Here is a 72,089-nt window from a genome sequence, read left to right on the forward strand (position 1 = left end):
ACTGTCCAGTCTCTTCTTTAAAACTTCCAGTGCTGAAGCACCCACAATGTCTGAAGGCAAACTGTTCCACTGATTAATTGTCCTCACTGTTAAGTTTCTCCTTAACCCCAGGTTGCTTCTCTCCTTGATTAGTTTCCATCCATTGTTTCTTGTCCTGCCTTCTGGTGCTTTGGAAAATAAATCAACCCCCTCCTCTTTGTGGCAGCCTCTCAAATACTGGAATATTGCCATCATGTCCCTTCCTAGTCCTTTTCTCTAGACTACCCAAACCCAAATCCTGCAACAGTTCTTCATATCTTTTAGTGTCCAGGTCTTTAATCATCTTACTTGCTCTTCTTTGCACTTTTTCCAAAGCCAAGAGAGAGTCAAATGGAAAAAAGATACTAGCAAACAATTTTCTTGGCAATACTATGAAAGTAATGGTAATATGGTCAATTAGAACATTTACCTTTTCTAAATCTTAGAAGTACAGAATGCTGATGAGTAAGTTGTTTTCCATTCCTGTTTCTTTTTATTTATTTATTTATTTATTTTTGTCACAACAGTATACACAAACAATTGTCATAGATAAAACAACATATCTTGAAGAAAATATATATATATAAGTAAAAAATATGCATCAACTATATCAATTTGATATAATGAAGGGAACAATAGGACAGGAACAGTAGGCAGTTTTGTGCTCTTATGCACGCCCCTTGGTATAAATCTTCTAAGTTTTAGGTCACTATCAGTGCTGGAGCAGGAATTATGGTACCCAGTAGATGAAATCAACTATTTTTTTTCTAGAGTGCAGTACTTTGACCAGCTGTTATTTGGAATTGCTGTCCATGTTAGTTGATATAATGATACAAGTAGTCCAAGATTTACAACCAGAATTGGGACCAGAATTTCCATTGCTAAGCAAGGCATCTGTTTTTATGATTTTGTAACCTTCTCTAACCCTTTTTGTCACGGTTGTTAAGTGAATCGCTATGGCTGTTAAGTGAATTATGCATTGTTAAATAAATCTGGCTTCCCCCGTTGATTTTGTTTGTTGGAACCAAAAGGCAATCATATGATTTCAGGACACTACAACCATCCTAAATACATGCCAGTTGCTAATGGCTTAAATTTTGATCATGTGATCATGGAGATGCTGTTATAATTTTAAATGTAAAGACTGGTTTAAGTCATTTAAATCATTTTGTCAGTGCTGTTGTAACTATGAAACATTACTAAACAAATGATTGTAAGTCAAGGACTACCTGTACAATATAAAAAAAAACTTTCCCTAAATAAATAAATTGCTGAGGTATTATTTACCAGCTTGATCAACTCTCTTTATTTCCAAAATGTTAGCGTTCCTTTGGATTTTGCTGCTCCTGCAGTGCACAGTCTAAGAATTTTCATCAGTACAAACCGACTTCAACAAACTTTTCTAAAAGAGCCAACTTTTGCTAACACTGTAAACTCCAAGTCTTTAACAAAAGGTGAAATATTTTGTGTTAATACAATGCTGAAATGCCTCCCCCAAAAGCAGTAGTATAGATTAACTCTATGCTACTGGGATATGTCTAACTTTTCTGCATGATACTGGGTAATGTTAAAGTTAAATCTGTTAATGTGTTTTTATCTTTCTGATAAAGACTAACATGTGGCATTTATTACTTCTAGAATCATGCTGCAGGTGGCACTAAAAATACAACAATATTTAAAGTAATCTGTCAAACAAATCTGACTGCAAAGGTTATTTACTAGCTGAAACTTTCTGAGACGATTTATTTTGTATTACTTTTTATCTAAACTCTATGAAGTAGTAATGAGGTATTGCTTATTTATATTTTTAATTCTTCCAAATTAGATTGTAAATAGATTGTAATTATACTAATTCTGTGTTTTTTTTGTTTTTGTTTTTGTTTTATTTGAATTTATATCCCGCCCTTCTCCGAAGACTCAGGGCGGCTTACATTGTGTTAAGCAATAGTCTCATCCATTTGTATATTATATACAAAGTCAACTTTTATTGCCCCCAACAATCTGGGTCCTCATTTTACCTACCTTATAAAGGATGGAAGGCTGAGTCAACCTTGGGCTTGGTGGGACTTGAACTTGCAGTAATTGCAAGCAGCTGTGTTAATAACAGACTGCATTAGTCTGTTGAGCCACCAGAGGCCCTGGTGTATGTATGTGTGTATGTTCTGGTGGCATTTCCTGCCAATTTCCTCAGAGATTCCACTAAATTTATCAGGATCTGTTATGTGCCTAAGTAGCATTAACATTATGCAATAAAAGAAAATAATGAAACACTAAGGCCTGTGCAGACTGTGGCCATGCCTTAGAGTGGGCCGGATGCATCATGCGCTGGCCACGGCCATACCCAGTTTAGCGAAGGGGCAAAAAGTCCTGATATGTCTTGTGACGACATAAGTTCGACACCCCTGCCTATGAGGTAATTTGTGGGTTGTTTAGGTACTTGGCTGTTTTATGTTTGCAACAGTAATCTTGTAAAAAATAAAAATTGAATACATTTCTCAAAATATTTAGAAAACATCTGGAAAATCACAAATATTGCCAAACAAATTCAGCATTTCTGCATCAAAAGGATCTCCATTATAAAATATGAATTAGTCTTCCTTATAATTCCTTCTGATTTTGTGAGCTTGCAACCAATCAGATACTGTTGGTATCTACACAATATACTTATGTTTAAGCTGAGTTTGATCAATCAGACTGGCTAGGATTGAATAGTACATTTGGATACAAGGCATTTGTCTTTCTTTGGTTATTTAAATAGTTGAAAATATTTATAGAATTTATAGAACATTTCCAATACTTTGTTCTATAATCAGGGGTCTCCAACCTCGGCAGCTTTATGCCTGAAGGACTTCAACACCCAGAATTCCCCAGCGTTGCTGGCTGGGAAATTCTGAGAGTTGAAGTCCTCCAGGCTTAAAGTTGCCAAGGTTGGAGACTGCTATAGATTAAACATATAGCCTGTAACTGTTTTACAAAAAATACCAAAATGCACATTTATGATATCAGACTAGGCAAAGCCCATTGGTTACAGTGGATGTGTGCTAATTAATTACATGTTATCAGACTGTTAATTACATGTTATCAGATCACCAATTTTAAAGGAGATATTTTCTAGCATATTGGATATACACCCACTTTGGAGTTAAAAATACCCTTAGACTGATTTAATTAAAAAAAAAACCTAGACCGATTTAATAAACTTAAGTTATCAATATGTAAAAATCACAAACTATCAGTGTATAATTGCTTATGGTATTACTGTGTTTTCATAGTATTATCTACCTTCTACAGCAGGGATATGGGACATTTTAAAAAGTACATAGGTTTAGTCCTACATATATTTATGTACATATGTTTAATATCAATCAAATGGAAGACAAGCGATTAGAATCTAAGCAACGTGGAGAGGCAATGTATAGCAGAAGCCCTTTTTCTTTGTCTTCCACCTAGCAGGGAAAGAAAGTTAAATGGGCGGGATTTAATGCCGCAGCGGAAGTGCTGGCCCCTACAGGGAAGCGAAAGTTAACAGGGGCACGAGCTTCCCTAATTGGTTTTCGTAAGCCAGGCAAAACAAAGTCTCGAGGCTTTTGACTGATTAAAAACTTCAGCCCCTGAAGAGTGAGTGCATCTTGGCCAGTAAGTCTGTTTTGAAGTGGATTTTTAATTGGGGATAATTTAAGTTCTTTAATTAGTGTGCGGCTTCGTTTCAAAACAAATCGGAATTCGGATTGGCTAATTACAAAGCACCTAAAACTGGCTTTGTAACGAAACATTTTATGATGGTACTTTGCCCGAATATATGCGCCGAAAAATACGGCGAACTATCTGGAACAGGTTGTACGAAATGGGTCCTTGAAGATTTGTAGTTTGGTTTTTTTTGAACTCCTTTCGGATGGAAGAGCACACAATGCTTTATTTATCAGAGATGACGTCTGAAAAACCTTCGATAAATCTCGGTAAAAAGAAACAGGGTTTCTCAGGTTTGTGCGTTTAGAATCTGTGAAGTTGCCTTTGTTTAGCGAATAGCCCACTTTTTTTTTTTTAATTGTCACAACAGTATATATAAGCATGAAATAACTATACAATATAAAGCATATATATAATCATAAGTATGTAATAACTATATGAAATTGGATACAATCATAGGGAACATTAGGACAGGAACGGTAGGCACGTTGGTGCTTTTATGCAGGCCCCTGACAGACGTCTTAGGAATGGGGTGAGATCAATCCTAGATAATTTTTGGTTAAAGCTTTGGATTTTGGGAAGATACCACAGAGTCTGGTAGTGCATTCCAGGCATTAACAAATCTGTTGCTGAAGTAATATTTTCTGCAATCAAGATTGGAGCGGTTCACATTAAGCTTAAATCTATTGTCTGCTTGTGTATTGTTGTGATTGAAGCTGAAGTAGTCTTCAACTGGAAGGACGTTGTAACAGATGATTCTATGAGTTAAACTCAGGTCATGTCGAAGGCGGCGGAATTCTAAATTTTCTAAACCCAGGATTTCAAGTCTGATGGCATAAGGTATTTTGTTGTAATCAGAGGAGTGGAGAACTCTTCTTGTAAAATATTTCTGGACACGCTCAATTGTGTTAATGTCCGAAATGAGGTATGGGTTCCAGACAGGCGAGCTCTATTCAAGAATTGGTCTAGCAAATGTTTTATATGCACTTGCTTCAGTATGACTTATTTCATTTGAAGCAAAAAAAAAATACCTATGGAAAATCAGAAATTAAACCTTTGGATAATATTTAAGAATTTGCTACTTCAATCTGTTTTAATGTTTTTAGGAAATAAATTTCCATGATGTGTTCTTAAAATATGCAGGATATTCTTCTGAATAAATATGCCTTGAGTTTTTGTTTTGTATAATTTGACAGAACTCTTCTGTATAATTTTGTTTAGCTGAAAACTGGATAAGAACTAGTGCATAATTCTTGCATATAACTTTAAATTATTAGATATATGACAATGATAGATGTACTTCCATAAAATATATGGTACACTCTACGAGATCTCTGGCTGCCTCCATCTAGGCACTGAGTATAGCTACACCAAGTTAGCTTTGAAAGATTATTTTACCATTTGTGCACATGAAGCAATAATCTTTCAAAACTAACTTGGTCTAACTACATTAACTTCAGAATCTTGAAAGGCAACCATATCAAAGATTAAATCATAGCACCTGCCCATAGATAGCTATAGTAGCATGATTTACTTAACCTAATATGAGGTTGTTATATAAAGGACTGAACCATAAAGTAATCATACCAAGTGGGTTTGTATGATACACTGATCTAAAATTTGGCTGGCTAGTTTATTTTTCTGTGTGACCTGCAGGTATAGGTACTTCTCAACTTATAACCATTTGTTTACTGAATGTTCAAAATTGCAACAGTGCTGAAAAAACTGACTGACAACCAATCCTTACACTTAAAACCATCATAGCATCCCTATAGTCACATGATCAAAATTTGGGCACTTGGCAATAGGCATGTATTTACAATGGTTGCAGTGTCCTGGGGTCATGTAATAACCATTTGCAACCTTCCTAGCTGGCTTCCATGGGGCAAGCTAGATTTGCTTAACACCCACACAGTTCATTTCACAACTGCAGGGATTGCTTAACAATCATGATAAAAATAGGCATAATGTTGTAAATTGAGGACTACCTGTACAGCCAAAGCCATCTAATGAACGTAACAGGCTATCTGCGCTGATTTATTATGCTCTGGAGCTGAAAAGTAATGATTGGTTCAAACATAACATTATTTTATTTATATGTTATGCTTACAGTCAATGAACCAAGCAATTTTATGTTACAAGCGTATAATCTTTTAAACAACTCTTTTGTCCTTTTAATCTACACAACTAAGATCTGCAAAAAATAAAATAAAAGGGACACTGTGTATCAGTTCTATCATTTTCCACACCACCTCATTCCATTTACTTTTTTTCTGGCTCTAACCTAGTTTCTTCCAATAGGCAGTCAGTATTCTATACAATGAGCTTTTTCAGTTTTACTTAATTGGTTTGAGGCCCCCTCACAATTGGGCAGGGTGCTTGTTCCATTCAGCCTGCTGAATTTTGTAAATATTTCTTAACAGTATTTTGTTCTGTTTATATATTGCTGAATCAAAAGGATTCGTAGTGGTTTAAAGCAAATCAGCTAAAAATACTGTAGAATTAAAATGTAGTGGCAAACATCATTGAAATGAAAACAGTAAATAATTTAGAACAATAAGAATATAAAAGGTGAAAAAGAAACAATACAGACAAAATTCAAAAAAACAAAGCATTATACTAAACAGTTACTGTATAGAAGAAAAATGAACAGATGAGTGACTTTAAATAATTATTGAGCTTCTTGACAAATTAAGAAATGATTGAACATCCTTTAAAGATATTAAGTCTGTAGGACTTATTCAATGAACCTATCCAAAACAGTGCATTAATAATTGCACTATTATTAATGTTTGTCTTTTTTACCATTTAAGACATAAACTATATTGTTATATGCAACTCAGAGAAAAAGAGGAAACAGAATGAATGCTAAAAGTATCAGGGTAAACTTCTTTGCACAAGAAAGGGGAAGTTGAAACTTTCCTATTTTTTTTAAGAAATCAGCAAAACAATATTAAATACATGCCTCAGCATTTCAGTACTAATTATAGAAGCTGTACTAGAAATATTAATTAAGAATAAAGTCCTCCTCTCTTCAACCCATAAAAAAATAGCTCATGCTCATGTAAAAGGCTATTTGCAAGATCAAGTCAGTAATGTTAATATTTTGAGGAAACTTATAAATATATATATTTATATATATTTATATATATATATATATATATAAATTTTTATATATTTATAAATTTATAAATATAAAACATTTGCTAGACCAATTCTTGAATAAAGCTCCCTGTCTGGAACGCAAACCTCATTTTGGACATTAATACAATTGAGCGTGTCCAGAAATATTTTACAAGAAGAATTCTCCACTCCTCTGATTACAACAAAATACCTTATGCCACCAGACTTGAAATCCTGGGTTTAGAAAATTTAGAATTCCACCGCCTTCGACATGACCTGAGTTTAACTCATAGAATCATCTGTTACAACGTCCTTCCAGTTGAAGACTACTTCAGCTTCAATCGCAACAATACACGAGCACACAATAGATTTAAGCTTAATGTGAACCGCTCCAATCTTGATTGCAGAAAATATGACTTCAGTAACAGAATTGTTAATGCCTGGAATGCACTACCAGACTCTGTTGTCTCTTTCCAAAATCCCCAAAGCTTTAACCAAAAACTATCTACTATTGACCTCACCCCATTCCTAAGAAGTCTGTAAGGGGCGTGCATAAGAGCACCAACGTGCCTACTGTTCCTGTCCTAATGTTCCTTTGATTGTATCCAATTTCATATAGTTATTACATACTTATGATTATATTTATGCTTATATATCGTATAGTTATTTCATGCTTATGCTTAGTTATACTGTTGTGATAGATAGATAGATAAATAAATAAATAAATAAAATTAAAAAAAACTTTCAGTATAGTCAATGCACTAAAGGTCTGTCCAATTAGGGTAGTCAGATAATAGAGAACACAATAATATTTTAAAAAACTATGCAAACAGCACAGAAATAAGTGATGAATAAGAGGAATTGTTTCTGTCCTAATATGTTTCATTGTGTTTGAAAATAATTCTGCTCTAGCATATGTTCTGATCAGAGGTTGACTGCTAAACAAAACAAACAGAACATCTGTTATAATTGGTATCTGTGTTTGCATGCTTACAGTGCTGTTTAAGTGAAGTCTGCCAATACCCAGCAGACTTAACATTTTTCTCTACAACCTTTCAATTCAACCTTTATTTATTCTAACCCACAAACCTGATTACAAATATGTTACAATCTGTTCCATGTACACCATCCATAGATAAAAGTTCCTGTTTTCTGAGCAGTCTGCTGTCCATAGCAGCACTGGAACCCTAATCAGTTCTCTGAATTATCTGCAAGCTATATAGTTACAAGTATTCTACACAAACCAGATGATTGTTTGGGCCATCGCTCATACAGGTATGATATCTGATGTGTGTAAGACTGCTTTCTCCTTTCTCTCTATTGGTTTGAGATATCTTCCCTGAATATGTCAAATGATGAGAGCCCTTATAGCCGTGATGGCAAACGTATAGCACGTGTGTCCCAGCTGGCACGCAGAGCCCTCTCTGTGGGCACGTGAGCCATCACCCAGCTCAGCTCCACCATTGTCGTGTCCCACTCCTCCGCTGACGGCCGGGTCAGGGAAATCCGAATCAGGCTTGCCTCTGCAGCTCTGCCCAAAGTCCTAGCAAAGTCCTCAGAGCAGGCAGGAGACCAGTAAGTGACTTCAGCAAGATAAGTTCGACTTTTGCCTGACTCAGAGACTGCCAGAAAGCAGATCCTTTATATAGGCCATGGGGTGTGGCTCCATGACTCAGCACTCATTAAGGCCTGCCCCTCCCTTCCTTCTGTTGCCTCCGCCTATCCAATCTTCTGATGCGAGGATCACTCCAATCAGCTGTTGGTAATAAACCCTCCTCAGGCTCACATGCTGTGGAGGAGGGGGAGGGGTCTAGCTGCTCCGTTTGCCTGGGCATGGAGTCAGGGCTGGGGCAGGGAGGTGCTCCTTCTTCTGCAGTTTGTCTGGGCATGGAGCCAGGACTGGGGCCGGGAGGCATACATTCCTCCGTGTTCGGGAGCAGATAAGAAGGCCCCGGCTGCTCTGAGGGCGGGCAAGACACAACAACCATGTAAGTGTGTGCACTCCTCCTGGCCAGCTGATTTTTGGGATGCGCAGGGGGCAGGGCACATGTGAGAGACATGCGTGCGTGCGCAGGGGGGTTGTGCATGCATGTGCGGGGAGCAGGGGTTGTGCATGCATGCGGGAGTTGGTGGGAGCACAGGTGGGTGCTGTGCACCTCCCCACGGCCTGTTTTTGGGCCAGGAGGCTGCAGGGAGGCCTACTAGGCCCAAAACGGGGCAGGAGGTCGTGTTCGAATGCATGGTGGGGGCAGGGGAGCGTGGGGGGTCATGTGCGCATGCACGGGAGCATGGGGGGTCATGTGTACATGCACGGGGGGGTCACATTTCATTATGGGTATTTTATGAGGAAAAACTTGCTGTTTAATCTACTGTCCAGAAGAACCTTTATGATAAATTGTAAAACGTAGTCATGTAAATGATTCTTTTCCTTATTTATCAGTGTTCTTTTAAATACTTTTATACTCAGATAACTATGGTAAAGTATTAAAATGTTCTTGCATAAACTGACATTCTAATTCTGAGTTAGCAGAGATTATTCATTGTAGGAGTATAGTTATGTTAATTTATGGCAGCAAAAAAATCAGGAGTCATCTGACTGAACCTTTCCGATTAACACACCTTATTAAAAGGCATAATTTTTCCCGAGTTACAGTTTACTTCCATCAGATACCTACTTTGCCCCAATATCTACACCAAAAGCACTGTTATAGACCCTTATGTAATCTGTATCCACATAACCAAGCTATCTTCACCTTCACCTCACTCCAATTTAAATCAGTCCAGCCACTATTTGCATCTGATAAAATGCTGCTTCTGAATGCTTATACAAATAGTATTTGTTTAACAACTAATCCATCTAACTTTTCAAAGAGTTGTAACAGCACTGAAGGAGTGGTAATTATGACCAGTTCTTGAACACTGACACCACTTCTGCAGTTAGTCACATGATTGTGATTTTTGATTCTTAGTGTCCCATGGTCACATGATCACCATTTGCAACCTTCCCTGTTGGATTCCCACAGGCAAAGTCAGTGGAGAAAAAGGAAATCAGAAGTTGTGATTATGTGAGGTCCTTACTTAATGATCTGCATGACCTTCACTTGATGATAACTAGGAACTGCTATGAATAAGTGGGGCAATCACATCACAATTTATGACATTACTTTATGACCACATGATTTAACTAGTGCGATTACAGTCCAATTACTATCTGTACTTTTTAATAAAATCAGTTGGAAAATAACCATCGGTATTACACTTTTTTCTTTTTTCTTTTTCATAGATATATTGTAAATAAAAATGAAATCAGTGACTACTTATGGTTTGCTTGTTGAGTGTTTTTGGTTTGCTCTATTTTGTGGATCTGCTACACATTTATTGGCCGATAGGTAAGTAACCTGAAATGAAAATTCTAAAGACAATGGCATTTAATTTTACAAGAAGTCCTGAAAATGTTTATCCAGTAACCAAACAGATTAACCTCCAGATAGTTTGCCCATTTGTGGAAATTAGCTCTCTTTTCCCTCTGTCTTTTTCTTAAATATAGTTTGGGGATTTATCAATTTTCTATTGTAATTTTGAGACATGGAAGAGGCCACCTTCCTGTTCGACTAACGGAAGTGATTCTTTTGACAGGAATGTTTAAGTTGCCTTGTGAAGTGGGGCAGGGATGGGGGTGGAGAGAGAATTTTCCATGGGAGTAAAGTTTGTCTGCATTTCTTCTGAGCACAACTAGTTTGTCATATGTAAACTAGTACGTTATAGTACTTGTATGATTTGGCTTTTAAAAGTCATAGTCCCACTGTTGTCTTGTACTCTGAGTTGAATACAATTTAAAATACTATTGCGAAAAAGAATTCAGTAGTTTGGAGAGAAATTGTTGGGTATCTGTATTTTATGTTGCACCTCAGAGGTTAAGGAGGTTGTAGAAACAAAAAGGAATGGAGTATATCAGTATTTTGGGTTCAGACAAAAGCCGTTATTTAATAAGCCAGTCATTTTAAACCAATTTGAAATATACTGCCAAACTTCACAGTTTATAGTTAACTTCCTAGTTTATAGTTAGGCAAAAAAAAAAAAATCCTTGATAAAGCATTACATAAATCATACCAGGAAAATGTTACTAATGAAGTATGCTTTTGGAATGTTAAGTGTTTTAAAAAATGATTTTAATGTATGTCAATTAGTGTATATTTAAAGTGACAATAAAGTTATTCTAATTCTAAATATTTTATATTTCAGTGTTTATCATAAGTGGGAAAAATTATACTTAGTTCATCATTGGCCAGTGACTGTATGCATGGTAAGATCTTCTTAAATGGATGTGGTTATTTTGCTATCTGTATGCCAATATTAAAATATTTATTTTGCTGTATTATAAAAAAAGGTGCAAGAGATGAGAAGTATTACTGAAATCTTAAACATTTGGCCACTGCACATGACTAAAGAGCTATGTTCAACTATGAGGAATTGTTCTGAATTTTCAAATAATTCAAAAATCAGACCTTGCAAAGAAGGTAATGTTTAAAAGAATTAAGGTATTATTTATTAAAACTAGATGCCACTTTTTCTCAATGTCAAAGTGACATGTACACCTTTAAACAATAGTCACTGACTTACACAAATTCATATAAGATTATCCACAGTGAAGCTATGTGAGAAGAGGAGGATCTCAGAATATCACCTTCTGAAGTAGGAGAAATGTGTCATGTTTTCATTTTTTATTTCAGTTGTTTCAGATATAAGAAAAAGCAATGTCCTAATACTACAGCACAAACAATATTACATTTTATTATTATAAAAGTAATAATGATAATGTGTCTATAGGAAGGGATTACATAATGTTAATAATAGTCACATTAATATTTATAGCATATCAGATTCTCGGATGTTATACAAATCATAAGAACAAACCTAATAAAACCTATCCCCATATCAGCATAATAAATCTCCTAAAAACTCATAAAGCTGGAAACAGCAGCAGCCCAGTTACCATTATTCTTTCAAACCTCATCTTTTAGCGCTACACGTGAAAGCAGATTGTTCAGAGAGATAATTAAAACAAAACTAACAGTAAATCCATACAACTCCTTTACTATGCTCCCATTCCAGAGCCAGCAGGAAATCATCCAGCCGAAATCTTGCTCACCCCAAGAACATCCTTACTGCAATCCCAGAATGGTCCATACTGCATTGCTGTCCATACAGATGTAATGCACATGATATTTTAAAGGCTGTGATTTGTGATTCCCTTGGCTGAAATTCCAAGTCTGCAAATATCATCTGCTACATGACAGCTTCCTTAAGTCAGTACACAAGATGCAGTTTACTGTAAAGTTTAAGGGACTAGACTAGAAATTGGGAAGCTGTGAGTTCTAGTCCCATTTTAGATACAAGGTGAGCTAGGTGACCTTGGACCAATCACTTTCTCTCAGCCCTAGGAAGGAAGCTGTCACAAACCACTTATGAATTCTTGCCAAGAAAAGCATAATTGCCAGAATTCAAAATTGATTTGAAGACACACATGTCTTTGCCTATGTACAATGTGCATGTGTGTGTGCATATGAACAGTTTCTGTGTACTGAAGTTTTTCCCATTTTCATTTCTGTCACAGCGTTGACCAATTGAATTCCTTTTTATTCCTTATAACTTTGGATAAACCCAGTTGGCTGTTTGATCTGTAGACCACTAAGGGATAGCAAAAAATTAGTTTTTATATCTTGATTGCTATGTAGTGGTTTTCTGGATTTTCACTGTGTAGGAAATTTTCAGACCTTCAGGTTACAGAAGCATAACAGCTGAGTCCTTGTTATTATGCTTTCAATGACATATGTTAAGTCTGGGACAGATTCATCCATTTCAGGGTTTTATAACAGCTTAACTCAACCTATGTAGGAAAAGGAAAAAGGGGACTCAGAAGTTAGAACTCTAGTCACCCTTGCAGCTAAATCCATACTGCAGAATAGGCACTGAATAGACCCCCATTACTTGGAAGAAAGTGGTCCTACAACAGACCTACCTAATAAATTGGGGCTGAGCAGATTGCCACTATTTACTGCATCGCTTCATGCTACCTCCTTGGATTATCTGGATGGAAGTTCTTGAACTGAGACTCAGGATTTAAGCCATCTTTTGACTTCTTCAGTTGTGTGTTGACAAGATATGGGAACTGGCCTGAAGATATATCTACTGAAAATAATGGGGCATCTTGTGGAAGGTGTGTGGATGCAGCCTAAATAGTTTCATTCAGTGAATACATCTATTGTCTGTGCAGAGAGCACCTTTATTTCTTGCTCGTAGGATTACCTCTTTCTTAGGAAAGGCTAGTTCTCAGGCTCAAACAAATCCAACTATAAACAGCTTTGATATCCTACAGTGAAACTGTGCTTCTATTTATTTTATTGGTGGGTGAAATAAAAAAAACAAGGGCTGCTAGAAACTTCTTGGTTTCTTTACATCATAAAAGGAGAAGCATATACTGTACAGGAAAAACCCTGTCATCTTAGATTAGGAAGTTAAAATTCAGTCATCTTGTGCTTCTTTTGTTCTTGCTATAAGATTTGAAGCAATTTAAAAAATATAAGTGAATTTCAGGTGAGCAGAAAATAATCTTGGGGATTGCTAATATTAAGAGCTGAAACATTATTATTTCAATGGGGAATTTGCCAGAATCTCCATTATAAAGATACATATACCAACTGACCTAATACAAAAGCTGGAATAAAAGTAGAGTCTTCACATTCTTTTGGAATAGAACACTTGCTGTACTTTAATATTTGCCATGCTGTATTGTTCAGTCCTGATAGACATTGAGATCCCCAACACCTACAAGATACCACGTGATAATATTGTAGAAAAGCCAAGCTGATATCTCCATTCATTGGCTAGTGTGAGCAAATCGTTTCCATTAGACTTTTTGTTAAGCTAAATGCCAGTGCTTCATAGCTGCTTCTCTGAACTGTACTGTCAATCAGAAATACTTGGAAATAACATGAAGATTTGCTGCTTTTAAGTGTCTCTGATACCATAGTCAAGGACTGAGCTCTTGAAAGCAGTGAATTTTCCCACTTATTTCTACTGCAAAACTGGCTGAATTCCTGCTCTTCTCTTGCCAAGATAAATGTAACACTTACTGTTGACTGCAAATGGATTTGAGTTTGTTTTTAATGAAGGGCATTCTGCTAGTTCAATGAAATATTGGTGAATAAGAAAAATGGGAAGCATTTTATGACTCATATTTAAAGTAGCCTGAAAAAATGGTTTGGGGAAAAAACAGTTGTGATAGGATTTACAACTTTACACTTTCTTTTTATCATATGAAAAATTACCTGCCAGAGGGTTTTGTTAAGCAATTACTACTTTTTATAGCACTCTACAATTCTAGCGTGAGAGTATTGCCTTCCTTAAAATCATGTAACAGGATTGTTTACTTTTAAACCATAGCTTTTACTTAAATATTGCCAATTTAAATTATAACGCTTTTGGTAGCTAGATGGTGCACTGCATGCTCTAAAAGGTAAGGGCTTCAATGGGTGGTGAGATGGAGTTGAAGGGGGGGCTATTTAAAAATTACATTATAATTTTTTTATACTAGACCTAGATGGGATTCTAATCCACTCCTCTCCACCAAAATAGTTTGGACCTATATGTTCTCCATTTCTGGATTTCAATTAAATCGTCTTATGTGATAGTCTCCCACATAAGAACCAGCTACAGCCATTTTTTTAAAATAGGAAAGCAATTATATTTAGGAAAGAAATATAAAAGAAATTTAATAATTTCATAGAAAAAAGGATACAATTTCAAAGCATTTATTTCAGAAAGTTTTGCATAGCTAGCAGTCAATATTAACATAAAATAAAAAACAACCATTTAAAAACTAATAATTACCTTTCCAATATTAGAAACAAAACTGACAGCTTCAAATAATGTGAAAGTATTCCGACATACACCTGTCCAATTCCAACCCTGATTCAGAACAAACATTGCAAGGGTGGTTAATTTTCATTTGGTCACAGATGTCATCTTACATGGATGGTGACCATTACAGTAAATGTGGTCAAAAAAAAATTGCAAGGCTAAAAGGGGATTGAGAGAAAAAAGATGTGCAAATTCATTTTTAATATAAGGAGCAAGTAGAATATTTTATTTCTCTTAGTAAAGCTACCGTAAATGCTTCTAAAAGGTGCTGAAGAAAGAAATAAAAACCTTGACAAATAGGCAGCATGTCAGAATAACACAGGGTTGTTTTCTTAAAACCAGAAATATATAACTGGTTTCAAACACCCATGGCTTATCAGCCCATTTTGTCATTAAATGGAACACTTCATATGACAAAGTATTAATTCAAAAGATAAACATTTAAGATAAATTGTTTATTAATAAATTTTAGATAAATTTCAAATTACTTTGATTTTATCAACTTTTTTTTTACTAATACTAGGTATTCTGAAGAGGCAATTTTCAAACAGTTTACCAGTGTTTTTATTTTTATGAAAATGGGACCAACCTTGTGGAGTTTCTAGTATTAGCACTTCTTGATGAAATAAAGCTTGCTAACAGTATCTCCATATAATTTTTCTGGTTTGAGATTATAGCACAGCAGATGTAGAACCAAATGCTTCACCACACAGTCTCCATACACATTCAATGTAACATTCCAGGAAGAATGGTAGCTGGAGAAATTGCATCCAGCTGTATTGTTGGTTCTTTCTCCCAGTTACAATATGGCCCATGAATAATTATAAATGAGATTAGTACTGTTTATCAGCTTCAACTGTTAGGCCATTTGCATCCATTTACGGGAAGGTATTGTCTAAAATAATCCACAATGTCCTGCACAACCTAAGTCCAAGTTATTTAAGAGAGAGGGAATTTAATAAGTGTTCCAAAATAAAACATTATTCTTCCACATCATTTTTATTTACTTGAGCACTGTTGAACTACATCAAGACTCTGTAGGTATTATTATAGATAAAAATATATGATGATGAATAAGAACATTCCAGGAAGAAACTGCTCTTCTTTCTAATTCATCAGGAAACGACTAGCTTCAATTACTTTCTGCTTTTTCTTCTGGACAATGTGGCAACATTTTGGAATCTTCAGCTTGGTGTTGCCCACCATCATATTTATCTTGTGAATAGGAACATCTGCTATATTGTGCAGATGTTGTGAGGTTGCCCATCAGCCCAATTTGATATTGATGATTTCTGCTTTTTACTTTAAAACACATTCTAGGGTTATACAAAAATTTGACTCCAAGGTCTAAATCAAAACAAATAGATTAAATTCATGCTAATTATTAAATCAGATGCCTCAATCAAATCTGAGTCAAATTGAAACAATAATCAGAATTAATAATTTGAATCATGGTTGAGTCAGACCCTATTTTTCCCATTCTGCATAAAAATGGTTTTCCTTTAATAACCCATTATTTTTTCTAGATGAATGAAAATGAATGCAATGATCCACCAATGTACTGGACAATCCATGGACTCTGGTAAGACATAAATTTGAGAAACAAAAATCTTATATTGCAAGTCTTTCTAAGCTCATAGTATCTTATATTTGAAATATTCTGGTCTGATGCCATAGAAGGTGAAAGTTTTTATTATATGATAAATGATTTGTTATAAATGATTTATTATAAATAATCTGTGGTAATCCATGAATCAAAACACTTACATGAAAATACCAGGATTTCTAGGTAAATTACATTTCAATATTCCTTTCATATTTATAAATAGTTTATTTACTGGGATTTGCTTGTCTTCCAAGAAAGGAAGTTAGGGAATCACTAATCATACATCTCTATGCTAAATTGCCATGAGATTACATTATATAACTTTTTTTTCATGTTCTCATTTTTTTAACCTTTATAATATCGAATAAGGAAGTGTGTACTATATTATCGGTCTTTAACTCTCCTCAAGACAACCCTGTGATGTCTCCCATGTCACAAGATATATATTAGAGAAGGAGAATGCATTCCACTACTATTTAGAACAATTGGTTTTCATCCTTTGCATTCTTTTGTTCTGCTTCTTCCCCAGGCCTGATAAAACTGCAGAATGCAATAGAAGTTGGCACTTCAATATATCTGAGCTTAAGGTATGAATCAAATAAATTTTAGGTACTGAGTACTTGAAGAAAAAATATAATAATAATTATAAGTCAAGATTTTGACTGGACTTTAGGGTAGTCTTGCCAAAGCAGTATTATTTATTAATACACTTCAATCAGTGAACGTTTATTACCAAACCAGGAACTAGAGAAGGAGGATGACTCATTCATTCTTTAGTCCCTTTTTAAATAATTTGCAGAATTGCCTATAAATTCCAATATTATCATAATCACATGTTATCTAAAGCTGTTATGTGAAGTATTTTATAGATACGAGGCTATTTTATACAGCCAGTTGAATGTAGTGGTTAAAGTGCTGGATCAACAGATTATGAATTCTAGTCCTGCTTTATACATGAAAGGGAGGCAGTCACTCTCTCTCTGATTCCAGCTCACCTCACAGGGCTGTTGTGGAGAAAAGGTTATGTTTGCCATCTTCAATTATTTATAAAGCAATAAAGAGATCAAAATAAAATAAAATACTCAGTGAAGAAATCTAGGTGGAGTTTGCATCATATCCTTGCTTTTTAATTTTATAGGATTTTTTTATATTGCTAGGATTTCATGGAAGACATGAAAGAATATTGGCCAGATATACTACATACAAACCATACTCATTTTTGGTGAGTTGTGTCACATTTAACACTATTGATAGCTTTGCAAAAATGCTTAATTTTAGTTGTCTTTCTAAATGAAACAACCTAGGTAACAGTTGGAGTCAGATATGCAGATAATACAAACTATGGATTTCTGACAATTACTTTGTCTCAGCATTAATGCTTTCTCAAATAATATAAGGTATTTAGGCATATAGATGGTATTTTTGACCCTCACAGGAGTTCAACTGTAGAATTCAGTTTTAATGTTTTTACTCAAACTCATCATTAAGAACCTTCAGTTAAAAGTTTGGGGCCTAATTATGTCCTATTACATTATTTTGTATCCAGTATATTGATTATTAAAAGAAGTCCATTAAGCTTGTATTATGTAAAATACACTGTACTGTGAGTACTTTGGCTTCAATTCCATAAAGCTACTTCAGAACATGACAAATACTATCTTGGCACATTAACATATATGTATCTTTAACTAGGATTATAAACTGCCCTTTGCAGCTACTGCACAATTCCAGAAAAAGATACAATTCATATGTTTCAGTGAATGGTGCTATGCTCATATCCCTGTAATCTTCAAAGGAACTTTTTGGAATCAAAACTGAATCATTTCAGACCTCTAGTATGTAATATCCATTGATTCCCAGTAAAGAAAGGTAAAAGTTTCCCCAAGTCAAACCTGATTTTAGGAGACTACATGAACATATCCGTGTAAGATTTCTTCTAAGTACATGTTTGACTGCACCTTTTTATGCTTATTTTTAAAAGATGAACAGATATAGTGTACTAATAGCTGTAATTTTTAAGCACTTGAGGATCTTAAGTGAAGAAGTAATTTGACTGCATCACCATTCAGATCGTTAACCCCAATTTGCTGCATCATTTTGACTGCCTTTAGCTTTTCTGTTTAAAATAGAAGTATAACAAAAACCCAATCTAGGCATTAAAGGAAAATGAGTTAATACTTTATTATATTCTTCCTATTATACAAAAATCACCCCAGACTGCGTGCCTTTTCATAGGAACAGATAAATAAGGTTCTGTGGAGCTTAAAAGGTGGGGGGAGGGGAAATCTCTTGGAGCTATGCAGCAATTCAAGGCTAATCCCCCACTTGAGACTCCTCTCTGCCTGGCTAGGCATTTCCCAACAATATATAGCCTATTAGTATGTAACTCTTTAAAGAGACACAACTTTCCCAGAATCAGAGTCACTATAGAATGTAGTCAGGCAATCCCTGGAGCATGTGCTTTGTTGAACTCAGGAGTGTAAACGTGACACCTATTTCCAATTTACTGAAGCTGCTTTAAACACTGCAAACAGGTATTAAGTTCATACTCCTGTAAACCGCAAAGCTCATTTTCCAAATTATTTCTGAAATACTACATAGCCCTAACATGAAATAACAATTAAGCTAATTTTTTTTGAGAAATGGCTGTTTATTTATTACCCTCATTTATACAGCTGCATAACTTTCAATTGCAACTAAGTTTATGGAACGTGCATACTTAGTTTGAGTGGATTCTAAGCAGATTGCAAGGAACCACATTACAGCAATGTGGCCCATATGCAGGGCAAATGCAATTCCACATTGGCAGTAACCACAATACCATAAAGCAGAAAGATATGAACACAGCATTAAAATTAAGGAATGATGAATGAAAAATGCAGACTACATTATAAGATGCCATGTATTTCCCTGAAGTCTGCCTCATGAATACAGCCCACCAGGAAGAAAAATGAATGGTTTAAGACTTGAACATATAAACTGATTTGTCTTCTGTTTTATGCTAGAACTGCTTTTGTTTTTCTGATTTGTAACCTTGATGGGAAGTAAAGTTTCAGTACTGACATTTTTTCAGTGAAAAAATGTATTTAGCAATTAACCTGTGTCTCCGTCAAGTTGGTAGCAACGTCCTTGATATGCCACAAAATGAATATGTGTTAGGCACAAGGACAAGATTATTTTCTTTTCATTTGACAAAATAAAAACAAAGAGAGCTTTTCTTTATACTTTGTGGTTTCCATAGTTTCCAGTTCCACATGAAACATAACGGCAGCATGTCTTCTCTCAAATGCTAAGTTTTCTTGCTTTTGAAAAGCAAATTCAGAAGACTCCAAACTATTTCAGGTGTCTTAACCATCACACCTTCACTTCTCTTGTTATTTAATTATTCATAAAAATAAATCCTTTTCTCGGCAGAAAAAGACCTTCTATCCAAGATATTTTTTTTATATATAAATACTTCATATATACTAAGGAGATAATTTTATATATACATTTCACAAGAGTTTGTGAAATACACATTTAGAGTACCATTTAGAGCAGGGGTGTCAAACTCGATTTCATTGAGGGTCGCATCAGGGTTGTGTTTGACCTCGGGAGGCTGAGTGGCCATGGCCAGGAAGGGCATGGCCAACTTTTGACATCACTCGTGTTGAGGGCACGTATGGTGGCCCGGGCAGGGCTGGGGGGATCCATTGTCTCCAGTGAAGAAAGGCGAGATCAGGGAGAGTGCCACATTCTTGGTTTACACATTCTTGGTTTACACCTAAACTTAAGCAGCTACGACATTCCAAAGAGGAAGCCTACAGAAAAGGTGATAAAATGCTGTACAATCAGGCCAGAAATGCACTAACAAGGGAGATAAGAGCAGCAAAAAGAAGCTACTCTGAAAAGCTAAAGAATCAATTTTCAGCAAATGAACCAGCAAACATGTGGAAAACTCTTAAAAATATCACCGGCTATGGCAAACCTCCTTCCCAGGCTGAAGGTAATCAACAACTGGCAGATGACCTGAATGAGTTTTACTGCAGGTTTGAAAGGAAACTACAGCCACCTATCTCCACAACCCCATCTCAGACACACCAACAACAGCCAAGCCTCCTACAACTGACCCCATTTCATTGGGTTCACAACCCCTAGTGATCACAGAAAAGGAAGTGCAGGACCTATTTCACAGACAAAAGCCAGGAAAAGCTCCAGGCCCAGACAAGATAACTCCTTCTTGCTTAAAAGTCTGTGCTGACCAATTGGCCCCCATCTTCACCCATATTTTCAATAAATCACTAGAGATGTGCTATGTTCCTTCTTGCTTCAAACGCTCTACCATCATCCCAGTGCCGAAGAAGCCCACCATCAAGGAACTGAATGACTACAGACCAGTTGCTCTAACATCTGTAGTCATGAAAACCTTTGAAAGGCTAGTGCTTTCCTACCTGAAAACCATCACGAATCCGCTCTTAGACCCCTTGCAATTTGCATACCGAGCAAATAGATCAACAGATGATGCTGTTAATATGGCTCTGCACTACATCCTACAACATCTTGAGTCTCCAAAGACCTATGCAAGGGTCCTTTTGTAGACTTTAGTTCAGCATTCAATACCATGATTCCAGACATTCTTCTAACTAAGCTAAACGAGCTACAGGTACCGGAACAGACTTGTAAGTGGATCACAAGCTTCCTAACAAACAGGAAGCAGCAGGTGAAGCTAAGCAAGCTCACACCAAATACCTGTACAATTAGCACAGGGGTCCCCAAGGCTGTGTGCTCTCCCACTTCTCTTCTCTCTGTATACCAATGACTGCATCTCCAATGATCCATTTGTTAAGCTACTGAAGTTCGCAGATGACACAACAGTGATTGGTCTCATTCGAGACAATGACGAATCCGCATATAGACGAGAGGTCGAACGACTAGCCTTGTGGTGCAACCAAAACAATCTGGAACTGAACACACTCAAAACCGTAGAAATGGTGGTAGACTTTAGGAAAAACCCTTCCATACTTCCACCTCTCACAATACTTGACAACACAGTATCAACAGTAGAAACCTTCAAATTTCTGGGTTCTATCATATCGCAAGATCTCAAATGGACAGCTAACATCAAAACATCATTAAAAAAGGACAACAAAGAATGTTCTTTCTGCGCCAACTCAGTAAGCTCAAACTGCCCAAGGAGCTGCTGATCCAATTCTACAGAGGAATTATTGAGTCTGTCATTTGCACCTCTATAACTGTCTGGTTCGGTTCTGCAACCCAACAAGAAAAACACAGACTTCAGAGGATAATTAGAACTGCAGAAAAAATAATTGCTACCAACCTGCCTTCCATTGAGGACCTGTATACTGCACGAATCAAGAAGAGGGCCGTGAAAATATTTGCAGATCCCTCGCATCCTGGACATAAACTGTTTCAACTCCTACCCTCAAAACGACGCTATAGAGCACTGCACACCAGAACAACTAGACACAAGAACAGTTTTTTCCCGAAGGCCATCACTCTGCTAAACAAATAATTCCCTCAACACTGTCAGACTATTTACTGAATCTGCACTACTATTAATCGTTTCATAGTTCCCATCACCAATTTCTTTCCACTTATGACTGTATGACTATAACTTGTTGCTGGCAATCCTTATGATTTATATTGATATATTGATCATCAATTGTGTTGTAAATGTTGTACCTTGATGAACGTATCTTTTCTTTTATGTACACTGAGAGCATATGCACCAAGACAAATTCCTTGTGTGTCCAATCACACTTGGCCAATAAAATTCTATTCTATTCTATTCTATTCTTGTTCTCCAGAGGAGCCTTCCCGTCTGCTGTTGGCCAAGTGCTAAGGCAGGACTTCCTTCCTTCCCCGTTTCCTCTTTATTCTCCTTTCTTCTTCTTTCCCCTTTTTCCTTCTTTTTCCTTCCTTGCTCTCTTCCCATCTTCCCTTCTTTTTCTTTGTCTTTCCTCTTTCTCTTTCTCTTTTCCTGTCCCTCTTGGATGCTCAAATGCAAAAGGAGAAACATTTCTCCTTTTATTTTGTTTGGCCACCCTGGGCCCCATTTTTGGCCTGGATGGTCTCCTGAAGCCCTGTGCTAGCAGTTTTTTCGGCCTGGATGGCCTCCTGAAACCCTCTGCCAGCCAAAACGGACCCGGGGGTGGGGGCACGCACATTTTCGCTGGCAGAGGCACCACTGGCCGGTTCTTCGCCATTTCCACGGCTGTCCAGCAGGCCAGAATTAAGCATCCCTGATTTAGAGCATCCCTAAAGAATCATAGTTTGAGTTGCACTGAGTTCATTGAGTTGCACTGAGTTGCACTGAGTCAATAAATTTAAATATATAAAGAAGTTATAAAAGATGTTATAGTTGCAAAACATGCATTATCATACAGAAATGTAAATATATTACCTGTCGTTAGATCTGTTTTATCTAATAGTATCTCTTAGGAAGAGCAGTTACTAAAGCTGGCTTTATGCTTGAAGTTTCTAGATTTCTTATGTGGTGGGCAAAGTGGTAGAATCTTGACTGGACTAACAAACTGAGATTTTCTTCTCAAATAAATATTAGAAGATTACAGAATTTTTGTATAGTTTTCCAAATACATTGGTGCTTGAAGATATTAGGGTTTTTTTTACGTTTTTTTTTTCTTTACATAGGAAACATGAATGGGAAAAACATGGGACATGTGCAGCTGAATTAGAGGCTCTTAACTCACAAAAAAAGTATTTTCAGAAGGCACTGGAACTCTATAGAAAAATTGACTTTAACAGGTGGGGAAAATTATTTTCTCAGAGTCACTACTAATACTACTTGTAAAACTCTCTGCTAATGAGTATGCAGTATTTCATTTATTTACAGGAATAAAAGTGGTTCTTATATTCTGAGTTTGCCAGTTATGGAGGGCTTGGCCTAATGCTTCCTTAAAGGTTTGAAGTTCAAAAATGTTTCTTCAGGGAAGTTGCTGATACATAACAAAAACATTATAGCATCACATAGTCTTGAATCTATTGGTATTGCTGAGATCTCTTATGAGTCTCAGTATTGGATGGAAGATCCCAGCTCTAGGGATTATAGTATACCATGTGTTCTCTTTAAAATAAGTTTGAACTCCAAGCATCCATGAAGTTTAGAACCAGGAAAGGATAAAAGAAGACATCACTAAGTGCCAGTCCAAGACAATTCTGGCTTGAAAGCATTTGTTCTGTATGTGATTATCAAATATACATATTATAAATGAACATGAGAAATTTAGATACTGTGAGTCAATAAATGAAATGCAATTCCTCAAATTAGTCATAAAAATCAAACGAGAAACCATTATATGTGTGTACATACAGTACCCTTGAGATAGATAATGAAGAATGGAAATAAGGAACACAGCATTTTGGAAAAATAGTAAAAATAATTTGAAATATTTTGTAAATATTCAGCTCTTGTAGGTTGCTAGCTATTTTCAGTTTCCTCTCTGGCGGGACATCGTAAAATATGCACAATTATTTTACTAATGCCAGAAGCTTTGTCTACAAAGCCATAACACATTCTCCTAATGAAGAATCAGTAAGAGAGCTTTCAGGGATCCAAGCATTCCCTGAAAGATACAGCAGGAATTTTCAATCTGTTTTTAGAAAATTGATAAAATTGATGTCATGTAATTTTTTTCAGTGTACAATGTATAAGTAGCCCTAAAATGAGTGGATTATTTTGTGAACATTGTAAGGTTTCACTTATTCTATGAATTATCAATCCAGCATTACTACGCTGATGTTCCAGTTACATTATAACAATTTTAAGAGAAAATGTGCAACAAAAATGTAATACTAGTCAAACAATGTTGGATATACTGTGTAATTGAAGCACATTTGACTTCTTAATAATAATAATAATAATAATAATAATAATAATAATAATAATAATAATAATAATAATAATAATAATAATAATAATATTTTAATTTTAAAATATATACCGCCCTGAGTCCTTTGGGAGATAGGGCGGTATATAAATATAAACAATAAATAAATATAAACAATAAATAAATAAATAAATAAATAATTTTTATACCTCCCTTCTCCCGAAGGACTCAGGGCGGTGAACAGCCAGATAAAACAATACAGTATATTACGATAAAAACACTATTAAAAAACTTATTCAATATGGCCTAAATTTAAAATAAAATACATAATATAAAATAAACCCCAGTAAAATCCAATTAAAAACCCTATTAAGCCAGTCCTGCTCGGAAGAACAAATATGTCTTCAGCTCGCGGCGAAAGGTCCGGAGGTCAGGAAGTTGTCGAAGACCTGGGGGAAGCTCATTCCAGAGGGTAGGTGCCCCCACAGAGAAGGCTCTCCCCCTGGGGGTCGCCAGCCTACACTGTTTGGCTGACGGCACCCTGAGAAGACCCTCTCTATGGGAGCGTACCAGTCGGTGGGAGGCATGTGGTAACAGAAGGTGGTCCTGAAGATATCCCGGTCCTATGCCATGGAGCGCTTTAAAGGTGGTAACCAACACCTTGAAGTGCACCCGGAAAACCACAGGTAGCCAGTGCAGCCTGCGTAGGATTCTTGAAGTCTTGTATATCTTATTTATTTATTTATTTATTTATTATTTAGATTTTTATACCGCCCTTCTCCCGAAGGACTCAGGGCGGTGTACAGCCAGATTATAAAAACAATACAGTATACAAATTAAAACAGAGACTTAAAATAACATATTCTATAAATGGCCGAAAATTTAAAACCATCAAATTTAACCCAAAAAATTCATAAAAATACCCCAATAAAATTATTTAAAATTCAAAAAGTTTAAAAAATTTAGGCCAGTCCCGCTTGAATAAATAAGTGCGTTTTCAATTCACGGCGAAAGGTCCGAAGATCAGATAGTTGACGCAAACCAGGGGGAAGTTCGTTCCAGAGGGTAGGTGCTCCTACAGAGAAGGCCCTTCCCCTGGGGGCCGCCAGCCGACATTGCTTGGCAGACGGCACCCTGAGAAGACCCTCTCTGTGTGAGCGTACGGGTCGATGGGAGGCATAAGGTAACAGCAGGCGGTCCCGTAAGTACCCGGGCCCTAAGCCATGGAGCGCTTTAAAGGTGGTAACCAAAACCTTGAAGCGCACCCGAAAGACCACAGGTAACCAGTGCAGACTGTGCAGGAGCGGTGTTACACGGGAGCAACGTGTGGCTCCCTCGATCACCCGCGCAGCTGCATTCTGAACTAACTGAAGCCTCCGAGTGCACTTCAAGGATAGCCCCATGTAGAGAGCATTGCAATAATCCAAATGAGAAGTGACAAGAGCGTGAGTGACCGTGCATAAGGCATCCCGGTCAAGGAAGGGGCGCAACTGGTGAACCAAGCGCACCTGGTAAAAAGCTCTCCTGGAGACGGCCACCAAATGATCTTCAAATGACAGCCGTCCATCCAGGAGAACACCCAAGTTGCGCACCCTTTCTGTTGGGGCCAATGACTGCCCCCAACAGTCAGCTGCGGTTGCAGCTGACAGTACCGGGGTGCCGGCATCCACAGCCACTCCGTCTTGGAGGGATTGAGCTTGAGTCTGTTTCTCCCCCTGTTTATCTTTTCTATCTAATCTTTTACATGTGGAAAATAATGATGAATCTATCTGTTGTGTAATTGCATGTAGTGAATTCTATCTTCTTAATGCTGGATAAGAGTTCTTTCTCTTTCAGTTTTCTCTCGAAAGTTGGGATAAAGCCAGGCTCTACCTACTATCAGGTGAGAGAAAAAGTCATTCTGCATTGCATTCTGCAAAACTGTAGCCTTTGATTGTCATTGTATAATACTTAGTGGTGAGTAGAATCTAATTAAGTCTTTCCACTAAAGAATTCCATTAGAAGAATAAATGTATCTAAACAAGATTCATTCAGGAAAATTAAGGGTTAACTTTGGGAAGAAGTATGAAAAGAGACAATTATATTACAAATACAGACTTTCATCTCATAATGTGTGTGTTATTATTTTTCTCATTTTTATACAGAGTTTTCATAATTATGGACTATGAAAACACATTTTTAGTTAAACAGATGCTTGATTCTTTTTATGTTATTTATTTCATGTTTAAATCTTCAGCTGACAGCCATCAAAGAAGCTCTTGAAAGCTTTTACAATATAATGCCAAAGATTCAGTGTATTCCTCCTGAAGAGGTACATATTTCTCTTAATGCCTGTCTAGTTAATATTTAATCATTCTTTTCTAAAAATGTTGTTTTAATATTTGGAAGATTGAAGATTAAGTACATCTAGTTATTTAATCATTCTTTCAGATACATATTCAATGCAGACTCATCAGTCTGCCCTCAGTAATGATGAAAATCAATCCCTTCCTTCCTTCCTTCCTTCCTTCCTTCCTTCCTTCCTTCCTTCCTTCCTTCCTTCCTCCCCCCTCCCTCCCTCCGCCTTTCTTTCTCTCCATCTGTCCAGATTTAGGCTTTAAATGGGAAGTAAAAAATGAAAGAAAGTTAAAACTGCAGGTAGCTAGTTTTCATATGATTTAGGTTTATGGCAATCTATAGATGAAATCTGTCCTTTTCCGTTTCAAATATAATGTAGGATTATATTGCAGATCAGTTAGTTTAAAATAACCTTTAGATGATCTAGAAAATATGAATTCTGAGGTCTTTTTTGGACTTCATCCAGTGGCATTTTTGGCTACTTTGTTTGCCTGTTTCATTGATGAGTTGGCCAGCCAATGCCATTTGGAAAACTGATTCTGTCAGTTCTCATTGGTGGTATATTTGATTTGAGAAAACATTTTCTAGAGTTCTACCTAAGTAGAAAATACATAGCCTTTTGTATCTGTTGACCAAAGCTATTATTTTTTATGAGATCTATTTTAGGTGTATGGTTTTTAAAATATTTTCAAGGAACAGCTTCATTCTGAATACTTTTAATGCCATTTAACAGCAATAAAATATAATCTAGGAAATCAATATGCATTTCCAAGTACAGTTTATTTCTGTAAAAGGTTGCTGACTTCAAATTGTGCTCATTTTTTTCTATTGCTGGAGTTCGGTTTTCAGCAAAATAGTTTATAAATTTTACTGCTGTATGTCAATAGAGACTTAATTTATATCTTGGCCATCTAATTTCTGATCTGAAAAAAAAAATCTTACTCAGCAGTATTCCAAGTAGTAGATATTACCGTAAGTTTGTGTTCTTTGGTAACTATAAATGTAGTATATCATGCAGCTGCAACTGTTGGCTTCTGAAGATTAAATTCATTCTGCAGAACTGTCAACCACTGAGATATCAATAATCCTTTATAAACTTTCCTATACTACTTTTTCTATAGTGTTGTTTTGTTTTCCTTCTTCAGGGACGGCTACAAGTAATAGGCCAGATTAAATTCTGCTTTACCAAGGAGTTTACTCTGAGAAATTGTACAGAGGAACAATCTGGTTTATCTTCTGCGCTTGAAGATGACTTTTTCAGAACAGAGGATCTATCAGTTTGTAATGATACTCTGACTTACTACCCTTCACATATGAAAACGTACAAACATTTTGTTGCAAATGTTGTTGTAAATTAGGAAATTTGAACTTTTTAAAATTCTTGTGGGGAACAATTATGCATTGGATTTATAAAGCAGGGCCATCTGTGAATGGTGTTCTTTGTGTTTTGATTGATGACTGCTTGTTTCGTTAAAATTGCCATCCATATTATATAATGTACTCTTTCTTCAATAAAATTGGTTTATTTTTCACTTTTCTCAATTTTATTAGGTGTTGTTTTTTAATCAATATCAATTTCAACATTATTGCAATCTGTTAGTGATCTGCAGTGTTCGTGTCAAATTTATCTGCCTAAAATTTTTTGGGCATATATTTGTATCAAATACAAGATTGTAGGAATTCATTAGGAAAAAGTCAAAGAACCAGAACAGTAAATGGCCATCCTTAGGAGCTGCACATTATATATTTAAAACCCCCAAAACAAATGGTAAGCATATAACTGTGTGGCTTGGTACAGCAACCAAACAGGACAATTAGGATTTTAGAAAAAAACAATTGAAATCAGCCTGCCTTCCATTGAAGACCTGTACCCTGCACGAGCCAGAAAAAGGACTGAGAAAATATCTACAGACACCTCACATCCTGGATATAAACTGCTTCAACACCTCTCCTCAGGATGCTGCTATAGAGCATTGCAAGCCAAAACAATTAGACACAAAGACAGTTTTTTCACTTGTGCCATCACTCTGCTAAACACCTTATAATCACAATACTGCCTTATGTCTAAGGATATTTATCCATGGGCTATGGTTATGGCTATATTACCATTATGCCTCTCATCTTTTCTACTACTTTCTCCTATTGGTATCTTATGATTATATTACTTTGCTGTTTGTATGTATACTAAGAGCTTATGCACCAGAGACAAATTCTTTATGTATCCAATCATATTTGGCCAATAAAGTCTTTCCTTCCCTTCTCTTTTCTCTTCTCTTCTCCGCTTCCGCTTCCTATCTCTATTATTTCTATTCAACATCAACATTCAGTATCAAAATAACTGCTATATTATAATGTGTAAATAAGAGTAAAATACTCTAGAAAGAACAGGGTGGTGGAACCTTATCCTTTCATTTTTTTTTCTAGAAGTACGTTTCCTAAAAATTGCTCATGATTATATATCATTAATGATTATATATCATTATTCATTGATGCAATGTGATTCAGGCTTTGTACTTTACTATTGTGTTGATAATTAATCAGCCACATACTATTCAGTTTTCTTTCTATTCATATTAAATTATTTGGCATTACATAATTGATTCCAAGGTTATGTCATTTTCCAGAGAAAGAGAAAAACTGGTCCCTATAGCAATAATTTTCTTAAATGTCAAGCTTTAAAGTAGACCCATTTATCTTTCAGTTTGATATGGCACTCTTGAGGGAGAGCTCATTCCTGGTTTTATCCAATCTGACTGATCAATAAAACAAACTGATACAAGTTCGTTATTTAGAGTTACAGGTAGAACTTGACTTACAACCATATGTTTACCCACTGTTCAAAATTACAATTGCATTGAAAAAAAGTATCTTATGACCTACACTCACACTTACAACCATTGCAGCATCCCCAGTCAAGTGATCAAAATTTGGGCACTTGTCACGATGGTTTCAGTGTCCCAGGTCATGTGATTATCATTTGTAACTTTCTCAGCTGGCTTCCAACATGCAAAGTCAATGGGGGAAGCTGGAGTTAGTGAACTATTGCAGTCATTCACTTAACAACTGTGGCAAAAAGCTCATAAAATCGAATACATCTCTTTAACCACCTTGTTTAGCAATGAAATGTTGGTCCAAATTGTGGTCATAAGTTGAAGACTACCTGTATTTGTTGTATCTTATTATTCTTTGAAGAAATCTAGGAGGAAATATATCATCTCACTTTACATTTAATCAGCACATCAGTTTAGTATGGTAGATTAGTATGAGAAATCATTAAAACAGCGCAATTCCTATGTATCAGTAATCAAAATAAGATAAAATTTACTCTCAGAAAAATGGGTAAATGGTCCTCAGAATGAAATGCATGTAAAACATTCTAATAATAACAAATAGATAATTCAGAGCCTAAAATAATGACTACATTCTTTAGGCTTTTTCTTTCCATCATCCTGAGTCAAAAATATTTGGCCATTTCTTGTAAGTCTTGGGAAATACCAGATTTCTGTTGACCCGATGGTGCTCTTTAGTCTGAGAATTGCTGGTTTGTTTTGTTTTTTAATTTACATTTATATCCCGCCCTTCTCCGAAGACTCAGGGCGGCTTACAGTGTGTAAAGCAATAGTCTCATTCTATTTGTATATTTACAAAGTCAACTTATTGCCCCCCCCCCAACAATCTGGTTCTTAACTTGCTAACTTTTTATTTATTTTATTTATTTATTTATTTTGTTGAGTACATATTAGTTAATATATATATAAGCATAAGCATGAATTGAATACATAAAATGAATACAATTAAAGGGAACATTAGGACAGGGACAGTAGGCATGCTGGTGCTCTTATGCACGCCCCTTACAGACCTCTTAGGAATGGGGTGATGTCAACAGTAGACAGTCTTAGGTTAAAGTTTTGGGGGGTTTGTGATGAGACCACAGAGTCTGTTAGTGCATTCCAGGCATTAAAACTCTGTTACTGAAGTCATATTTTCTGCAATCGAGATTGGAGCTGTTCACTTTAAGTTTGTATCTATTGTGTGCTCGTGTATTGTTGTGGTTGAAGCTGAAGTAGTCATTGACAGGTAGGACACTGTAGCAGATGATTCTATGAGTTATGCTCAGGTCATACCAAAGGTGGCGTAATTCTAAATTTTCTAAACCCAGAATTTCAAGTCTGGTGGCATAGGGTATTTTGTTGCGAGCAGAGGAGTGGAGGATTCTTCTTGTGAAATATTTCTGGACACGCTCAATTATATTAATGTCTGCTATGCAGTGTGGGTTCCAGACAGATGAGCTGTATCTGAGAATTGGTCTAGCAAATGTTTTGTATGCTCTGGTTAGTAGTGTAATATTACCGGAGAAAAAGCTACACAAGATTAGGTTTACAACTTTTAATGCCTTTTTGGCAATGTTGTTACAGTGGGCTTTGGACTTTATGCACATTCATCTGCTTTCTTCCAAAAATATGTGTAATTTCAAAAATAGATATGTTTTAATTTGTTGCAATATTGCACAGTAATTTTGCTTACACCTTGCAGGAATGAAAAGATTTATTTTAGCTACTATTCAGAAAATTGCAAATGAAACAGTCTTAATATCAACGTGCTTTTAAAATTGATTTTGTGCGGTGGTAAAGAACCTATTTAAGCACACAAGATTCGCTACATAAATGGGGTTCTTGTCACTAACACAAGTGAATAAATATATATCAAGATTTCTACTATCTTAATTTTTTTTAAAGATTCCTGTCTGGCCTAGTAATCACCTATCTCTCTGATTAGTACTTTTTCCTGCTTGCACACTATTCACATACACAAGGACTTGCATTGGGGCTTTACAAACATAAATACATCATTTACAACATCACGCTAGGAATTTCTACGTTTCTATTCTTTAAAAAGCAGCTGTTCACAGCATGGTGAAATTATCACAAAGTGAGTACAATATGCTACCAATTCTTACTCTGTTTCTCAGAGACCTTGAGAAAATTACAGTGTCTGGATGTTTTACTACCTATGGCATTTCTTAAATGATATAATTTAAATAATCGATCAACTGTTTGTTACCCAATTTTTTCCACACAAGCAAATATGGTACTTGAGATTCAAATAACGTTAAGTGTTCAGATTCTAATGGAAACATATTGTTGAAATTTGGCCCATTATCAGATTCCTAAACATTTTCAAAAGGAATGGATGAAGTAAGGGTCCGTTTGGTAGGATTTATCCAGATAAGTTGCTTTTTCTTGGAGTCTACATCCAGGAGAATTCTTACATATTATGTTTCGAAGGCCCTATCTAATTCCGTCATTTTTCATTTATAGTGAGATGCAGTGACATGATTGGAAAATTAAAATATCTTAAAATAATCTTTCCACAGTTTTTCCTTTCCTCCTTTAGATAGGTGTATGAGTTTACCAAACTGTCATGTCCCACTCCTCCGCTGACGGCCGGGTCAGGGAAATCCGAATCAGGCGTGCCTCTGCAGCTCTGCCAAAGTCCTAGCAAAGTCCTCAGGGCAGGCAGGAGACCAGAAAGTGATTTCAGCAAGATATGTTTAGACTTTGCCTGACTCAGAGAATGCCAGAAAGCAGGTCCTTTATATAGGCCATGGGATGTGGCTCCATGACTCAGCACTTATCCAGGCCTGCTCCTCCCTTCCTTCTGTTGCCTCCGTCTATCAAGTCTTCTGACGCGAGGGTCACTCCAGTCTGTAGCTGTTGGCAATTGACCTCCCTCAGGCTCACATGCTGTGGAGGAGGGGGAGGGGTCTAGTTGCTCCGTTTGCCTGGGCATGGAGCCAGAGCTGGGGGCTGGAGATACTTCCTCCTCTTCAGCCTGTCTGGGCATGGAGCCAGGGCTGGGGCCGGGAGGCATACTAGAACATTCCTCCGTGTTCGGAAGCAGATAAGAAGGCCCCGGCTGTGGTGAGATCGGACGAGACACAACAGAAACCTGACTTGTAAGATTTAAAAATCAGAGTAAATGCTTAGCAAGGTTGGCACCGGTGGAAGACCAGAATGGCTTGATTACATACAGCACTTGAAAGAAATTTTTCAGGCTAATGGCTGCATTGGCATCACATACTTAAACGTGTCAATGAAAATTCAAGTAATCCACAATTGGAAACCCAAGGTTTAGATGTTGGATGTATTAGCCTACTACAGGTAGTCCTCAGGTTATGACCACAATAGAGCCCAAAATTGATATTGCTAAATGAAACATTTAAGTGAGTTTTGCCCCATTTTACGATCTTTCTTGCCAAAGTTGTTAGGTGAATCACTGCAGTTGTTATGTTAGTGACACAGTTGTTAAGTGAATCTGGCTTCCCCATTGACTTTGCTTGTCAGAAGGTCGCAAAAGCTGATCACATGACATCGGGACATTGCAACCGTCATAAATATGAAACGGTTGCAAGCATTTGAATTTTGATAATGTAACCATGAGAGTGCTGCAATGGTCGTAAAGGTGAAAATTGGTCATAAGTCACTTTTTTCAGCACTGTCACTAAACACACTGTTGTAAATTGAAGGATTACCTGTATTCCTATTTAAATATTCCCATTTCATATTATATAAGCCCATATATAATATATCTTTGAGTTTAATTCTCTGGGAATTCATCTGTGATGGCCAATTAAAGCATCTGTCAAAGAACCTTCTCCAACCCTGCCATCACTTTTCTTCTTTATTTACAAATCCAACTTTAGACACACTTTAGAGTATGAAACTTATGAATCAAAAGGGAATGGGCAAAGGTTGACATTTTTCTCCATCTTTTTTATGTTGGCTCTGACCAACTACAGGTAGTCCTTGACTTACAACTGTTCATTTAGTCACCATTCAAAGTTGCAATGACACATTAAAAAAGTGACTTGTGACCATTTTTCACACTTATGACCATTGCAGCATTTCCATAGCCACATGATCAAAATTCAGATGCTAAGCAAATGACTCATTTTTTATGACTGTTACCGTGCCCTGGGATTATGTGACCAGCTTTTGTGATCTTCTGACAAGCCAAGTCAATGGGTGAGCCAAATTCAATTAACAACCACGTCACTACCTTAACAACTACAGTGATTCACTTAACAATTGTGTCATAAAGTAGGGCAAAATTCACTTAACAAACGTGTCAATGAAAATTCAAGTAATCCACAATTGGAAACCCAAGGTTTAGATGTTGGATGTATTAGCCTACTACAGGTAGTGCTCAGGTTATGACCACAATAGAGCCCAAAATTGATATTGCTAAATGAAACATTTAAGTGAGTTTTGCCCCCATTTTACGATCTTTCTTGCCAAAGTTGTTAGGTGAATCACTGCAGTTGTTATGTTAGTGACACAGTTGTTAAGTGAATCTGGCTTCCCCATTGACTTTGCTTGTCAGAAGGTCGCAAAAGCTGATCACATGACATCGGGACATTGCAACCGTCATAAATATGAGACGGTTGCAAGCATTTGAATTTTGATAATGTAACCATGAGGGTGCTGCAATGGTCGTAAAGATGAAAATTGGTCATAAGTCACTTTTTTCAGCACTGTCACTAAACACACTGTTGTAAATTGAAGGATTACCTGTATTCCTATTTAAATATTCCCATTTCATATTATATAAGCCCATATATAATATTTCTTTGAGTTTAATTCTCTGGGAATTCATCTGTGATGGCCAATTAAAGCATCTGTCAAAGAACCTTCTCCAACCCTGCCATCACTTTTCTTCTTTATTTACAAATCCAACTTTAGACACACTTTAGAGTATGAAACTTATGAATCAAAAGGGAATGGGCAAAGGTTGACATTTTTCTCCATCTCTTTTATGTTGGCTCTGACCAACTACAGGTAGTCCTTGACTTACAACTGTTCATTTAGTCACCATTCAAAGTTGCAATGACACATTAAAAAAGTGACTTGTGACCATTTTTCACACTTATGACCATTGCAGCATTTCCATAGCCACATGATCAAAATTCAGATGCTAAGCAAATGACTCATTTTTTATGACTGTTACCGTGCCCTGGGATTATGTGACCAGCTTTTGTGATCTTCTGACAAGCCAAGTCAATGGGTGAGCCAAATTCAATTAACAACCACGTCACTACCTTAACAACTACAGTGATTCACTTAACAATTGTGTCATAAAGTAGGGCAAAATTCACTTAACAAACGTGTCACTTAGCAACATAAATTTTGGGCTTAATTATGGTCGTAATATCAGGCTAATATGGATTTTTAGATAGATAGATAGATAGATAGATAGATAGATAGATAGATAGATAGATAGATAGATAGATAGATAGATAGATGGTTTAATATGTATAAGGGGATGGCAATCAACTACTAGGAGCCCTGGTGGCACAGTGCTTAGAATGCAGTATTGCAAGCTAACTCTGCCCACAGCCAGGAGTTCAAACCTGAGCAGATCAAAGTTGACTCAGCCTTCCATCCTTCCAAGATCGGTAAAATAAGGACCCAGATTGTTGGGGGCAATAGGCTGACTTTGTAAACTGCTCAGAGTGTGTTGTAAAACACTATAGAGCTGTATATAAGTCTAAGTGCTATTGGTATTGCTATAAAGATGGGATCTTGTTCAAAATCGTTGCTACCTAAAAACCAAAGTTCTTCTTAGTCTGCTGGACCATTCAGAGTACAGTCACTAGTGAGTAGTATTACACTGCCCAAAATCCTGATAGCCTTGTTACATTCCTGATACGAGACAGAGTCACTTGTACTGCATATACAGGTTTACACTGAGTCTCCAGTAAATCAAAGAGAATTGAGGCTTACTTACATCCTAATTAAGGGCAACAGTACATACCATATTATTCAATTAGCATGAACAGAAACAATGCAATATTCTCATTATTTCCTGGATAGTAAGTTCTATTCAACACAATTACATTTACTTCTTTTTTTAAAAAAATAGTTTTTGTTAAGCTTTTGACTTTTAAAAACAGAACAAAGACAAACACAACAAAGACAAAAACACATTTAAAAACATAAGTATTCCTGTAGCAGATGTCAGCCAGGTGCTATTTAATACTATGAATTAGAATGCTACTCATTGATCTCTGGCGGGCCAGGGACAGGGGGTACTCCTCTGCCCTGGTCCTATTAGATCTCTCAGCGGCTTTTGATACCATCGACCATGGTATCCTGCTGCGCCGGTTGGGGGGATTGGGAGTGGGAGGCACCGTGTATCGGTGGTTCTCCTCCTATCTCTCCGACCGGCCGCAGACGGTGTTGACAGGGGCAGAGGTCGGCGCGGTGCCTCACTTGTGGGGTCCCGCAGGGTCGATTCTCGCCCCTGCTGTCCAACATCTATATGAAGCCGCTGGGTGAGATCATCAGTGGCTTCGGGGTGAGATACCAACAGTACGCTGATGACACCCAGCTGTACTTTTCCGCCCCGGGCCACCCCAATGAAGTTGTTGAAGTGCTGTCGGTGTTTGGAAGCTGCACGGGTCTGGATGGGGAGAAACAGGCTCAAGCTCAATCCCTCCAAGGCGGAGTGGCTGTGGATGCCGGCATCCCGATTCAGTCAACTGCAACCGCGGTTGACTGTTGGAAGCAGTTATTGGCCCCAAAGGATAGGGTGCGCAATTTAGGTGTCCTCCTGGATGACCGGCTGTCGTTTGAAGATCATTTGACGGCCGTCTCCAGGAGGGCCTTCCACCAGGTTCGCCTGGTTGGCAGTTCGCCCTTCCTTGATCGGGATGCCTTGTGCACAGTCACTCACGCTCGTTACCTCTCGCTTGGATTATTGTAATGCTCTCTACATGGGGCTCCCCTTGAAGTGCACTCGGAGGCTTCAGTTAGTCAGAATGCAGCTGCGCGGGTGATAGAGGAGCTCGCGTAGCTCCACGTAACACCGCTCCTGCGCAGACTGCACTGGCTACCTGTGGCCTTCGAGTGCACTTTAAGGTGTTGGTTACGACCTTTAAAGCGCTCCATGGCTTAGGGCCTGGGTACTTACGGGACCGCCTGCTGTTACCACATGCCTCCCACCGACCCGCACGCTCTCACAGAGGGACTTCTCAGGTGCCGTCCGCCAAGCAATGTCGGCTGGCGGCCCCAGAGGAAGGGCCTTCTCTGTGGGGGCTCCTACTCTGGAACGAGCTTCCCCAAGCTTACGTCAAATACCTGACCTTGGACTTTCCGCGAACTGAAGACATATCTTTTCATTCGCGGGGCTGGCTAAATTTTAAATTTTATATTTTAAATTTTAAATTTTAAATTACATAAATTTTATCGATTTTAAATTCTCTATTAATTTTAAATGGGGTTTGGTTTTATAAATTTTAAGGTTTTAGGCTAATTATAATAAGTTTTTAATTGTATTTTAAATGGTATATTGTGGTGTTCTGTATTTTATTGTTGCCTGTACACGCCCTGAGTCCTTCGGGAGAAGGCGGTATAAAAATCAAATAAAATAAAATAAAATAAAATAAAATAACAAACATAACATTATATTATGTATTATTTTACAGCTTCTGTAATGACATAAATACATGTTCTCTATTTTTGTTCAATTATTCATCTAAGTACTTATATTTACATTGTATCTATTCACACAACCATCACTGTCAGGTTAACCATGTTCTGTAATTTACATTTACTTCTAAGTGCGTAGTTTCGGTTTGTATAACGTACTGCATATCATCAGTTGAATAAAGCCATCACTTAAAAAACAGTAGTCATGTAGACTTGCAAAGGAGTGTAACCATTTAAACTTGTAGTATGACATTGGGTGACAATCTGTAAAAGGAATGGAATATGAAGCCTCTCTGATTATTTCTCTCGTTCTCTCCCTTTCTTTGTGATCATCTGTCATAAAGCTTGAAAGCTTTGTTGACTGGCATCAGCTCCTACACTTGCTTTTTGTTGTATTTTTCTGTACTTGTATGTAAGTGCAGATCATTTTCTGCCTGCTTTTTCTTTTTGTATCCCCCACCCGCCCACTTACCTGCCTGCCTCCTGCTCTGTTTGCTTACCTTTGAGACTGGCTATAGGACTGTTTCAACCTGGTTGTGCAGAATTGTTTCTAAGGGCATTTGGCCAAAAGTTTTATGTTGAAGCTGCAAGAAGGATGGCTTTAATTCCTGCCCAGTTCATTAATTTAGTATACATATTTCATGCGGCTTTTCATTATTTATTTTAAACTCCTCAGAAACTACAGTAATGATCCAGCCATGCATTTAATAAATTTTCTGGATTGAGCAGAGATCTCTTAGAGTCAAATCCATATGGACAGAGAGCATTGCTTGATGGCCAGGCCACTAGTATGTACATCATGTGGATAACTGCAACAAGATTTGATATCAAAAAAGCTGATTGCCAGGTTGGCTTCTTTGTTTTGCCCAAATTAAGGATACATCTTGGCTTTTTAAAAAATATTATGAATCTGATTAGATTCACTGGGCAGTACATCTTCTGCCTTCCGATATGACATTTCATTGACCTCAATACAAATTATTTCAAATGAAATGTATATAGAATTTTTGCCTTGTTTTGGAGAAAATGTGAATTGATGACTGCCAGCAGTTATAACTGCCTATGACTTGATAAAATCATTTGATTTAAACTATGATAGCAATTCATTTAATAGTCAACTTATATGGTAACTAGTTCAACTTTCCAGTTTGAAGAGCCTTTTGCCACGACCCCTAATTCATAAAAAGGGAAGCAAGTTGGTAGGAATCTCACACAATGTACCTAGCACAATGTACCTGAAGTGCTTCCAAGAGACCTGGGCATGGGTATGTAGCTTTAATTTAGGAGAAGAGGTATAAATGGTTGGAGGAAAAAGGGGGGAAAAAATAAAAAGGACAAAGAAAGATTAAATAATGGCTAAATTAGGAGTTGAAATAGAAGAACAAATAGGAAGAAACAAAAATTGTGGAAAGGAAATTGGGTACATGTATATGTATATGTATATGTATATGTATATGTATATGTATATGTATATGTATATGTATATGTATATGTATATGTATATGTATATGTATATGTATATGTATATGTATATGTACAGTATATGTATATGTATGTGTATGTGTATGTGTATGTGTATGTGTATGTGTATATGTTTATGTATATGTATATGTATATGTATATGTATATGTATATGTATATGTATATGTATATGTATATGTATATGTATATGTATATGTATATGTATATGTATATGTATATGTATATGTATATGTATATGTATATGTATACGTATACGTATATGTATATGTATATGTTTATGTATATGTATATGTATATGTTTATGTATATGTATATGTATATGTTTATGTATATGTATATGTTGGGAGCAGAGGTGGGCATCACATACTGTAACAACCGGTTGCCCAGCACCAGAAATGTGAGTGCGTGCATGTGTGCAACATCACAAAACATGACCATTTGCTTACACATGCCATCCGCACATATATGCGGCATCACATACTGTAACAACCGGTTGCCCAGCACCAGAAATGTGAGTGCGTGCATGTGTGCAACATCACAAAACATGACCATTTGCTTACACATGCCATCCGCACATATATGCGGCATCACATACTGTAACAACCGGTTGCCCAGCACCAGAAATGTGAGTGCGTGCATGTGTGCAACATCACAAAACATGACCATTTGCTTACACATGCCATCCGCACATATATGCGGCATCACATACTGTAACAACCGGTTGCCCAGCACCAGAAATGTGAGTGCGTGCATGTGTGCAACATCACAAAACATGACCATTTGCTTACACATGCCATCCGCACATATGCAGATGGGATTATGCCTTAATTTATTGTCCATTAGCTTTCATAAACCTCCAGTCGCAGTGACACAGCAAAGCACGGATCCTCTTCTTTAAGCCTTTTCTCCATCCTCTGCAACAGTCAGCAGCTAGTATAAATAATGTCATCATGACATAAGCATAGCCTTGGCTAAACTGTACATTGCTGTCTGAAGAAGCTAAAATGAGCAGAAGAAAATGAAATAACTGTGAAAACTGTGCTTACATCTTGGTTTTATGGGAATGTCTTGAAATGCCATCTTTCAGAGCAACCAGAAAATTAATTTTCTGGTTTATTCAGAGCAACCAGAAAATTAATTTTCCTACCAGATCTTAACCTTATCCTGCAAATACATGACATGCAGTAACAATGCAAGCCTTCCTATCCCACAGTGTAGTACATTTAGAAACCATGTTCACCTTCAGAATTTTTGAACGAAGGAGGAGATTGATTTTGCACTATTATAGGAATGACAAAAGGTTTACCAAGTGCTGACTACAGCAATCTGCAGAAACATTTATGGTGCAGTTAATATACCTCCAAATTGCATTGAGTTGTTAGAAGGATAGAGACAAAGGGATATAAACTTTATTACCTTTTCTCAAAGAGCAGATTGGTTTTTCTTTATGGCAGGAGATGTTAACAATTAGGTTTATGAACTCTAATAATATTCCCTATTATTAAGACAGAGTGGCTGTGGATGCCGGCATCCCGATTCAGTCAACTGCAACCGCGGTTGACTGTTGGAGCAGTTATTGGCCCCAAAGGATAGGGTGCGCAATTTAGGTGTCCTCCTGGATGACCGGCTGTCGTTTGAAGATCATTTGACGGCCGTCTCCAGGAGGGCCTTCCACCAGGTTCGCCTGGTTCGGCAGTTCGCCTTCCTTGATCGGGATGCCTTGTGCACAGTCACTCATGCTCGTTACCTCTCGCTTGGATTATTGTAATGCTCTCTACATGGGGCTCCCCTTGAAGTGCACTCGAGGCTTCAGTTAGTCAGAATGCAGCTGCGCGGGTGATAGAGGAGCTTGGCGTAGCTCACGTAACACCGCTCCTGCGCAGACTGCACTGGCTACCTGTGGCCTTCGAGTGCACTCTAAATTCACGACCTTTAAAGCGCTCCATGGCTTAGGGCCTGGGTACTTACGGGACCGCCTGCTGTTACCACATGCCTCCCACCGACCCGTGCGCTCTCACAGAGGGACTTCTCAGGGTGCCGTCCGCCAAGCAATGTCGGCTGGCGGCCCCAGAGGGCCTTCTCTGTGGGGGCTCCACACTGGAACGAGCTTCCCCAAGCTTACGTCAAATACCTGACCTTGGACTTTCCGCTGAACTGAAGACATATCTTTTCATTCGCGCGGGGCTGGCCTAAATTTTAAATTTTATATTTTAAATTTTAAATTTTAAATTACATAAATTTTATCGATTTTAAATTCTCTATTAATTTTAAATGGGGTTTGGTTTTATAAATTTTAAGGTTTTTAGGCTAATTATAATAAGTTTTTTAATTCGTATTTTAAATGGTATATTGTGGTGTTCTGTATTTTATTGTTGCCTGTACACCGCCCTGAGTCCTTCGGGAGAAGGGCGGTATAAAAATCAAATAAATAAATAAATAAATAAATAAATAACAAACATAACATTATATTATGTATTATTTTACAGCTTCTGTAATGACATAAATACATGTTCTCTATTTTTGTTCAATTATTCATCTAAGTACTTATATTTACATTGTATCTATTCACACAACCATCACTGTCAGGTTAACCATGTTCTGTAATTTACATTTACTTCTAAGTGCGTAGTTTCGGTTTGTATAACGTACTGCATATCATCAGTTGAATAAAGCCATCACTTAAAAAACAGTAGTCATGTAGACTTGCAAAGGAGTGTAACCATTTAAACTTGTAGTATGACATTGGGTGACAATCTGTAAAAGGAATGGAATATGAAGCCTCTCTGATTATTTCTCTCGTTCTCTCCCTTTCTTTGTGATCATCTGTCATAAAGCTTGAAAGCTTTGTTGACTGGCATCAGCTCCTACACTTGCTTTTTGTTGTATTTTTCTGTACTTGTATGTAAGTGCAGATCATTTTCTGCCTGCTTTTTCTTTTTGTATCCCCCACCCGCCCACTTACCTGCCTGCCTCCTGCTCTGTTTGCTTACCTTTGGGACTGGCTATAGGACTGTTTCAACCTGGTTGTGCAGAATTGTTTCTAAGGGCATTTGGCCAAAAGTTTTATGTTGAAGCTGCAAGAAGGATGGCTTTAATTCCTGCCCAGTTCATTAATTTAGTATACATATTTCATGCGGCTTTTCATTATTTATTTTAAACTCCTCAGAAACTACAGTAATGATCCAGCCATGCATTTAATAAATTTTCTGGATTGAGCAGAGATCTCTTAGAGTCAAATCCATATGGACAGAGAGCATTGCTTGATGGCCAGGCCACTAGTATGTACATCATGTGGATAACTGCAACAAGATTTGATATCAAAAAAGCTGATTGCCAGGTTGGCTTCTTTGTTTTGCCCAAATTAAGGATACATCTTGGCTTTTTAAAAAATATTGTGAATCTGATTAGATTCACTGGGCAGTACATCTTCTGCCTTCCGATATGACATTTCATTGACCTCAATACAAATTATTTCAAATGAAATGTATATAGAATTTTTGCCTTGTTTTGGAGAAAATGTGAATTGATGACTCCCAGCAGTTATAACTGCCTATGACTTGATAAAATCATTTGATTTAAACTATGATAGCAATTCATTTAATAGTCAACTTATATGGTAACTAGTTCAACTTTCCAGTTTGAAGAGCCTTTTGCCACGACCCCTAATTCATAAAAAGGGAAGCAAGTTGGTAGGAATCTCACACAATGTACCTAGCATAATGTACCTGAAGTGCTTCCAAGAGACCTGGGCATGGATATGTAGCTTTAATTTAGGAGAAGAGGTATAAATGGTTGGAGGAAAAAGGGGGGAAAAAATAAAAAGGACAAAGAAAGATTAAATAATGGCTAAATTAGGAGTTGAAATAGAAGAACAAATAGGAAGAAACAAAAATTGTGGAAAGGAAATTGGGTACACATGTATATCTAAGTATTGCCTAGTGGCAATGAGGGAAGCGAGGCGTAGCTACGCCTCCTCCCTCATTGCATCGGCAGATAACCGCCCAGCCGCCCTGTTTCGGGTGACTCGCTCCCTCTTACATCAGGGGGAGCGGGATGACCCGTTGCAGGGACGTGCTGAGGAGATTAACGGTTATCTATACGATAAAATCGTTCAGCTTCGGGAGGGCCTAGACCAAGATTGCAGTGACGTGGGTGAGACGGCTGAGGGTGGTCTTGGGGACATTTTATGGGATGAGTTTGACCCTGTCGCTCCCGAGGACATGGACAGGTTGCTGGGGAGGTTGAATGCCACCACATGTTTACTGGACCCGTGCCCCTCCTGGCTGGTACTGGCCACTCAGGAGGTGACATGAGGCTGGCTCCAGGCTATTCTGGCGCTTCCTTGGTGGAGGAGTCTTTCCGACCGCCTTGAAAGAGGCGGTGGTGAGACCCCTCCTCAAGAAGCCTTCCTGGACCCGGCTGTTTTAGGTAATTATCGTCCGGTCTCCAACCTTCCCTTCGTGGCGAAGGTTGTAGAAGTATGGTGGCATATCAGTTTCCCTTGCACCTGGATGAAACTGTCTATCTAGACCCGTTCCAGTCTGGCTTCCGGCCGGTTACAGCACTGAGGCGGCTTTGGTCGCGTTGGTGGATGATCTCTGGAGGGCCAGGGATGAGGATGCTCCTCTGCCCTGGTCCTATTAGACCTCTCAGCGGCTTTTGATACCATCGACCATGGTATCCTGCTGCGCGGTTGGAGGGATTGGGAGTGGGAGGCACCGTTTATCGGTGGTTCTCCTCCTATCTCTCCGATCGATGCATGAGCAGTGTTGACAGGGGCAGAGGTCGGCTCGAGACACCTCACTTGTGGGGTGCCGCGGGGTCGATCCTCTCGCCTTCTGTTCAACATCTATGTAAACCGCTGGGTGAGATCATCAGTGGCTTGGTGTGAGTACCAGCTGTCGCTGATGACACCCAGCTGTACTTTTCACACGGGCCACCCCAGCGAAGCTATCGAAGTGTTGTCCCGGTGCTTGGAAGCCGTACGGGTCTGGATGGGGAGAAACAGCTCAGGCTCAAATCCCTCCAGACAGAGTGGCTGTGGATGCCGGCATCTCGGTACAGTCAGCTGAGTCTTGGCTGACTGTCGAGGCGAGTCATTGGCCCCGATGGAGCAGGTGCGCAACGTGGGCGTCCCCCTGGATGAACGGCTGTCTTTTGAAGATCACTTGACGGCCGTCTCCAGGAGAGCTTTTTACCAGGTTCGCCTGGTGCGCCAGTTGCGCCCCTTTCTAGACCGGGATGCCCTGTGCACGGTCACTCACGCCCTCGTGACGTCTCGCCTGGATTACTGCAATGCTCTCTACATGGGGCTCCCCTTGAAGGGCATCCGGAGGCTTCAGTTAGTCAGAATGCAGCTGCGCGGGTGATAGAGGAGCCCTCGTGGCTCCCGTGTGACACCTATCCTGCGCAGACTGCACTGGCTGCCTGTGGCCTTCGGGTGCGCTTCAAGGTTTTGGTGAACATCTTCAAAGCGCTCCATGGCATAGGGCGGGTTACTTACGGGACCGCCTACTGCTACGGATACCTCTCACCGACCCGTGCGCTCTCACAGAGGGACTCCTCAGGGTGCCGTCAGCGAGACAGTGTCGTCTGGCGACACCCAGGAAGGGCCTTCTCTGTGGGGCTCCCACCCTCTGGAACGAACTCCCCAGGACTTCGTCAACTTCCGGACCTCCGAACCTTCCGTCATGAGCTTAAAACACATTTATTCATCTGCAGGACTGGATTAGTTTTTAAATTCGTGGGTTTTTAAGGGGTTTTTAATGGGTTTTTAATGGGTTTTTAATGGGTTTTATTATTTGCTAAATTTTAATTGCGGCCAAATTGAATAAGTTTTTTAGTGGTATTTTAATAGTATTTATTTTGTAATAGTACTGTTTATTTTATCTGGCTGTAAACCGCCCTGAGTCCTTCGGGAGAAGGGCGGTATAAAAATTTAAATAATAAATAAATAATAATAATAAATAATAAATAAATAAATAAATAAATAAATATATGTAAATAAAATAATTAGACAACATTAGCCATTTCAAACCCCTCCAATCCATACATGCAGCAGACTGACACCCACTATGAAGATGTAGCACCACCACGAACACGAAGCCAAACAACAGCTATGCAGCTCACCAGCTCAAATCCCCCTGCAGCACAGACTAATCTGAGCACAACCAAGCCCCCACCCAAAGAGGACACACCCCCAGCCAATCAGAGCACAAAAAAAACCCCCATCCAATCAGACCACAGTCAAGCTCCCACCCAATCAGTTCAAACCCCCACTAGCAGTTAAAAAGGAAGAAACAGCTGCAGTCACACATTGCTCCCAGAAGCACGAAGCTGAAGCCTGAAGATGAGGAATGAGACTTCGTCGAAACGTCGCCAAGACACTTCCAATTTTATGCGGGAGAAAACCCGAATAACCAAAGACCTATATACTAACACCCGAGAAAACCTCAGAAAACATATATATATATATATATATATATATAGGTCTTTGGTTGTTCGGGTTTTCTCCCGTGTAGAATTGGAAGTGTCTTGGCGACGTTTCAACAAAGTCTCATTCGTCATCTTCAGGCTTCAGCTTCGTGCTTCTGGGAGCAATGTGTGATCGCAGCTGTTTCTTCCTTTTAACTGTTAGTGGGGGTTTGAACTGATTGGGTGGGAGCTTGGCTGTGCTCTGATTGGATGGAGGGTTTTTTGTGCTCTGATTGGATGGAGGTTTTTGTGCTCTGATTGGATGGAGGTTTTTGTGCTCTGATTGGCTGGTAATCTGTGTTGCAGGGGATTTGAGCTGGTGAGCTGCATAGCTGTTGTTTAACTTTGTGCTACATCTTCATAGTGGGTGTCAGTCTGCTGCATGTATGGATTGGAGGGGTTTGAAATGGCTAATGTTGCAGCTACGGTTTGGCTTCTGGTCCTTGGTCGTGCTTCTTGATCAGTGTGGGTTTGGGTCTGCTTTCTGGGTGGATGTGCGGTGGTGACATCCTGTGTGGACCTCGTGAGTGTGGGTCTGGTGTCATTCCTCGTGTTAGGGACTCGTTTGTCAATAAGGGCGGGTTTCCAAATGGCTGGTAGGCGGGAGGTATCATCTCGTTTGTTCATGCTGTGTGGGTGTTTTTCTATCTCAATGGCTTCTCTGATTATTCTGTTGTTAAAGTGTTCAGTTTTGGCGATAGTTCTGGTCTTTTTAAAGTCAATATCAAACGAGTCCCTAACACGAGGAATGACACCAGACCCACACTCACAAGGTCCACACAGGATGTCACCACCGCACATCCACCCAGAAAGCAGACCCAAACCCACACTGATCATGAAGCACGACCAAGGACCAGAAGCCAGACCGCAGCTGCAACATTAGCCATTTCAAACCCCTCCAATCCATACATACAGCAGACAGACATCCACTATGAAGATGTAGCACGACCACAAACACGAAGCCAAACAACAGCAATGCAACTCACCAGCTCAAATCCCCCTGCAGCACAGACTAGACTGAGCACAACCAAGCCCCCAGCCAACACACCCCCAGCCAATCAGAGCACAGAAAAACCCCCATCCAATCAGAGCACAGCCAAGCTCCCACCCAATCAGTTCAAACCCCCACTAGCAGTTAAAAGGAAGAAACAGCTGCGATCACACATTGCTCCCAGAAGCACGAAGCTGAAGCCTGAAGATGACGAATGAGACTTCGTCGAAACGTCGCCAAGACACTTCCAATTCTACACGGGAGAAAACCCGAACAACCAAAGACCTATATACAAACACCCGTGAAAACCACAGAAAACAAATATATATATATATATATATATATATATATATGATATATTAGAAATATATGTATATATATATATATATATATATATATATATATATATATATATATATATTTATATATATATATATATATATATATATATATATGATATATTAGAAATATATGTATAAAAGATACATTAGGATAAGAGAGAGAAAATATGTAAGTATTGATCACCGACGTGAAACTGTTGAAAAGAAGAAAGGGTTAATATTTCTTTTTTGTTTATGTTTTTTAAAGAAAAAAATCTGTTTAATAAAAATTATTTTTTTTTAAAAAAGGAGAAGAGGCTTCACTAAGCTTTCAGAAGCATAGATGCCTCAGATGATATATGAATGGCTTGCTCATTACAGGAATGATTTCCTGAAGGCTATCAAGTTCTTATTGGCTGGAAATGGTAGTCCCAAGACTTGGTTCTGGAAGTTTGCATCAGTGCTTAGATTTTAAAAATACTATCAATGTTTTAATCTAAATGTTGCTCACAATTAAAATCACAGTAAACTAGTGAACATTTCATTAAGTGAAAGATCATATAGTCATACTTCAATCTATGTTGACATCTTTTGTAAGGGAAAAAACAAGAGGTTGTACAGTAAGTGCTAACTACAGCAATCTGCAGAAACATTTATGGTGCAGTTAATATACCTCCAAATTGCATTGAGTTGTTAAAAGGATAGAGACAAAGGGATATAAACTTTATTACCTTTTCTCAAAGAGCAGATTGGTTTTTCTTTATGGCAGGAGATGTTAACAATTAGGTTTATGAACTCTAATAATATTCCCTATTATTAAGACAGAGCTCTGTTCCAAGTGGCAACTCGGCTGGAATTAATTTTCTGGTTTATTCAGAGCAACCAGAAAATTAATTTTCCTACCAGATCTTAACCTTATCCTGCAAATACATGACATGCAGTAACAATGCAAGCCTTCCTATCCCACAGTGTAGTACATTTAGAAACCATGTTCACCTTCAGAATTTTTGAACGAAGGAGGAGATTGATTTTGCACTATTATAGGAATGACAAAAGGTTTACCAAGTGCTGATAATGCAATAAACCTATTTAATAAGCAATAAATATCATGCTGAAACACATTAGATTATTATATTAGAAAGCTTAGGTAGGAGACAGAACAAAAACCTACAAGGGAAATAATTAAGCAATTTCTCTGTAAAATGTGAAATTAAAAATCTTATAGACATTATTTTCATGGGAAATTCAGAAGAACACAGCACAGCACTGAGGAGAAATAACCAACATTTTATTCAAGGAAGTGCAAGAAAGAGGAACCAAAAAGAATGAGAAAGCAAAGATTTTTATAGAAGTTGTGGGCTACAGGAAATCCTGGATATTTGATTTGTGCAGTTTTTAAAGAAGCTAGACAGGTCTTTGTCAGTGTACATTGTGTTATTACTGTTAGGCAAAACTGGCCTTTTCAGCAAAGCTGAGAAAATCTATTGTTATAAGATAGTACACTGGAGTGTCCCTGATTAAAGATAGAATATTATGGTTTCTCATCCTATTACTCACTTTCCCACTCCCTCTCCATGTATGTATATGTACATGTATATGTATATGTTTATGTATATGTATATGTTGGGAGCAGAGGTGGGCATCACATACTGTAACAACCGGTTCGCCCAGCACCAGAAATGTGAGTGCGTGCATGTGTGCAACATCACAAAACATGGCAATTCGCTCGCGTGTGCCATCTGCGCATGCGTGCAGCATCACAAAACATGGCCATTTGCTTACATGTGCCATCCGCACATATGTGCGGCATCAAAAACCACAGCAATTCGCTCGTGCGCACCTTCCACACATGCGTGCGGTATCAAAAACACAACGATATAGGATGGGATTATGCCTGGGCGGGCCCACCTGCAGGTCGCAACTACCAGTTCGCCTGAACCGGTCCGAACCAGCAGCAGCCCACCACTGGTGAGGAAGGGCTTCTATTGTATTCTTTGGTTTAGATAGAATTGTGAAGTTAGGGAAAGTCAAATTGGGTCTAGTAAGATAAGGCAAAGAGAGAGCTAAGTTTGATCCTGGACACGTCCAAAGGTTTGGAAGCAAGGGGATGCAGCCTCCATTTTATTCATAATACCTATTTTTCTCCACCACAATTATGTTGTGAGTCTCTGAATTGAAATGGCAATTTAAAAACACAATTCATATTTAATTTATTGTCCATTAGCTTTCATAAACCTCCGAGTCGCAGTGACACAGCAAAGCACGGATCCTCTTCTTTAAGCCTTTTCTCCATCCTCTGCAACAGTCAGCAGCTAGTATAAATAATGTCATCATGACATAAGCATAGCCTTGGCTAAACTGTACATTGCTGTCTGAAGAAGCTAAAATGAGCAGAAGAAAATGAAATAACTGTGAAAACTGTGCTTACATCTTGGTTTTATGGGAATGTCTTGAAATGCCATCTTTCAGAGCAACCAAAACCCACATTCCCTATTAATGGGGTTTTGCAAAAGCTTATGTAGATTTCTATGTTGAGTTCGCTTCATGATTAAAGAGATAGTTTCTTCTACTCCAATGCATTCTGAACCAGCTACCCAGGGGTGGGGGGGAAAGATACTAATTTATATCTAAATGAGGTTATACCTTTACACTGATACTGTTCATTAGTCACAGATGAAAAATAAAACCTTCACAGAATAAATAATTTAGTATCTTGGTAACAACAGATATGCAAATAGTTCATTCAGGGGCTTTTCTTACTCCAGAAGAAATGAACAAATTAATTGCCTTGTACTCATCTCTGGGTAACTTTAAGTTGGGATTCTGCAGGATAGAAAACATTTATTAGTCACTAAGGAAAGCCTTTGCCAAGAGCTAATAAAATAAACTCTGGTTTTCATTTCACTTAATATCTTAATAAGTAGCTTAATAACTATGCAATAGATAATAAAATAAAGCTATTCTTATCAACTTTGTTCAATAATATAAACTCATTGTGCAGATTATCTATCCAAGACAGTTTTCTTCAGTGAGGGTTTATTTTTCATTTGTGCCTAATGAAATGTGTTGAAAAATACAAAGTATTCTAGATAAAGAGACTTTCATTTTTCCTCAACAGCTATTTCACAGTGCAGTGTAATAAAGAAGAGTTGGGCCTGGATGTGGATGATGCCTTTTAAAATATTAATTTAGCTATGAAAAAAATTCAGTGCAGAAACATGTATAGTCTTATGCAAAACTGATTTTATGCAGAATGTGAAGATTGCTTGTCCTCAAATCGGGAACTATGTAAATTAATTTTCCCCAAATTAGTGCATTTTGAAATTAAGTTAACGTCAAGATAATATTCAAAGAAGAGTTTTGAGTATTTTTAATTTTCAAGGGGATAACTAGACAGTACAGAAATTGGAAGATGCTATTACCGTATTTTTAGGAGTATAAGATGCACACACACCCAGAAAGGGTGAAAATTTGAGTGTGTCTTATACACCAAATATAGCTCCATCTGCCCGCTGGCTACCACCCTTTGGCCTCCTTGCAGCAAACAGCCCGTTTCGGTTTCAGCACAGTCTGATTAGCACAAGCAGCGCCTCCCGACCATCAACTGTTTTACACTGCAGGGATTGCCATTGTCTATTGCCACCTCCACGCGCCCCATTTTCGGCCTCTGCTGTTTGCTGCAAGGAGGCAAATTGCTGTGATGCAGAGGCAGATTTTTTTTCTTGTTTTCCTCCCAAAAAAAGTTAGGTGTGTCTTATAGTCCAAAAAAATATGGTAAATAACAAACTATCTTACTTGGCTTAAAAATCCATAGAAATGGTGACTGTCACCATGAAATAAAGAGATGTCTGCTTCAATCAAGAAAGCCAACGACTAATTTAGGTGAAAATATAGAAACATACATGGTGCGACTGGAATCATCTGGAACTGAACACACTCAAAACCGAAGAAATGGTGGTAGACTTTAGGAAAAACCCTTCCATACTTCCACCTCTTACAATACTAGACAACACAGTATCAACAGTAAAGGTAAAGTTTCTCCTCGCACATACATGCTAGTCGTTGCTAACTCTAGGGGGTGGTGCTTATCTCCGTTTCAAAGCCGAAGAGCCAGCGCTGTCCGAAAACGTTTCCGTGGTCATGTGGCTGGCATGACTCAATGCCAAAGGTGCACGGAACGCTGTTATCTTCCTACCATGGTGGTCCCTATTTTTTCTACTTGCATTTTTACGTGCTTTCGAAACTGCTAGGTTGGCAGAAGCTGGGACAAGTAATGGGAGCTCACCCCGTTACACGGGATTCGAACCGCTGAGCTGCCGACCTTTCGATCGACAAGCTCAACGTCTGAGCCCCTGAGCCACCGCGTCCCTTGTATCAACAGTAGAGACCTTCAAATTTCTAGATTTTACCATATCACAAGATCTAAAATGGACAGCTAACATCAAAAACATCATCAAAAAAGCACAACGAAGAATGTTCTTTCTACGCCAACTCAGAAAGCTCAAACTGCCCAAGGAGCTGCTGATACAGTTCTACAGAGGAATTATTGAGTCTGTCATCTGCACCTCTATAACTGTCTGGTTTGGTTCTGCAACCCAACAAGACAGACAAAGACTTCAGAGGATAATTAGAACTGCAGAAAAAACAGTTGCAACCAACCTGCCTTCCACTGAGGACCTGTATACTGCATGAATCAAAAAGAGGGCCATGAAAATATTTACAGACCCCTCACATCCTGGACATAAACTGTTACAACTCCTACCCTCAAAACGACGCCATAGAGCACTGCACAGCAGAACAACTAGACAGACACAAGAACAGTTTTTTCCCAAACGCCATTACTCTGCTAAACAAATAATTCCCTCAACATTGTCAAACTATTTACTAAGTCTGAACTACTATTAATCTTCTCATCGTTCCTATCACCCATCTCCTTCCACTAATGACTGTATGACTGTAACTTTGTTGCTTGTATCCTTACTATTTATATTGACTGTTTCCTAATACAATTTGATTGCTTATTTGTACCCTATGATTATCATTAAGTGTTGTACCTTATGATTCTTGATGAATGTATCTTTTCTTTTATGTACACTGAGAGCGTATGCACCAAGACAAATTCCTTGTGTGTCCAATCACACTTGGCCAATAAAAAATTCTATTCTATTCTACTTTGCCAATAATAAATATATACTTTCAGAACACCATAGTGTCCCAATTTTAATATGTCTCTGGACTATTACAAATACTGAATAAAGAAAAACCAGTGCCTTTGAATTCTCAGCACAATACTGGAAGAAATTGCTGGGAATATCTTAATTAGCAAGAAAAACAAATAATACAATAACACATTAGATGAAACTAGCCATCTCACAGTAAGCGCTAATAATGAAAAAAACTTAAATATTTTAGACACACAATGTGTCAAAGTAATTGGAAAAAAAAACCCTGATGCATAGAAAAATAAAGACAATAAGAAAAATAGCCCAGCAAAAAATAAGTTAGCCATGGTGCAACACTGTTACTACAATTTACAGCAACCCAAAAAATGGTTACTGAAAGATAATCTTAATGAACTCTTATCCATTGTATTGAAGAGTTGCAAGCAAAGCAATTACATAACATGACTGAATCCAGTTCCCTGCTCAGTACAAGAATCCAAATTAAAGTTTCCCCATCAGATATCTACTCATCCTCTGCATGAACAGATACAGTGAAGAACTTAGCACCTTCCTCAGTTGTTTTTCTTTTCAAACTGCTTTTACAATTATACACTTTTTTTAAGGATTCAATCAGAATTTATTTTTTGTAAATTACTTCATTAATTGTTCATTACTTCATGCACTATACTAAAGTATTAAAGATCAGATTGTAGTATTCCTTCTGTAAAGATCAGATTGTAGTTCCCATACAACTAATTTCTCCCTTAATCTCCTTATCTTGTTTATATTAAATCTTGTTCTCTATCTTATCCAGATTTTTTTGAATCATATTTTTGTCTTCTTGGTGTTATACCCAGTTTTGTTCATTTCCAGTTTTGATGACCATGTTCTCTCTTTCCTTCCTTAAATCATCTGATCAAACCCTAAGAAATTTTACTTGATGTCTCATTCCAGTTAATGAGAAATCCTTGATGAGTATTCCTTTAAGAAGGTTTCAAAGCAAGCAGAGACGTACAACTACTATTAATAAGAGAATAAAGACATCTAATTCTAAAAAAAAAACCCTATATGAAGAAGTCAATGATCTCATTCCTGTGACATTAACCCATGATTCATTTAACCATAATTTATTGGCTATACCATGTAAAGTAGAATACCACATGTTATATAAAGCCCTCAAGTGTTATATTGATTTACTCTATTGTATAGTATTTCTCCATTGTTATCTCTGTATGTTACTGCATTTAAACTAATTGTTCTGGTATGCCTGATGGATCTCTGAGCTGTAATAAAATGACTGTATTGAATAACCATGTCTCCCTGAATACACTCCACAGGTAGTCGTTGACCCAGGATCACAAACTGGGACCAGAATTTCCATTGCTAAGCAAGCTGGTCTTGTTAAGTAAGCCATGCTGATTTTACAATCTTTTCAGCCACAATTATTAAGTGAAACACTGCAGTTGCTAAAGGAACCGTATAGTCATTAAGCAACTCCAGTTTCCCCCATTGACTTTGCTTGTCAGAAGCTGACTGGGAAGATGGCAAAGGGCAATCACATAACCACTGGGGATGCTGCAACCCTAGTACGTGTACAAACACAGAGGCACACACACACAAAGTTCCCAAGTACGTGAATTTTGTTCACGTCACCATGGGGGCCCCTGCAAGGATGGCAAGGATGAGGACCTGGCTAGGAGGCTCAGTGGCTAAGATGCTGAGCTTGTCGTTCAGAACGGTCCTCATACTTGTTCATAAAGTTCGGTGGTTCTAATCCCTAGTATAGTTCTCCTGCGTGAGCAGAGGGTGGGATTAGATGACCTCCAAGGTCCCTTCCAACTCTGTTACTGTTGTTATTATTAAGGACTCATTGTAAGTCAGCTGTTTTTTCCCCCCAGTGCCATTGTAACTTTGAACGGGTACGGACGTAAGCCGAGGTCTATCTAGTTGATTTCACACGTGTTCAGCCGTGTCCAGCAATTTACACCTCCCGGAGGCTGGATTGGCCCTACAAGCTGAAGCAGAACCAAACCCGCTTAGCGCAGTGTGGGAAACGAAGTCTAAACGCTTGCTTTCAGCTTTGCACCGGTATCAGCGGATGCCGTTTTCCTTTCCCGCCCCAGGAAGGCAGCTCTTTAAACGGGTCCTTTCCTCCGAGCCCCGGGGGGGCGGCTGCGCGCCCCGCTCTTAAAGGCGGCCGCCCCTGGGACTGGCAGGAGCGGCTCCGCAACGCCTCCCCTCAAGTCCCCCCGGGCTACGGTTGCTATAGCACCCTCCGCCGCTGCGCCGTCTCCTCAGCCTCAAATCTCTCCCCCCACCAACCCCCGTTAGTGTGTAACAGCAAATTAAGAGGGCTTGCAAAGAAGCCAAAGACTCTACGGCAGGTGGAGCAGACCCTGCGCGCGAGGCAGGCGGTCGATTCGATCCAGCCGCCGCTTTCTTCTGCCCGCCGGGCTGACTGACGGCGCTGCCATTCAATCTTCCCTCTCCTCTCGCCTCCCTCTCCTCTCTCTTTTCGGCGCGCTCTGCGAAGCGGCGGGATTGGCGGCGCCCTCAGAGTCTGGTGGTCGCCGAGGAAGCCATTTTTTTCCCGCGACCCCCCCCCCTCAACCTCCCGAGCCACCCTTCGAGCGGCGGAGAGCCCTCGGCGTCCGCGTCCGCCCTTCTCTCTTTCTTGCCCCGCGAAAGCGCCGCTGACTCGCCCTCACCCTTGGCCCCCGAGCCATTCGGGCAAAGAGAAAGTCCAGCCGAGATGCCCATTGCCCACTTGCTGGAATTATGGAAAAAAATAGAGGTGGAAGTGGAGCCCATGGAAACGGAGGTGAGCCCCCCACCCCACCGGCCCCGCCGACGTCTATCCCGAAGCGTCGCGCCAAGTTCCTTGCATGCAGAACGGGACGCCGTAAGTCTCTTCTCGATTGAGGCGGCTTTCTGGAATTTATATAACCGCTTCCCGAGGTTTTGGTTTAGGGAGGCGGGAAGGCGAAGCGGAGGGGACAAATGCCTCCCCGTCCCCTCTGTAGAACTTCAGAGCGCCCCTTGCGTCGTCCCTGGTTTCTTCGGAAAAGCCACTTGTTGATGCTGTTCAGAAGACAACAGGGACTGGCGTGTGTGTGTTGAGGATCAGCAGAGTAGAGCGATTGACTTCGTCCCTCTTAACTGTTTCTCAGCCTCTCTCGCCTTCCCCGCCAGCGAAAGCGGTTGCTTTCCATCCGCATTGCATTCCTTCTGCGCAGGGATCGATGCGGGAACTGCATGAGTTGCGCCTCGTATAAAGTTGACTTTTCGTGCTCGCTCAAAAACTAGCAGCTGCTTCAAGCTCCTCGAAGCTGCCTTCCAGGCTTTCAGCCTCTCCTAATCAGATCGGGTGGGTTACAACTCCCGATCTCCGCAACAGCGTAGTCCCATGTGCTCCAGTACTTATGTACTTGTTTTCCCCCCACAGGGGGGATTTTTATCTTGGCCCATATTCCCACAGAAGAAAGCTAACGCCAAAAGGCAGAATACATTTAAGCAGAGAACTCCTACATTAGAATAGAATTGCTTTTTCTACAAATGCTTGTTCTCTTTGTGCCTTTTGTCATATGCTATTGCAGTTTATGAGGTATGAGGATAACTGCCATGCCATTTTCTAAGAAGTGTCGAAGGTTAAAATAAAAACAATAGTGTTTTAAAAATAAACATATTTATGCCACCTAAGCTTTTGTGGAAAACAATGTGCCAGCTTCATGGAGCAGTGCCCTGCTCCAGGAACATAATATCCATGCATGTTTGTGGATAATTGTTGTTTGTGTGAATAGTAGCTACTCAGCAGAGGAAAAAAAAACCAGAACATGAGTTATTATCACCTTGACAGTTGATATTCACAAAATAACCATAAGATGTGATACATACTTTTTAAATGAGTGGGTTGATTAATACATGCTATATTAGAAGAATCTTTGTTGTTAGTTGCAAAGTCGTGTCCGACCCATCACGACCCCATGGACAATTTTCCTCCAGCCCTTCGTGTTCCCAACCATCCCCATGAAAATTAACTTTAATTTCTTTCTAGCTCTGCTGATGAACCTTTTTTTCATAATTCTTTTGCTCCAGGCCACCTGGAGATTACTGATTGATTGTCATGAGAAGCTGAGAAATTCTTTTCGTTTTGAAACATTCCCATTTTGATATCAGATTTGCCTCTATTTCTTAAAAGTAAATATTATCAACTTGTTTCATAAGCCAATGGACAGACTTTCTAGTTGTTGTTGTTTTCAACAAGTGGTTCCTTTCTTATCCATTATATGAAAACAAGTGATAGTTTTTCTTGTCACTTGTCTGAATATGTGTCAAACTCGCGGCCCCGTGGGCTAGATGCATCATGCACTGGCCACTCCCACCCCCGGTTTAGCGAAGGGGGAAGAGTCATGATATGTCAGATGACACCAACGTGAAGCCATGAGTTTGACACCCTTGTAATGGGTGTTTGTAAAAGTGGTGTCTCATTTTAAAATAACATATTTACATGATTTGGTTGATATTTGATCATCAATCTCTACAACATGAATAATTTTTAAATCTGAACTATCATTATTATTACTTTGCCTTCAAAGTACCTTGATGATTACAAAATTTTGATTTATACAGACTGGAAATTAATGTATATAAGACAGCAAATCATGGATCAGATTCTGATGAGTGAAATAATAGATTTTAAAGTACTGATTTCTTTATAATTAAATACTTTTTTCTTTTTTCTGTCATATATCAATATTCTACTATAATGCAATTTGACAGAGAGGATGCCTTTTTAGTCATATATGTATAACATTTTAATATATGAAAACAAAGTTTTAACCTTTAAAATATTACTAGGAAGTAACTTCTACTGACCCTAATTATATTTACTTTTCAATAAACATACAAAGGGTGGAGTTTAAATGACTGAGGCATTCTTTTAAAATTATTTTAACTGCCCAAATTTTAAGTGTGGCAAAGATACCAAGTGCAATATTTTAATTCATGCACATTTAGAAAGCTTGAAATTGTTGTTCTGAGACATTATTATGCTACATATGGTTACACACTATGTTGTCTTGAATCATAATCTGTAGTATTTAAAAGTTAATGTAGAATAGAAATACCTTCAGAAGTGGGAATTTGCTGCACTAAGGGGAAAAGGTGTTATGTTCAAATTTTCACACAAGAATTATGATCTTCAACAAAACATTATTTTGAGATGGGAATATATAAAAAGAATGCAGGAGCTAAATCAAATGCTCAAAATATAATATGGCCTACATTAGATTTGACAATAATTGGAATTATATTTATTAATTCTTCTACTACTGTATATATTTCTTATAACATATGGAGGAAAAACTAAAAGTTTCTTAAGTGGTGCTGATTTAATTTGCTGCTTCTATTTCTGATGGACACAATCAATTAGTTCAAACAGTTAAAGCCATTAATTTCCCTGAATGCAGCCAAACTTCTTGTTTTGAGACAGACAAAGTAATCTGCATTAGCAAACTAGTTGAGGGTTTATGCCAAGAATGAATGATGAATTAAAGAACTATGGGGCAGTGACTAATATACAGTAGCTACATTTTGGCATATTGGGTGAGAGAGGGAGAGGGAGAATCCTACTATGATAAACTGGTTCCTATTTCTAATCCAGTAGTCTTACTCAGTGACAAGATAGACTATACTTTCTTGGAAGTCAAATTGTACTGAAGGGAAACAGAAATCAGTACCTTGGATAGCTCCAAGGACATTGCCAATAGAAGCCTAGGACTCTCAATAATACTACATGCCATAACTGTCTAACATCATTGTTTCTAGAGATATTAGAGTTTAATATATATAGATCACATTATTATTCACTCAATCAAAGGTATCAGAGTCAACACTTTTTCCCATGCCAAACTGACTTTATGGAGAAACCCAACTTTAAAAATTGGGAAAAACATGTTAATGTGGAAGAATTGGATAGGAGCTGGGATATTGACTTTGGATCAACTGACAGCTGATAAAAATTAACTTTCAACCATCTCAAAGTTAAGAATTAAATATCATCTATCAGATATGACCAAATGGCAATAATTACAGTTACAAAATTTGTTAACAACAACATTTGGATAATTAGCATTTTCAGCTTCTGAGACACCTGAGATACTAGAACAGCTTGTTCAATTCTTTAAAACAACTGGTTAAATCCTTTAAAACTTTAGTTATTTGTTATCAATAAATCAATTAGATATTTGGATGTTTAGAAATGAATGGAATAAAGAATTAAAGGTTCCTGTATTGCCTAGACAATGTGAGAGTATCTTAGCTTGCATTGCAAGAGCATCAATGGAAGTCAAATTACATATTACACAACAAAAAACAATATTTAGAAGACTCTCAGTAACAATTATCCAGCCTCCAATGTGGCTAATTTGATTTACTCTAGAAAAGCTTTAGAGTCTGATAAAGTGTTTTTAACTACTTACGTCAGGGAACTGGATGTTATATTAGAAATTTACATGACTTGGGGAATAACGGAAAGAGTTTGCTTAAGAGAGGCCTAAAAATAGAATTAATTGCCTTTTCCTTTAAAGAGCAGTATGAACTTCATTCAAGATGCATTAAAAAAAAGACAGGAAGGTTTAGGGTCATAGAATCAGCAAACTGTAATAGAGTTGTTGCCCCTTTCTCATGTATAAATGAGCAAATCAACATATCTGTCTTCTCCAGGGATGCTTTCAAATTTAAATGTTTGTATTTTGCTGTAATAAAATATTTCTTAGAATCCCATGATATTTTCTAATATTTTACTACCTTTTCACAACATTGACAATTTGATTTGTTTATGATATTGAGACTATTTGGTTCATCTTTGTTTATAGAGAGTAAGAGTGGGGTATCACAGGGAACCCTAGAAGGAGGTGCTAAATGTGTTTTTTTTATTTCCATTTATATCCCGCCCTTCTCCGAAGACTCAGGGCGGCTTACACTATATTAAGCAATAGTCTTCATCCATTTGTATATTATATGCAAAGTCAACTTATTGCCCCCAACAATCTGGGTCCTCATTTGTGTGTGTGTGTGTGTGTGTGTGTATATATATATATGTATATATGTATATGTTGTCAGCTTTGGAAGCCATATTATCTTGTGTGTGTGTGTGTGTGTGTGTGTGTGTGTGTGTGTGTGTGTGTGTGTGTGTGAGAGAGAGAGAGAGAGAGAGAGAGAGAATCTTTGATCTAAAGAAGCCTGATCTACTGCTTTATTTTTTAATAATTATTAGTCACATGTCTATAAACTTTCAGCCATTTTAGAACTATGTATTTCTTCTGTGCAGGTGCTATATTTTCTGTGAAGTCACAGGAAATGCCTCTAATCTACTACTTTACTGTTGCCACGTTATCCATATATTATAATGGGCACAATATGAAGAAATCCATCTCTTTATGAAAAAGAAAAAGCAGACTATCTCTAAAATAGTGGGATCAGTTTTAAACAATTTTTCCCCCCCCAAAGAACTAAAAACATGAAAGGGATCTGTTTGTTGCATTCCAAGTTGTATAAGATGTTCAGTGGGATCGCTGGACACACACTCCTGACCAAAGACAGAAATTTAGGGTGCTTGTATGTGTGCATTTTGTGCCATCAGTATATTTCAAAGCATGTCTGATACATCTGAGTTTTTCCTATTTTATGTACTATATCTTAGAAATGGGGACAAAGTTGTAACAGGCCTTCAGGAAGTATGTATTATTTCAGAGCTTGTCCTTTGAAAATTTGAGCCCAAGTGGTATAACTTATGCCCAAATCTGATTGAAATTTACATATAATCCTTTTCTTCATCCAAACATTTGGTTGTTTTTCCAGTTTTACAAAATATAGCCTGTCTTAATTTCAATTTTGATTATTCATAATCTTGTAGCATAATTGAGCAAGTCTGTTCTTGATTAAAGCAAAGCATTAATTCTTCAGTCCTTGGCATACTTAGGAAGTGATTTCCATAAAATTGCTTAAAAACTGACTTTTTCCATATTGTACTACATTCTATTTTATTTCTAGCTGCTACTATTGATTTATTTTTATTGAATATTTTCTTAAATATAGTATATAAATTTAATTTTTCTTATAATATCTATATAAAAGTAAGCATTACTGAATAGCGATATTTTCTCTGTGCTTTTAGCTATAATTTATTACCTTTTTTTTAAAAAAAAAGCATACTCACCAAAGAGAATTATCATTCTAATCTTATATATGAAGCTTTTATTTTTTATTTATAGTAAAGGATGGACAGGAGAAGAGTGAACAACCTCCAGCTACCATGTTTCCCGAAAATAAAACCTTGTCTTATATTTTTTTTGAACCCCAAAATAAGCGCTTAGCCTTATTTTTGGGGAGGTCTTATTATTTTGGAGCGCATGAAGCAAGATGGGGCTCTTCTTGCTGTCTTACCTGATTTCCAGCTCTGTCTCCCTAACCCTAACTAGAGAAAATGGCAAGGACTGGCTGCGCAGGCGGTTAAATATTTTCAGGGAGGGCTTATTTTTGGGGGAGGGCTTTTTTTAGCGCATGCGTTCAAAAGCCTGATTGGGCTTATTATCAGGGGATGTCTTATTTCCATTTGACTTGATTTGGTTGGCAATATTATTCCTGTAAAATCAAGGGGTTTATAATACTTAGCTTTGGCTAATACTTTCATGAATAACAATCTGATACTCCAGGCACAAATTACTTCTCACAATCTAATGATACAGGATATAAAATGTTGACTATGGTGCTGGTAGGCTTGGATTTGAATTTGTAAGCCAGCCAGCCCTGCCACAAAATTGACAATGATGAAGTAAAGTTTATGAATTTTTTACAAGATTATTATGAAAATATAATGGAATAGTCACATATATATGCTGCTCTGAACTTGCCGCAGAAAAGGAAAATACCATGACAAACAAAATAATAGTATTGTAATCACCCACTCGTTCTGAATGAAATCAAATTAATTATTTTTACATAATTGTGTAACAATACTTGATGTTTTTTAGAAAAATATATAAATCTACATACGTGTTCCAATTTAAAGGTTTACATGATTTATATAAGATCATAATTTTTTTTCTTATTTTTTCTTTTTAATTACTAGCCAGCAGCAGATGATACCAAGATGGATGATGATTTGGAAGAGTCTACAAATGAGGTATTTCTATTAGTCACACTGTTTTTGATGAATGGGACATCTTCATTTGTAAAAAGAATTTTGTTGAGATACTGTTAGATTAAATGGAGGTGGAGAAGATGCGTTCTGTCTTGAGAAGAACTTAAATTCAGTACCTATTGCACATTTCTGTGTTATTTTCTTGACCGCAGTACAGAAGTGTTTTTCCATTATCTTCTTCCAGGAAGATTTTGTTTTAATTTTTAAATTAAAATTTGTAATTTCCCACTTCACTGCATTTTTCTGAAAGTCTGCATCCAAATATTAACCAGATTCTGGTCCCGTTTTGTTTTCTTGAGATCAACCAAGCTGAGTACTACTGTCTGAAATGCCTCCTGGAACAATCAGTGCTTTACACTACGTGATAAGGAGGTACATCTGGCAGGACAAAGAAGAAGGGCCTTCTCTGTCACGGCCCCACGTTGACACTCTTTCCCAAGGCCCTGAAGACATGATTTTGTCAATGGCCCAGGGAAACCCAGAGTGGGATAGAGCCCATCAAGTGACTTGCTTGCTTGATTGTTGTCACCAGGGAGATGGGATTTTTTTGCTTTTTTATCATTTGTATATTATATATTTTTGTGAGCTGCTCTGAGTCATTAAGAGGAAGTGGGCAGCCATACAATTTTTATTAATTAATTCATTAAAATAAGTAGAGTTAGGATTGGTCCAGTCTTTTCAAAGAGAATATCCCACAGTTCAGATCCTGTGAATAAGACACAGTTGTTCCCCCAAACGTTGCTTTTATTATGCACTCCTCACCTGTAATTTATAAATAATTCTAGGATTCAGTTTCAATTTTCTTCCGAAGAGAATTTCAGGACATGGTGTCCTTGTATGTGTTATAAATTAAACAGAATATAATGGTCCAAATCAATATTGCATTCTTACCAAAGAGGACACATAAATTTGCTGAGATAATTCCCAGCATCAAAATTCTTCCGGCTTCTAGAAACCAAGTTTCAAACTATAGAGTATGTGCTCCTTCCTTTTTGATTTATATCCTGCTTCCACTCTCAACTAGTATATTATCTATTTTGTATAATTTATTTACTTACATAGATTATGGGATCTTCCTTTCCAAAATTAATCAGTTTCTCTTTCTGATGAGTTTTAGGTAGCATTAAATTGTTCCTCTTTCACATTGAGTTTTTGGGGAAGCAAGTTCTTTTGCTTACAATTTTAATATTTAATATTTAATATTTTTACTCTAAACTTCTTGTAGATATTGTGAAAGAAAGGCAGCACATAAGTATTTCATTTAAATACATACGGTCTAAAAATTCAGATAATTTATACCTTTCTTTCAAAATTGGGGTAGTTATGTAGGGGGCATGTGTTACAAAATTTATATAGGAACTTATATGTAATGGCATAGCAAAGATAATGAAGATCTTCCTCCTCAATAAGCGAGGAATATGATCAATAATTTTCTAACTATTTTATAATAACTCAGTAGTCAGTAATAATACATTATTACAATTGCATGCCACTGAACTGTCAGTAACTTTACTTTATTAGAATATATTATGTATGCATCCATGTTCCTCCATTCATATACAGTATACGCAAGGTACATAATAGAGGTAGAGTGTAAAGAGAGGTCAACCTGGAATTCCTATGTAGCCACAAGAGAATGAAGTCCAACCCCCCCTTTGAGTGCTGCTGACCCTTATCTAACTAAGCAGATGTGGACTGTTAGTTGAGAAGATTCCTGTGCATAGGCTTATAGCAGTAAATCAGTTTAAATGACACTTCACATGTGGACCTAGGCTTTTGTCCTGACAAATCTTAGTTTTTCAAACCTTATGTTTCAAACCTTTTGCACACTATTGATGATCTGTGCTTATGTAGGATGTAGAAGTATTTATTTCATTTCACCTACTTTAAAGATGTGGAACTGGGTGTAGTTTTAAAAGAATGTAGTGAGGAGGATTTGGAAATTGCTATTAAAAAATGTATGTGTCTATCAATACCATTTCTATTTCCGATACTGTAATATTGAAGTAATGTTGAAGTAATTTGACTCTATATGTAGCAATAGCACTTAGATCTATATACCTCTTCATAGTGCTTTACAACCTTCTTTAAGCAGTTTACAGAGTCAGCATATTGCCCTCAACAATCTGGGTCCTCATTTTATTGACCTCGGAAAGATGGAAGACTGAGTCAACGTTGAGCTGGTGAGGATCAAACTCCTGGCAGTGAGCTGAATTAGCCTACAATTGTTCTGTCTCTGTCCTCACTTTGGGGTAACAAGCTGGCCTACAGCCAGTGGTTACACGGCTCCTATCAGTTCTGGCCGAGAAAACACAACTGCCTGCCAAAAAGTTCAAACAGATTAAGACTTCAGCTCACTTAGATATGGTTCAGCTAATTTGCTTCCCGTAGAAGTGAGAGCAGTCCCAAAGCTCCTTATATATCCTGTGGGGTGGGGTAGGAGCCACCCTTTGATGATGCCACCTCTCTAATCTTCTGAAGCGCGGGTCAGTCCAGGCTTGATTAGTATGGTTATCAGCTGCGTCTGTAGGCGTAGCCTGAGGAAGGGAGGAATCAGGGGATGTAGGCCTCATTATGTCCTCCGACTGGCCTGGTTCTGGCTCCTGGAGCCAGGCCAAAGGAATCGGTGCTCCTGAGGTAAGCCTTACCAGCCCTTCCCCCTCACTCTCAGAGTCACTTTCGGGCATGGGGCCAGGTTCGGGGGCTGGAGCCACAACAACAATACTGCATTCTAAACACTGCGCCACCACAGCTCTTATATGATCAACAACCAATTCTTACTCAAAATGATATGCACTATATGTTTTAGACTGCATTCTGCCATGTAGACTACTGTACATTCAAACAATGTCAAAACTATATCCATGATAGATTTACATTCGCCAGCCACAATGTGAACAGGCAAAGGAACAGGTATTCATATTGAGAATTTCTCTAATCAACAGCATGCACAGGTAGTCCTCAACTTACAAAAGTTCATTTAGTGACTGTTTGAAGTTACAACAGGATTGAAAAAAGTGACTTATGACCTTTGTATTATCCCTGCTGTCACGTGATCAAAATTAGGATGCTTGGAAACTGACTCATATTTATGACAGTTGCAGTGCCCTGGGGTTTACAAGATTACCTCCTGTGACTTTCTGACAAGCAAAGTCAATGGGGAAGTCAGGCTTACTTAACAAGTGTGTTACTTACTTAACAATTTCACTTTTTCACTTAACGACTGTAGCAAGATAAGTTGTAAAAGTGGGGCAAAGCTCATTTAACAAATGTTACACTTAACAACAGAAATATTGGGCTCAATTGTGGTCGTAAGTCAAGAACTACCTATATATGGATGTGTGTGTATCTATACATAATACACATATACCACTTTGCTATATTGGTTAAGATCAGTCTAGAATCTGATATATTAGTTAAGACCAGTCTAGAAATTGGGAGACTGAGAATTCTAGTCCCACCTTAGGCAGGAAGTCATCTTGGTGATCTTAGGATCACTCTCAGCCCCAGCAAGAAGGCATAAGGCGGGGTCTCCAAAATCGGCAACTTTAAGACTTGTGGACTTCAATTCCCAGAATTCCCCAGCCAGCATGGCTGGCTGGGGAATTCTGGAAGTTGAAATCCACAAGTCTTAAAGGTACCAAGTTTGGAGAGCCCTGGCATAAGCAAATCACTTCTGTAAATGTTGCCCTGAAAACTGCAAAGACCTGTCCATGTAAACAGTATATATGCATATACTATATATATATATATGCATTTATAAAATGAGTACAGGTAGTCCTCGATTTACAACAGTTCATTTAGTGACTGTTCAAACTTACAACAGCACTGAAAAAAGTGACTTGTGACCATTGTTCATACTTACAACCATTGTGGCATCTCTATGGCCATGTGATCAAAATTCAGACACTTGACAACTGACTCATATTTATGATGATTGCAGCATCCCGGGGTCCCTTTTGTGACCTTCTGACAAGCAAAGTCAATGGGGAAGTCAGATTCACTTAACAACCATGTTACTAACTTCACAACTATAATTAGTTTATAAAGTTTATAACTATAAAGTTATAGTTATAAAATTTATAACTATAAACTTAAGAAATGTCATAAAATGGGGCAAAATTCATTTAACAAATGTCTCACTTAACAATGTTGGGCTCAATTGTGGTTGTAAGTCGAGGACTACCTGAAGATAAAAAGTTATCCGGTTGTATAATATAACATGTCAATCCTTCATGAACAAAGGCCTATAATTCTTCTCACTTCTGTTGTCATGCCAACAATAATCTATTCCAAATATTCTGTATTTGCATAATATTTAACTCTGCAACAATAGAGAGATCGGTATAAAATATTTAGACAGTTTTTATTTATAAACCTAAGGGAATTCCCATGTCTACTTATTAACCCTAACCCAATATATTCTTTTTAAATTGTTTTAAGAATTATACATGACAACGTTTGATCGTTTATCTTTTCTCTTTTATTCGTTTATTCTTTATTAATTAATTATTATATTGATAATAATTCTTATTATCAATATATTTATTGATCGTTTATTCTCTTTTCTTACCTTCTCCCAGCTCAGTACAAATAGTGAAAGTAGGTCAGGTTGTATTAGCAAGATGCTGATTTTCCATTCAAACTTCAGTTGGTTTTATGCTGTGCAACCTTTGATGGAGTAGAGTATTTCTGTGCAGTTGCCTGCAGAGAATTATTCCAATTAACTTCATCTGAAAGTGAATTTATTGAACCTCTTGCTGACAGTGTACATGCTCTGGGATATTAGGATAGAATTCCAAGTTATTATTATTATTTATTATTTATTAGATTTATAAACCGCCCTTCTCCCGAAGGACTCAGGGCGGTGTACAGCCAGAATAAAAAAAAAAAGCAATATACAGTTAAAATACAGTTAAAAAACTTATTATACAATGTGGCCGAATTTAAAATAATTAAGAATCTAAAAAAATCCCCAATTAAAACCAAAGAGAAATTTAGAAGTTAAAACTAAACAAGTTGTGAGACTGGAGCCTAACAATGATCCAGGACTGGAGAAATATCTTTTTTTGTTTTGTTTATACAGCATTCATATCAGTACAGTATGTGGACAGTCATAACCATGGTTTATTTTTCTCTCTCATATTGCCTGACTTGATTCTATAGCTATTGGACTGAACCTGAAATTTATAAACGTTTTTCAACAGAAAGAATAATTTATGATTATGGCAACCAATATGTTGTTCATTTGAAACTTCCTGATGGATAATGCATGTGCACAGAGGAAGAGATAGAGAGGACATAGACATAGAGTATGGATGGATTTTTTTTTTAAATTTGCATTTATATCCCACCCTTCTCCGAAGACTCAGGGCGGCTTACATTATGTTAGCAATAGTCTTCATCCTATTTGTATATTTATATACAAAGTCAACTTATTGCCCCCAACAATCTGGGTCCTCATTTTACCTACCTTATAAAGGATGGAAGGCTGAGTCAACCTTGGGCCTGGTGGAACTAGAACCTGCAGTAATTGCAGGCAGCTGCTGTTAATAACAGACTGCATTAGCAGTTTGAGCCACAGTGGCCCCCGCACAGTTCAAGGTTGGGAAATGATATGCAGTAAACGAAAGTTGAACAACAGCAGAAAATATGCACTCACAGCACAAGGATACACTATGGAAAGCACCAGAATGTCTGAGTTCTTAAAAAAAAAAAAGCTAATCTAAACAAATAAACCCTGTAATGGCCTAGCATGGGGATTTGATTCCTGTGATACACAAAGATAACCGCTGGGTACCAAAACTACCTAACCCCACTTTAGTCTTGTTTAGAGTAATGCAAACCCATCTACGTTATGAATTGCCTACTACAGCTTTATGTTGGGGGGATGGGGGAAGTTAATAGGACTTTAAGCTGCTAACTGATACTTCTACCATACCATACTGTGAGCTCATAGGAGTCTAATGATATAAAATATTTATATTTGGAGCTCCTGCTTTTATGAATATTGATTTTCTTTCCCTTCCTGTGGTTTTTTTCAATATATTATGCTTTTTGTGTTTAGCAATGTTGCATATTTGCATATAGCACACATTGAAACAATATTAGATGCCATTGTCACAAGGGTTAAATTATGACTGGTTTCAAATTTAACATTCATAGTGCCCCCTCTATTGACAACAAATACTTGAATGGGACGGATGCTTGCAGGAGAAGGAAAGGAAGAGATGATTTGGTAGTGGTGGTGGTTGTTTAGTTTCTCTTTTTCTCAGAGAAAGGATGGAGAACCTTTGGAATTGTTTGATGAGAGGAAAAGAGGATTGCATTAAAAAAAAGGAGACTGATGAACATCACCACCTCATCTGTTCATAGGAGAAGAATCAGAGCAGCAGGAATGAGTGTGGGAAGGAGGTTAAAAACGTCAAGATGGCTCCCAAACCATGCAATTGGTGCCCTGTCCTTGTCTTTGTGCATCACAATCAGAGGTGGTATTCAGCAGGTTCTGACCAGTTCTGGAGAACCGGTAGCGGAAATTTAGAGTAGTTTGGAGAACTGGTAAATACCACCTCTGACTGGTCCCGCCCCCGTCTATTCTCTGCCTTCCGAGTCCCAGCTGATCTCAGAGGATTTTGCAGTAACCTTCGCCTGGAGAGGGGAAGGAATTGAGATTTTACAGTATCCTTCCCCTGGAGTGGGGTGGGAATGGGGATTTTGCAGTAACCTTCCCCTGCCATGCCCACCAAGCCACGCCACGCTTCAGTTGCACGGTTGTCACCACCATCTACACTTTATGATCTGCTCCCTGCCTTCACTCCTGCTCTGATCCTGCTGCCATGAATGGATAAAGTGGTGAAGTTCATTCACTTCTGTTCAAGCAATTGTGTTTTCATGTTATATGTGGAACCTTCCAATACAGATGTCCTACAGTCATTTAACTCTTTAAAATGCTTATGAAATAAAGACAGTCAACCATTTAAAGAACTCTAAAGCCATACTGCTTTACATTCCTACCCATGAAAGCCTCAATGGAGCTTGTTTCTTAGTTGATCTCTTTAGGAGTTATTACTTACATTTATTTCACACATTTAATGGATGAAACAAAGTTGTTACTTAAAAAAAAACAGTTTCTCTTTTTAGAAATATCCCAGCAGTATTCATCTTAGAAATGGTACTTTCATTATTTCCTCACACACAAGAAGTGTTTGGCTTGCATCTATCCTCCATGGCCTGTCATTTAAAGGGAAGCCTGGTATCTTGCATAGGAACACTTCATACTGTAAGTTTTAGGAACTTTCTGGGGGAAGCTATCAACCTCTTTAATAAACAAGAAGGAAAACAAATATGCCAGGTATAGAGTTGTAATGTAATTTATGTAAATATTGGTCTACAAATGTTTGGGTACTGGATCTGATTTATTATTAATAGAGGTATTCTTAACCTACATAGAAATATTATCTGATTCCACTTTTTCTCCTTTTAAGCATCACATATGTTTTTCGTATGCTGACAGTTGGTAAAGTAATATTATGATAACAAAATTTCCTAGCATTTGAAATCAATTGCCAAGTAGCAACCCATTAAAGCAAGCTGCTTCTTCAACAGGGAGCTGTTTATCTTGCAGTCATACAAATTTATAAGAATTCCATAGAATTAAAATGTTTGGTTATAATAATCGTGGAAGAAATAGAAAGAACAGGATCTTGAGTCAGTTAGAATAATTTATGATCATCAACATATTGCCCTACAACTTGCAGAAATTGAAAAAGTACACCTGTGGCATGATGGACTGAATATTCATTTTATACAACTGTGTGCAATTATCATTCAAATCATGCTGTACTCCATGTATTCCATGCTGTATTCCATGCTGTATTCCAAAGATTTTTTATTAAACCGACTATCAGTGGATATGCAGTTAGCTTTTTCTCTTTGGGATTGATACAATGACACCAAATGACCATAAGAACATACTGTACATTATTTCCTTATAATTTTTGTCCCTTCCCCTTTATATTACCTTCCTCTGTCAACATTCCAAAGGTGATCGTACTGTTTAGTATTATGGTTTCAGTAGAATACAGAGGACTTCTGAAAGTTTGGTGGTATCTTAGGCTTTCCCTGATATCTATGGCTGTATAGCAATGGTGCGTTGCTACCAGTTCGCCCCAGATCAGGAGGCTCTGTCCACCCACCCAGATGTCTCTGTGTATGCGCATAAGCTTCTGTGCATGCACAGAACCGTTGCGCGCACAAGAGTGCATGCACCCACGAGCTAACCAGTAGCGGCCGAAATTGAAACCTACTACTGCTGTATAGTATAAGGCTGCTGCTCAGGTCCACAGCCTTTTCCTCCCATAATGCACGAGATAACGAAGAAGATAATTTCTGACTCAAGGAATCTGTCAAATCCAGTGGTCTGGTGGGTCCTTGAATAGGAATGCTGAGTCTCCAAGTAGTATCTTGTGACTCTGATGGTCATTGGTCTCCGATTAATAATGCTGTATGTTGTCTGCTATCCAGCTGATCAGTCTAATCAGCTATGAGCAAAAAAAGAAGAGGTTCGATGCAAGATCCAACATATATGACTTACTTCATCTAATGGTATGGGCAGTTTTGTGGACCTTTGAGGTTTGGTCTAGTCCACTTTCCTCTCTTCCTTAGATCAGCCAGATGGAGGAAGGACAGAGTTTATTTATTTATTTATTTTATTTTATTTATTTATTTTGTCATAACAATATATGTAGGTATCATACAAAAAGATTATATAATATATAACACATATATGAGTAAATATAAGGAGGTATAAGCATATATGTATATAGGAAGAAGAAAAGAAAAACAATAGGACAGGAACGGTAGGCACGTTTGTGCGCTTATGCACGCCCCTTATGGTCCTCTTAGGAATGGGGTGAGGTCAATAGTAGAGAGTTTTTGGTTAAAGCTTTTAGGATTATGGGAAGAGACCACAGAGTCAGGTAAAGTATTCCAAGCACTGATGATTCTGTTACAGAAGTCATATTTTCTGCAATCTAGATTAAAGCGGTTGACATTAAGTTTAAATCTATTGGTTGCTCTAGTATTATTGCAATTGAAGCTGAAGTAGTCTTTAACAGGAAGGACATTACAATAGATGATTCTGTGAGTTAAACTTAGGTCTTGTCGAAGGCGACGGAGTTCCAAGTTTTCTAAGCCTAGGATTTCAAGTCTGGTGGGATAAGGTATTTTGCTGTTTTCAGAGGAATGGAGAACTCTTCTTGTAAAATATTTCTGGACACGTTCAATTGTATTGATGTCAGAGATGTGGTGAGGGTTCCAAACAGGCGAGCTGTATTCTAGAATTGGTCTAGCAAATGTTTTATATGCTCTGGTTAGTAGTGTGGTGTTTTTGGAAAAAAAGCTACGCAAGATTAGGTTTACAACTTTTAGAGCTTTTTTTGCTATGTAATTGCAGTGGGCTTTGGCATTTAGATCATTTGACATGAAAACTCCAAGGTCTTTAACGGGATGGGAGTCATCTGTAAGGTAATGTCCATCTAGTATGTACCTAGTGTTTGGGTTCTTTTTTTCCTATATGTAAGACTGAGCATTTGCTGGTTGAGATTTGGAGTTGCCAAGTTTTAGACGAAGCGGTTAGATGATCAAGGTCTTTTTGAATGATAGATGTATTGTCTGTGGTGTTAAATAGTTTGACATCATCAGCAAAGAGAACACAATTACTTGAGATATGGTCACAAAGATCATTAATGTATAGTATGAAAAGTGTTGGTCCAAGGATGCTGCCTTGAGGAACGCCACTCTTGACAGGAACAGGATTTGATAAAGCATTGCCAATTTTGACCACTTGTTGTCTGTTAGACAGAAAAGCAGATATCCATTTGTGAAGGGGTCCTGAGATGCCATAGGATTTTAGTTTTAGGAGAAGTTTATCGTGAACTACTGAGTCAAAAGCTTTGCAGAAGTCTATGTAGATTGCATCTATTGTTTTGCCTTGATTAAGATTTGTAGTCCATATGTTTTTACAGTGGAGAAGTTGTAAGTTACATGATATTTTTTTCCGGAAACCAAATGTTTATGGAAAGTAGGTTGTTAGTTTCTAAGTGTGAGGTAATGGATTGGTTGATGATTGATTCCATGACTTTGCAGGTGATGCAGCACAAAGAGATCGGTCTGTAATTTCCGACTAAGCTGGGGTCTCCTTTTTTGAAGATAGGGATGACTGTGGCTAGTGACCAAAGTTTGGGAAGGGAACTGGTAGTGAAAGCTTTATCAAAGATAATGCTTAGGGGTTCTGCTATATTAATGGAAAGTTTTTTTAAGAAGTATGCACATAGTCCATCGGGTCCAATAGATAGCGATGGTTTTAAGTTATGAAGAGCTTTTCTATAGATTTTCCAATAGATTTTCCAATAGAACAATAGAGTTCTATTCTATTGTGGTAGTGCCTAAGCAATAGGTAGCATTCAGTGGTGAAATCCAAACCGGTTTGCTACCGGTTCGCTGGCCACACATGCACGCTGCATGGCAAATGTGCGCTGCATGCGCATGCAGAGTGTGCACCAAGTTCACGCGCGTGCGCGTGCGCATGCACAATACACACCAAAAGGAGGCTTGGGACGGTAAGTAGAAGCGAGGGGGGGAATCAGCTGTGGTGCGCAATTTAGCTTTGCTAGAAAGCAGGATTTCCTGCTTTCTAGCAAAGCTAAACCCCGCTGCACCCCCGCTGTTCTACTTACCTTCCTAAGCCTCCTTTTTGCATGTGCTGCGTGCACGTGCACGGGCAGTACGCATCAAAAGGAGGCTTGGGAAGGTAAGTAGAACAGCAGGGGTGGGATCAGATGTGCAGGGGGGTTTAGCTTTGCTAGAAAGCAGGATTTCCTGCTTTCTAGAAAAGCTAAACCCCTCTGCGCAGCTGATCATCGGATATACTGGTTCGGAGGAATCGGTAGCTTTTTTTGACTACCAGTTCACCTGAACTGGTAGCTTTTTAAACTACCGGTTCACTCGAACTGGAGCGAACCGGTAGCATTTCCCTGCTGATAATGTTGGACTATACCTGCCACCAGTTCATGATTATGTAATTCTGTTGGACCAGTTCCAAACATATTATCATAAATATTATTTAAAACAAAAATCAAGCAACAGCCAGACTGATTACAAGGACTGATGTTAATTTAAAGCTGTGACTTGCTTAGTTTTTTGCTCTTGGGTAAAAAAACTCAACCTCTGATATTTGGATATTTACTGCTGTTCCAAAAGAAAGCCAATTTCTCACTTATTTCTTGACTCATTTTACTTATGTAGTGAAGAACACTGCCATCAAGTGGAATTCAGTTAGAAATGAACTTTTCTAGAAAAAAACCACAAGAATTTGGAATAGTGAGTCTTCTGACAAGATTATTCATAGGGTCATAAAAAGCATAGGTTGAC

General features: G+C 38.0%; 1 protein-coding gene across 3 annotated transcripts; it reads left to right on the top strand.

Moving 5' to 3' along the window:
* The first annotated feature begins 3,516 nt into the window (after nt 1-3,516).
* Nucleotides 3,517-28,075, top strand: RNASET2 (ribonuclease T2). 3 transcript variants are annotated; one of them, XM_058167930.1, is made up of 11 exons: nt 3,526-3,654; nt 7,964-8,103; nt 10,112-10,217; nt 11,071-11,131; nt 16,275-16,330; nt 16,884-16,941; nt 17,512-17,576; nt 23,006-23,119; nt 26,038-26,083; nt 26,438-26,512; nt 27,684-28,075. In XM_058167930.1, the coding sequence occupies exons 3-11, from the start codon at nt 10,129-10,131 to the stop codon at nt 27,894-27,896; spliced, it is 777 nt and encodes a 258-aa protein (XP_058023913.1). In that variant the 5' UTR covers nt 3,526-3,654; nt 7,964-8,103; nt 10,112-10,128; the 3' UTR covers nt 27,897-28,075. The 3 variants fall into 3 exon arrangements, with proteins under 3 accessions (XP_058023906.1, XP_058023913.1, XP_058023919.1); XM_058167923.1 differs by lacking the exon at nt 7,964-8,103 and having other exon boundaries at nt 3,517-3,654; XM_058167936.1 differs by lacking the exons at nt 3,526-3,654; nt 7,964-8,103 and adding an exon at nt 8,140-8,816.
* The last annotated feature ends 44,014 nt before the right edge of the window (nt 28,076-72,089 follow it).

Source organism: Ahaetulla prasina, chromosome 1 (genome assembly GCF_028640845.1).
Source record: "Ahaetulla prasina isolate Xishuangbanna chromosome 1, ASM2864084v1, whole genome shotgun sequence".
NCBI classification, from domain to species: Eukaryota; Metazoa; Chordata; class Lepidosauria; order Squamata; family Colubridae; genus Ahaetulla; species Ahaetulla prasina.

Bases quoted from the DNA above. Each gene is read 5' to 3' on its own strand.
- RNASET2 (XM_058167923.1), top strand. From the start codon at position 10,129: ATGAAATCAGTGACTACTTATGGTTTGCTTGTTGAGTGTTTTTGGTTT. The intron at 16,942-17,511 runs GTATGAATCAAA...TTATATTGCTAG, and splicing joins TCAATATATCTGAGCTTAAG to GATTTCATGGAAGACATGAA. The intron at 26,513-27,683 runs GTACATATTTCT...TTCCTTCTTCAG, and splicing joins AGTGTATTCCTCCTGAAGAG to GGACGGCTACAAGTAATAGG.